Genomic DNA, 72,089 nt, shown 5'->3' on the forward strand with positions numbered 1-72,089 from the left:
GAAATTCATGGCTTGATGACATTTAAAAATATTTTCAAATATTTATTTTATTTATTTCCTTTTTGTTGCCCTTGTTGTTTTTATTGTTGTTGTAGTTATTATTGTTGTTGATGTCATCGTTGTTGGATAGGACAGAGAGAAATGGAGAGAGGAGGGGAAGACAGAGAGGGGGAGAGAAAGACAGACACTTGCAGACCTGCTTCACTGCCTGTGAAGCGACTCCCCTGCAGGTGGGGAGCCCGGGGCTCGAACTGGGATGCTTATGCCGTTCCTTGTGCTTTGTGCCATGTGCGCTTAACCCACTGCGCTACCACCCAACTCCTGGCTTGATGACATTTTACAAAGATGGTGTGCACTCTTAGAACCACCATCCAGATCAGAAAGGGATCTTTTATTACATTAGGAGTTCTCCTCTGCCCCCTCCCTGGCACTAACATCTCATCAAACATAATCAGAACCTTACTAACACCACACATTGATGTTACTTGTTTTTTAACTTTGGCTAGATAGAATAACACACAATATACTCTCTTGTTTGATATAAAACATGTGTTTTGATTTGATTCCCTTCGAATCAGTAACTGCAATTTATTTAATCAGAATGCATATGTGTGTGTGTGTGTGTGTGTGTGTGTGTGTGTGTGTGTGTGTAATTTCACTGTGTCACTATGCAGTTACTACCTTAGTCTACCCTTTCTGTCACTTGGTTGTTTTGGTAGTGCTTGTTGGGTAAAATGATTTGCAAGTTGTTTCCTATTTTTCCTTTTCTGTTCTTTTGGGAAGACTCTGTACAATGTTATTTCTTTCCTTAATCACTTGGAAAAAAAATAAATGACAAAGTGATCTGGTCCTTGAGTTTTCTTTGAGGGGAATAGCTTTTAACAACATAGTTGAAGTGTTTAATAACTGTAGGATCAGTGCTTACAAGTCTTACTGTATCTGATTTGCAAAGTTCTGTTTACTGTGAGTGTTTCTGTTCAATAGGACTTTTCAAAACAATTGGCACAAAGTTTTTCATAAGATCTTCCTGTCTTACTAATGTCCTTTCCCCTCCCATTCTTGAATTTGGTAATTAGTCTTACTTTGTGATTTTTAGAAATCTCTTGAAAAGTGACAGTTTTAACTTTTCTGTTTCTCTTTCTCTCTCTCTCTCTCTCTCTCTATATATATATATATATATATAGTGCATTTTTTCAGTTTTGTGAATTTAATTCTGCTCTTAATTTTGCTCTCTTCCCTTTACAACATTATTTGCTTATCTTTTGTAAATCCTTTGGGGTATATACTTAGGTTGTTGGTTTAGTAACCATTCTCTTTACAATATGTATTTCCAAGATATCATTTTCCCATGTGCATTAAGTCGCATCTCACATGTCCTAAAGACTGTATAGTATTTCCTAATATCCACCATGAATCCTTTAGCCTATGGATTTTAGCATCCTTACACTGTGATACAACTCGGGATCTCATGAATGAATGATACTGCAGAATGTCTTCTTGTTGTGCAAGGCTCTTCCCTATTATTTGGGTTCAAACGCAGGGCCTCATGCTCATTGAATAAGCTATGCCCTGCTCCCCCATTTTAAATAGCATCAACGACAAATGACCTAGGATAAAAACATAGCAATATGGTTAACATTAGAAAGTATATGAATCTCCCTGTTGATTGCATTGTTTCTGATTCTGAGGTCAAGCAATCTCTGCCTTGTCTAGAGATGAGTAGCTATTTAAATATATAACATCTTCCAGTGAGCTAAAAGTCTATGTTTGACACAGTGCTTCCTTCTAGGATCAAAATTTCTTGCTTTGTCTGCCTGGTAGCTATTACTATTTAAAAATAAAAGTAAAATGGGAGTCGGGTGGTAGCGCAGCAGATCAAGCGCACGTGGTGCTAAGTGCAAGGACCGGCATAAGGATCCCGGTTCGAGCCCCTGGCTCCCCACCTGCAGGGGAGTCACTTCACAAGTGGTGAAGCAGGTCTGCAGGTGTCTGTCTTTCTCTCCCCCTCTCTGTCTTCCTTTCGTCTCTCCATTTCTGTCTGTCCTATCCAATGACAACAACAACATCAATAATAACTACAACAATAAGACAACAAGGGCAACAAAAGGAAATAAAGAAAAAAAATAAAATAAAATAATAAAACGGGTAAGGGATACTCAGTTGCCCACAAAATACTTATCATTAGACTATTCCTAAACTACTTCCATTCATTCCACTTTGATTTGTTTCACTGCACCGGTGACCCTCATAGAGCAGGTCAACCAACACCAGAAAGAAAGATCATGACAATGCAAAGGTAGAAAGAAGGGGCCCACAGGGGAGTTGGGTCACGTTCCAGTAGAGAGAAGAGCAGGTACATCTCGGAAGGCAATAGCCTGAATCTCTCCTGGTTTGCCTTTTATATCTCCAGATGCAATGAGCAGTGTCTTTGTGATTCAGTACAGTCTGTAACAGTGTTCTGTAACTTCATTTCTATCCAACTTATCTTATATATTTCTCTCTCTTCCCATACTCAATTCCTGTGGAGCCCTCATTGTTTCACATGTATTATTCAGCTTTCACCCTTCACAACGTTCACCGGTACTCCTCTCCGAACATAACCTCATCACTACCTACGCCTAAACCTCCAATTTTAAGTTAATTGCCCTGCACATGGGTTTTAAGACCCTCTGGGTTATATTGAATGTAAGTTAGTATTTTCAAATATTTTGTAAAGTGAAGGCTTACATGACAACTTTAGTACCTAGCATTTTAGGCAACCAGCTAAAATGCTTGCAGAGGTTGTGTCAAAGTAGATCGCTTTTCATCTCATAGAAAGGAAAGGAAATCAGTGAAAACGGACTCAGGATACTGGCAACTCTTGTCAATTACTTCTTATAAGGGACATATTCTGATATCACAGTCAATAAGATGAGTTAGAAATGTAGGACTGGAAATTCCCACATTTTTTAAGACACTAACTTCTATAGTCATGTCACTTTTCTGATAAGGAATTTGAGGTTTCTATCTGCAGAGCTATTGCAGTCTCCAGTGGGAGGAAGGGGACACAGAATTCTGGCGGTGGGACTGGTATGGAATTATACTCCTGTTATCTCATGATTTTATAAGTCAATATTAAATCACCAGTGAAAAAGGGCAAAGATATAGATATGTAGATATAGATACAATAATCAATCCATATCTGTGACCTCGGGAGAACAATTGCAGTTTCTGATGGAGGGAACGGGGACACAGAACTCTGGTGATGGGAGCAGTGTGGGATTGTACTCCTATTATTTTATAATTTTGTAAATCACTAATAAAAAGATAATAAGTTAAAAAAAAACCCTGAGGTGTAGAAAGTGTCAGTAGATTGTACTAGAATTAAAATAAATGATGATGTCAATAAAACATCGGTATCTTTAGAGGACACTCAGCACTTCCCACGTTCATTTCAGACATTTTTGTGCAGGTCAGGTAACTACTTATTTGGGATCTAATAGAGATAGTGTCTTTTTTTTTCTTTTTACTTTTGTCAAACTATACATAAATTTCCAATTATAACATTTCAACTTATTTTAAATGTTTTAATCCCCAGTAGAAGCCGTCCAATTGCCAGACATTCTTTTTTAAGATCAACCTTATTTAATTATTCAGAACTCAAAGGGTATCTGTGGAACCATGTGAACAGAAGTGCAGTTCTTTTTGTCATTACACATCCAATGGCAACTTCTAGGACACTGTCTCTAAAAGAACAAAGACCAACCATTTGTACGAAGCTAATCAATATGGAGACACATCCGGAGAACCTGACTGAGTTGTGCCAGATAGAATCAGTTTGCCAGGAGTTCAGATGCCGTCAAGACAGAAGACTCAACTTCTTGAATGACTTATTAGCAGTCAGACTCAGCACACTGTCCTGCACAGACACACGCTGCGTTTGCCAACCATCTGAGATACTATTTTAAAGAGTAGAGGAAGAATTCACTGCAAATCTGAAAAGTTTACCACTGACTTGAATAATTGCACTAGCTATGGGGGGAAAAAATAACACTCTCAAATTGTGCATGTTCTTGTTTCATAAAAGAAGCTTATTTCTCTCCCAAATCTTCCTTCCTACATCCAAGCATTGTACTCCATATCTAAGAAATAGATAAAAATATTAATTCCCCCCATGCCTGTTCCAGTTCTGTGGAAGTTCATATTTACTTGCAATCATGTATTCTCTTGGGGGTGGGGTGGGCAGGCCATCTTAGGGAAAAGGTCCCATGTTTGCTTCTCCAGACTATGTTATACTTAACATCACGTGACATGCGAAGTGAGACTTTGTGAACAATATCAAAGATCTAATTATTCCAGCTAAAATTAAAGTGAGTTTCACCTTTGTTCAAGTGACGTAAACAGGAGTTACTCATTCTGAAGAAGAATATTGTTGCAGGAAAAAAAAATGTGAATTTGCCATTATCTTCTTGTGAATATTCCTAGTGGATAACACGTTAAAGAATAGGAAGAAAAATGGAATATATATATATATATATATATATATATATATATATAGACTATACATATGTATATATGTGTATCTATATTACTATGACTGAATAGCAATTTGATATTTTGCAATTTAATATATATACAATAGTAACTTGAAAATCAAAATGAAGTATCAATGTAACTGAGGCTTCAATAAGACACTCAATGATTTTTATTTTACTTCATTGTTGTTATTCTTTTTTTTTTTTCCAGAGCATTGCTCAGCTCTGGGTTACAGTGGTACCAGATATTGAACCTGGGACCTCCGAGGAGGTTCAATCCCTCAATTCCCAACACAGATGGATCACTGCTCTAGTCTCAGTTTGTTTGGTTTTTTGTTTGTTTTTGGTCTCCAGGGTTATTGCTGGGGCTCGGTGCTTGCACTAAGAATCCACTGCTCCTGGAGGCTACTTTTCCCCCCTTTTGTTACCCTTGTTATTATTGTTGTTGAATAGGACTTAGAGAGAAATTGAAAGAGGCGGGGAAGACAGAGAGGGAGAGAGGAAGACATTTGCAGACCTGTTTCACCATTTGTGAACCGACCCCCCTGCAGGTGGGGAGGGGAGGGTGGGGGGTGGGGCTTTTACTCAGGTCCTTAGACTTTGCGCCATGTGCCCTTAACCTGCTGTTACACAGCTGATCTCAGTATTTTAAACATAAGATAAAGGTCAAAGATTCAGCTCCATGTAGGGCTTCTACTTCGTCTTGTGTGCAGCCCAAATTCGAAGAAGGCTAAACTAACACAGATTAAGGAGTAAAGACTTTACCAAATTAGTTCAGATATCATCCAACAGGTAACAGTGCAAGAAAAAGAAAAAGACTTGGACAATCAAACTTCCAGAATCATCACATCGTATATTTAAAATCCCTAGCTTTCAACAAATTCAACAGGGATTTGTGAAGTATAAAAATAAATCGAAAGCTTGTTTTTTTAAAGATCAAGAAATTGACATCTCTATAACTAGATGATCTAATAGACAGTCCTTCCAAAAATAAAAAAAATATTACAAAAGTGAGTATTTCAGACAAACTTAAACAAAAATTATGACCTCGTTAGAAATTTCACATCCCTAGAAACACTGTTTGTGAAAACTGATTCAAAGGGAATAGGAGACAGATTTGGAAATGAATAGACTTAAAGAAAGTAACTAATTAAATGAATAATAAAAGCCTTTCAATAGAGAAAAAGCTAGAACCATATAGTTTCACTGGCAAGTTCTATCAAATATTTAGAAAATAAAATTAAAAAATAGTAAGAATATTACTAAACTCTTCAAAAATATGAGTGACTACTTCATGACTTACTCTATGAAACCAGTGATACTCTGAAATGAATATGAATAAATCGGACGTCAGGAAGGAAACTAAGGGTCCAGGTGCTGGCTCACTCCAGTAGATGAACATGCTAACATGTAAAAATTGTGATTCTAGTCCCACCTGTAAGGCAGAAGCTTCACAAGTGGTGAAGCAGTGCTGCAGGTGTGTCTCTCTTTCTCTCTCCCTATTAACTCCATCCATCTTAGTTTCTCTCTGTATCTAATAAATGAATAAATAACGTAATAAAAAAGAGAAGTCTCATAAATAAAGTTTCCACTATTAAAAAATTAAGGAAACTACATACCAAAAGTTCTCATCAATACAGATGTAAGAAACTTGGTCTTCAGAGCTTAACAGTTCTCTAGACTTTCTCTCTCTCTCTCTCTCTCCCTCAGGGAAATAAATAAACAAAAGTTTTTTCTTTTTTATTTCTTTTTCTATTCTATGAAAGAGAGAAAGAGAGAGAGAGAGAGAGGAACAAGAGCACAGTTTTAATTTTGGCTTATTGGTTTTTTTTGTTTGTTTGTTTTTTTGCCTCCAGGGTTATTGCTGGGGCTTGGTGCCTGCACTACTAATCCACTGCTCCTGGAGGATTGTTTTTCCCTTTTGTTGTTGCCCTTGTTGTTTATCGTTGTATTGTTGTTGTTGTTACTGATGTGGTTGTTGTTGGATAGGACAGAGAGATATTGAAAGAGGAGGGGAAGACAGAGGAGGAGGAGGGAAAGATAGACACCTACAGACCTGCTTCACCGCTTGTGAAGCGACCTCCCACTGCAGGTGGAGAGCCAGGAGCTTGAGCCAGGATCCTTACACCGGTCCTTGCACTTTGAGCCATGTGTGCTTAATCCACTGCACCACTGCCCAGACCCCCAAATTTTTTCTTAAATTTATGCACACGTAAAATGAAAATGTTCACATACAGAAACACATTGAAATAATAATAATAATAATAGTAATAATAATAACCCCAAGGAGGGAATAGCACAATTAATTGTTCATCAACTGGCAAATGGATACGCAAAGCATAATAGACACATATATTAGAATATTACTCAGTCATAAAGGGAAATGAAGTACTGATATAAATGGCAACGTGAACAAATCTTGCAAATGTTATTCTGAGTTAAAGAAACAAGACCAAAAAGGTCATATGTTGTTGGATGATTCTATTTGTCTGATTTGTACAAAGCATCTATAGTAGACATCTTCATAACTACAGAAAGTAGACTAATGATTGCTGGGAGTTTTAGAGGAAGAGAAAATAGGAAATTATTCCTGAAATCATCAAAGTTCTTTTTGGGGTGGTCAACTCATTTAGAATTAGATAACAGTGACAGAATTTTAATATTTGTGGATTTGCTTCCAACCATTGGACTGTACTTCTTGAAGGATCAAGTTTATACTCTGTGGATTCTATGTGAGTAAATGAAGGTGAACCGGAGGTATGGTACAAATAAAATGGGATGATTTAAGGAAAACCTATAAAATACACAAATAACCCAGAAGTGAATCTCCATTAGGTCAGTGGCAACTCTGAAAGTGGAGGAACACTGTTGACTCCAATAAGATCTTGGTTGGAGTAAGGTGTCACATTTCTTTTCTTTTTTTCATTTTTATTTATAAAAAGGAAATACTGTCAAAAACCATAGGATAAGAGGGGTACAACTACACAGTTCCCACCACCAGAACTCCGTAGCCCATCCCCTCCTTCGATAGCTTTCCTATTCTTTATCCCTCTGGGACTATGATCAAGGCAATGAGTACCACCTTGGTATGCTTCACTTCAGACTGTGTCCAGTGATGTCAAGCTTTCCTATTCTTTATCCCTCTGGGAGTATGGACCCAGGGTCATTATGGGGTGCAGAAGGTGGAAGGTCTGGCTTCTGTAATTGCTTGTCACATTTCTGAATCATGCAACAAACACTGAGTGCCTGTTTGCCGAATAGAATTATCTCAGGTAGTGTGAGAATGGAAAGTTTTCTAAGAAACTGCTTCCTCTTCAAATTAATTTTTTAGTGAGGAAACTACAGATCAATAGCTAGAACAGAAAGTTAAAAAAAAATATTGTCTCGAAAGAGACTTAACATCATACAGTGGAAACAGAACAAGGAAGAAGAGATTGCAATCTTAGCAAACAGAAGACACCAGACACTACTGGCATGTGAACATGGATCTGTCAAGAACACCAGGAGGACAAGCAGAGGCCTAAGAAGGTGCAAGATGTAGCAGAAAAAAGAGTTTAAGTGTCATAAGAGTTTGAGGCTAGATTCGAAGGGATCACGAATTCCATTTTTATGTGTTTCAGCCTTAGTCTTTAAACCGCCAGCTCCTCAAGACTTAGGGGAATGGGACAACTGTCAACTGACTTACCTTTTCGGGGGATAACTAGAGCAGGGATGTGACTGACAGATTTGAAAATCCGATTAATAGGCAATGGTTAATTAGGAGGTACCTAAAAAAGTCAAAGTTTATTCATGTGATCTATTGGGCAAGGGGTTTCCACTAAGGAGCTTTTGTATTGTTCCCCTTCCCTTTTATTCCTGCAAGTTTAAATTTCCCTCTGAAATCTATTCAAATTCAAAAGTCGATGGAGTTTACTTCAAAAACTATAATGATGCTTCCAGATACATAAATACAGTAATTTCAACAAGGGTTCGGAGATACTAAACAACTGATAAAAGCTTGTTCCTTCATATTAGATTCCAAGGGACTTAGAAATATGCTTCTCTCTGATGAAAATTCACACTGTAAGAAGTATTTGATTTTGCAGTAGAGGAGATCTGGGCACACAGTGCACACACACTGCTAGTAAGTCATCAAAATACACAAAGAAAGGAGGCAAAGGGATACTTAAAGGTTTAAATAATATGCCTATTTTAGACATTTGCCTTTGTCCCTCACACAATGCATTCAGTAGATTGGAAAGATCTAAAATAAATTACCTGCATTCAGCATAAGGAGACACAACAAAGCCTGTTTCTAGACAGAGCCCATGTTAATTAGATGTGACTTTGAGAAGTCTTTTAAAGTGCAGGTGAGCACCGCTGGTATAGAAGCCAGTCAGTCCAGAACAGCCTATTGAACACATCATCAGTGGGAAAAGCCTTTCCCCCAGAGACTCGTTATTTGATGACTGAAAAAAATAAAGGAGAGAGAGAATGTCTAGACATCAAATGGGTTTTGGACAGTTTAAGGTACTAAAGTATTTTCCTGGGGAAAATTTTCCTATTAGAGGCAGATCATAGAGCTCTACAATGGTAGAACAGAATGAAAGATGAACGATCCCCAACTTGTAAGCTAGTGAGTGTCCCTGTAGCAATGTGTATTTGCATTTGCCACAGGAGCCTCATGAATGAAATATGATAGTGGGTTTGGTTAAGATATTTTCTGCAGAGTGGAATTACACAAGTGATTCTCCTTGTCATCCATGAAAGTTGGGGGGGGGATGGCTGAGATAAAATTTTAATGAAATCTTAAGACACAATTTCATCACATATCTCTCTACTTTTGTTTGTTGCCTACCTAACCCAACTGAAAGAAGGAACCTTTGCAGTTCTTACAGACTCTGACTTTAGATGAGAAGAACCAATGAAGATTGGTTGCCTAAGCAAGGACTCATGGGACAATGAATCCAGAAAGTGTGCTAGTTTGTAAGAGTTAAAAGTTGTAATTCAAATTATTTTAATTTAAATTTTGTATGGTGTAAAATGAAAACATTTAAGTCCATAAATCCTATCCATTTGGCAAGGGGGGAAATGTGCTTTCATTTATATTAGGCTGATCACTGAAATGTTTACTTTCCCCAAGAACGTTTGTAAATTCATATTGGTTCTGCCACAGACTTTCTTCTAAGACTATTGTACTCATGCAGGAGTTTCAGCCCTAACTTCTAGGCAAGTAAAACAGATATAGGCCTCTTATCTTGATGACTAAAATAATCCTGGGGGAAAACATTCAGAGTCTACTTACCCTTCTGCTTTGCTCCTTAGTACAGCTATCAGGTCAAATAGAGTGTTGTCAGTTACATTGAAATTTCAGAGACCAAAGTCGGGTGGTAGCACAGCGGGTTAATCGCATGTGGCACAAAGCGCAAGGACTGGCTTAAGGATCCCAGTCTGTGCCCCACCTTCAGGGGAGTCGCTTCACAAGAGGTGAAGCAGGTCTGCAGGTGTCTATCTTTCTCTCCCCCTCTCTGTCTTCCCCCTCCTCTCTCCATTTCTCTCTGTCCTATCCAACAACGACAGCATCAACAGCAATAATAACTACAACAACAAGGGCAATAAAAAGGAAATAAATAAATATTTAAAAAAGAAATTTCAGAGACACAATAATTAACTTCAGTGTAACTGGTACCAAATACTGAACAGATAGGTATATGTATTTATGTTTATGTGTATGAAAAGCTAAAAATACATATGCCAATACAATAAGAAAGACTATTTCAGGGTGAGAGAATTACAAATTATTTAACATTTCTTATATATACTTTTTCATTTTGTCATTCTTTAAATCCTAAGTACCTATCATACCTAGATAAATCCTGTTGGGCTAATATGTTCCATCCATGAGGTATCCATCACTTACTGAGCTGGCTTATACTCTAAGCTGAACGCTACTACGTTTATACTCATGGAGAGATACATGGGATACTAAAGTAAATCTGGAACCAGCCAACCAAACAAACAAAATTGAAGCTTTAACTAAAATGACAACTATTCAGTGCAGACAACATTTCTGGAATCAACAAATAGGTGAAGACCTCTGTATGTAGCAAGACAGTTACGTGGGAACTGCGGGTCGGGGGGGATGTCCCAAAGAAGTTCAAATGCTGCATTTTAGCTTTGTGTGGTATCTAAAAAGATCATTTTCACTGATTCCAAAGATAGAATGAGGGGTGTGCAAAACGGTGACAAGTCAATCAAACTTTCAGTTATGATGAATAGGTTCTAGAGAGCTAAGGAACAGTATCATGAATGGAGTTAACAATACTGCATTGTATGCTTGAAAGTTGCTCTGATTCTAGAGCATCGATGCCCTCATCATAACACCACCAATAAAGTAACAATTGTAAGAGGCGATGCATGTGTTGGAAACTACAGTGAGACGAATGTTTTGCAATGTGCGTATGCACAAAATGATCAACATTGTGCAACTTAAACCACCTTATCTGGCAGTTATATCTCAAGAAAGCTAAAAAATAGTCACAAATAGAGCAGTCTGAATCTGGAAGCATTCAGTTACCAGTTTGCTATCATTGATTATCCAAGGTTTATAATTACTTTAATGAGAAGTATGAGAAATCATTTAAAAAAGAAAAAAAGGTATGGACTAGAATAATAGGGTGCTTGCTTTTGATGATGTATTTCAGAAACAAGCCTCAATGTGGTGACATTTTGAGAGATGAGAATAAATAAGCCCATCCCTAACCGAAGAAGGTCCAAGATCGTATTTTAAATCCAAAGAACTTGTGTGGTCCAGGTGGTGGTGTAGTGATAAAGCTTTGGACTCTCAAGCATGACGTCCTGAGTTCAATCCCTGGCAGCACATGTGCCAGAGTGATGCCTCGTTCTTTTTCTCTCCTCCTATCTTTCTCATAAATAAATAAAATCTAGGGAGTCAGGCTGTAGCACAGCGGGTTAAGCACAGGTGGTGCAAAGCATAAGGACCGGCATAAGGATCCTGGTTCGAGCCCTGGCTCCCCACCTGCAGGGGAGTTACTTCACAAGTGGTAAAGCAGGTCTGCAGGTGTCTGTCTTTCTCTCCCCCTCTCTGTCTTCCCCCTCCTCTCTCCATTTCTCTCTTTCCTATCCAACAACAACGACAATAATAATAACTACAACAATAAAACAATAAGGGCAACACAAGGGAATAAATAAAATAAATATTTTTAAAAATATAAATAAATAAATAAATAAAAGATTTTTTTAAAAAAAAGAACTTTGCAGATTAGATAAAATGTAAAGTTTAGTAGAACTAGTAACATACTAGTAGAACTAATTGGAGATTACAATGGGCAGAAGGGATAATCCTGTAACATGTATGTCACTTGTAGGTTTACTAAAGGGATCAGATCTCACTGGAAATATCAGACAACTTTTAAGGAAAAGAGAGGGAATCTGGAACCTTCTGCCTTAGAAAGTCCTTGCGGTTTCTCTTAAATACCCTGTCCACAGTTCCACAGTGAGCACCACAAGATTCTAGGGTCTGCTCTGTAGCTATTCATGTTAATTAAAAGTCAACTTCCAGCTTACTTTTGGAAGGGGGGTGGGAATTCAAGTTTTCTATAGCAACTGAAAAAAACTTTAATTCAGAAAAGATGATTTCTGCAGACTTGGGTTGTTGGACTGCCTTCAAACTTGCTGGGACTTAGTTTTAATTTTGACTTTTGCTTTCTTGATTTGAAAAAGAAAAAAAAAGGTATATCTGGGTAATGAGGGTGGATGGATGGAGTTATAACAAGTTCATCAGGCAAACACAGCTTCAAACAACATGGGTGAGGAATTTTCATCTGAGATTGGCTGCATCGGCCTAACCTCAATCCTCTAGCCTGCAAACAATCAGAGATGATTTTCTTTTTTAAAAAATATTTTATTTATTTTCTCTTTTGTTGTCCTTGTTTTTCACTGTTGTAGTTATTGTTATTGTCGTTGTTAGATAGGACAGAGAGAAATGGAGAGAGGAGGGGAAGACAGACAGGGGAGAGAAAGATAGACACCTGCAGACCTGCTTCACCACCTGTGAAGTGCCCCCCGGGGGCTTGAACTGGGATCCTGGCTGGTCCTTGTGCTTTGCGCCATGTGTGCTTAACCCTCTGCGCTGCCGCCCAACTCCCCAGAGATGATTTTCTGCAACAACAAATAGTCGCTAAACCTCCTCTTCTGCTTCATCTCAAGAGATACCACATGTTATAGCCAGCCAGACACCCTCCCTGTTTCCTCCACTCGGCCCAATTTTCCTCTGCAATCTAAAACAGTCTGCCCCAGACCTAGCCCATGCACAACATTCTAGGATTCACTATTTCGAGTGTGTCTCTCTCTGACATGTTTTTTCCTGCCCACATGGAACCCGAGTAAATTGCATCTAGCTTGGAGGACAATCATCAAAAATAGTCTGTCAATTTCTGTCTCCTGCCACAAGAGCAGGCAGCCAGGGAGAGAAGACAGCCTGCCACCCTCCTTCTACCATTTGCTACTATTAATCACCTACCTTGCAAAAGACACACAGTACCATGATGAGAAACACCAGAAGTCCTCATTAACTCCACAGGTTTTCCCAAACAGAAATAACATTAGATTCTAACAAGCTGCTGTTCATCAGCCCCATTGAATTGCAAACAGTCAACTCGCTTCTCAACATTTCCGAGACGGCTTCAGAAGAAGAGGATCACTCTTCTGTCTGAGTCTGTTTGCCGTGAGAGTCCGACAAGAGACATGTGAACGTGTGACGCCATATTTTGAGTTTTGCGGCCATTTTTATTTGAGAAATGCTTTTGAAAAAAAAAAAACGTGACCTATTGCATCCACACCCCTATCAAACTAGAATCTATTATTCAAAGAATATTAGTAGCTGAGTCATAAATGAACACTGACAGTGTTTAATTCCCAAAAAGAGACGTTGGCTTATAAACCTGAAAGACCGTTAGATTCAGTTGTAAGTTCAGAGTACAGGGAAAATAGGAAAATGAAGTGATGTGGGGGCATGAGTAAGACTCTTAACACTGTCCATTCCTTTGCTAAATATGTGAGCTTATCTGTAAACATATAAGCTCTTCTCCATATTGCATACTGGGAGAATGTTGGCTTTATTTTGTTTTGTTTCTCCTGTTGTGTCTCAATTTTTCTTCTATTGAAAGGAGAGATGTGTATAATGGGAAGGTCCAGGAGACTGGAATTCTAGATTCAGCTTTATCTAATACTTAGACTTGCACCCTAGCTCTGCAGCTAAACCCTTTGCCTCTCCATTTCCCAAGAAGAATTAGGAAGTTACATACATGCTGTAAGACCAGATAATTCTGTTAGCCACAGTATTGTTCAAAAGCTTCTATTCTTGTGTTTCTAGGTTTTCCAAAAAGAAGGGGATGGGTCAAGAGGGAGCTTGATTAGGTGTTTGTTGAAAGATCCCTCAAAGACCTTCTTTGATGAGCATTTGCTTTGAGGTTCAATTGTCAGATTTTTCTTGAAAATTGGATTTCAAAAATATTTCAAAAATGTTCTGTTACCCTGAATTACAAGGATGCCTAAGAACAAAACCCCTATGGCCCCATATGTCTAGGGTGTAGTCACAGCTATGGTTATTTTTAAGTAGACTGAAGAAGGTGAAATGAAGTTCTGTTCTTGGTGATGAAAGTCATTTAGAACAGCAACATGTGAGTGAGTCTGAGCATCAGAACTCCCCTGAGGTGCTGAGGGATGCTAACTTGAAATGGAAGAAACCACAGAAAAAACGGTATAAGATGGAGAGACCCAAGCTATGAACTTAGTGTTAAATATGTGAACTTAGTGTTGAATATACTCAATAGGTCTTTATTTTTGCATTCTGAAAAAAAACAGCTATTGTAGCATTCATTGTTTTAAATATTTAGGAAGCTATATCACTTCTACAACTTAGACACAGATCTTCCAGACACTTCCAATTATAACTGATGCTTTAAAAACTGATATAAAGCCTAACCTGACTTAGTTCAGACTATCATTGCTTGTATCTGGTGGATTAAAATGGTTCAAGGTGATTAATGTTTCCAGAAATGTTTTCCACTGGCCACCTCACCCTCACTTTCAATGTACCATACTTTCTAAGTATTCCTAGCAAAATCCTCACTTTCAATGTACCATACTTTCTAAGTATTCCTAGCAAAATCCTCATTTTCAATGTACCATACTTTCTAAGTATTCCTAGCAAAACACCATCAACCTACTGGTTTAAATTCTGGTTCATTGTCAACTGTCTTGTGTTGCTCTTAACTCTACGAACATATCTTCCTATATACACTTTCCCCCAATAAAACAGGGTTAACAGATCAAGATAATGCAGTCCAAAAATTTACCACTGAGAGGAGTGGAGTTCTATCTGATTGAACTGAGAGATCACTAGAGAACTCAGTGGGGATGGGAAGGAACTTCTAGAATGAATAGGAAAAGCAGTAAAGAGAAATCAGAATCCTAAAGGTAACTCATGATAAGTACAATGATTAAGAAGTGCTCTTACCCAAAGATTATAAGACTGGGCCCCTGAAATGCTTTCTCGGGGAGAGAGAGGAACTGACCGGGCTCTCAGTACTGTGTGTGTAGAACCTCGATTCTGAAGACTTGAGGAGTGAAGCTCTTGTCTCAGATTGTCCCACAGTGACTTCAGGTAAGGAAAAAGAGTCTTGCAAATGGAGTCACGGAATAATTAATACGGTTTTGTTATAAGAATATATATATATATATATATATATATATATTTGGAGTGAGATCATCGCATATATTCATCCTTCTGCACTAACCTGGGTGGAAAAAAAATAAAATAGAACAAAAAAATAAGCATTCAAAAATGTTAGGAATGATCGCGTGGGTTATAATGTAACATGTAAGCAACTATTTAGATGCACGGTGTGAACTCTTCCAGGAGAGTAGCAATAAAGGGAATCATTTTCTTTTTTTTTAAATTTTTTTATATTTATTTTATTTATTTATTCCCTTTGTTGCCCTTGTTGTTTTATTGTTGTAGTTATTATTGTTGTTGTTGTTGTTGTTGGATAGGACAGAGAGAAATGGAGAGAGGAGGGGAAGACAGAGAGGAGGAGAGAAAGATAGACACCTGCAGACCTGCTTCACCGCCTGTGAAGCGACTCCCCTGCAGGTGGGGAGCCGGGGCTCAAACCGGGATCCTTATGCCGGTCCTTGTGCTTTGCGCCACCTGCGCTTAACCCTCTGCTCTACAGCCCGACTCCCGGGAATCATTTTCTAAGGTACTTGGAAACCACTGAGAGGAAACAAACGATTGTGGAATGCCCAGATATATTGCTATATTAGGAAAGTGGGTTAACAAATACCACATATAGTTGCAATTGGTTGGCTATAGGTCTCAGACATGCCTATATTCAGTAAGATGGATTATATGGATCTTGGTTAGCTGTAGGCTCATGCAACAACATACATGCGAATAGTGGTGCTCTCTCTGGAGTGGCGTGTTTATCAATGAGTTGCTGTCTCTTGGTTCTTATAATTAGAAGCTACAGACTGTGGCACTGATGTTTTATAACTTTATGTCTGTGCTATGCTCGGAAAGAACATAGAGATAGCTTACAAACACAATCACGTTCTCACCTTAACATTTTAGGACACTTTTTTGGATAAATTGAAGTTCATTAGTTTAAGTTTTTTTTTTTCAACTATATCACTTTCTTCTAGAGAGAACTGGAGTAAAAAAAAAAATACACACATACCCATTAAAATCCTCCCCCCCCCACACACACAAAGATCATCACTTAACAAGGAGTGTCTAAAAATACAGCAAGGTGGGTCTGAAACTGGCAGCCACAGCACACAGAGGAGTGGAATGTGCTGAATGTGCTGCAGAAACGTTATTATCTTGAGTCAAGAAGTGCACCAGTTCAAGAAGTGTATGGTTGAGTACAGAGTTGAGTGGGGTGGGGGAAGACGATGGGAAAATATTCATGGAATCTAGCTGATGAACAGAGTACAGGGGTGAGGAGGAGGGTTGCAATCATGTAAACACTTCTGGAAATTTTATCTAGGTGAATTAAACCCATGCCAATGAAAAAACAATAACAACAATAATAATAAAGCATTTTCCTGGCAATTCACTAAATGTATATATAGTTCACTTTACTGGTCATCCATAATCAAACTTTGACTTTACTTCCCTTTAAGGGAGTCCTGGGTAGCAATGGGGCATTTCTGTCTAGTTCTAGACTTGCTGGGTTTGAATCCACTGTCCACATGGACTTGGGGCCACTTCTTCAATGTGCTCAATGTCTGTGGTCTTGTTTGTGGAATCGGAAGAAGCAGTGAAATCTATCTGTGCGTTGGTGAAGGTCAGCTGTGTGATGGTTTGTTCCAGTTACGCACTTGATTCACTACGGGGTGCCCACACTAAACATTATTTCTGAGTGAGCATATTTATAGGCGAGACTAGCATTTGAATCATCAGATGATTCAGTTAAATATACACCACCACCACCACCACCACCACACTTCCCAATGTGAGTGAGTCTCATCACATCCTTTGGAGATAGACAAAAAGTAGAGGAAGAGGCATTTGCCCACCACTCTTTGATTGTTTTGATGAACTGGGTGGGGCCTCACCCATGAACAAGTTCATTGTTCTGGGCCACTGTTTCAGTCACTGAGACAGAGAGAGAGAGACCACAGCATTGCTACTTCCTTTGTTGACTTGACATCTCCCACACAGTGCTAAGGCTCAGCCCTGGGCCAAACACACATGGCAATGCATACAACTAACTCAGCAAGCTATTTCTTCAACTCCATGCTTGTTCTGCTTTCTAACTACTTGAAAGAGACATCTCCTGTCATTTCCAACCCTTCATACTCTAATCTGATTAAGCCACCAGACTTCCTGGGTCTCCGCTTGCAGATGGCAGATGGGGGACTTCTCAGCTTCCATGAACACTGCATCTATTTTGTTGTTGTTGCTGTTTTTGTTGATTTAATAATAATAGATAAGACCATAGGACAAAAAGGAGTACAACTCCACACAGTGCCCACCACCAGGCTCCCATAGCCCATCCCCTCCATTGGAAGCTTCCCTATTCTTTATCCCTCTGGGAGCATGGACCCAGGGTCATTATGGGATGCAGAAGGTAGAAGGTCTGGCTTCTGTAATTGCTTCTCTGCCGGACATGGAAGATGGCAGGTCAGTCCATATTCCCAGCCTATTTTTATGTTTCTCTAGTGAGGCAGGGCTCTGGAGAGGTGGGGTTCCAGGGTATATTGGTGAGGTCCTCTGCCCAGGGAAGTCAGGTTGGCATCATGGTAGCATATGCAACTTGGTACCTGAAAAGCATTAAAATATAAAGCAGAACAAATTGTTGAATAATCAGGAACCTAAAGGTAGAAATACAGCAGATGAGATTTGGGGTCTCCATTTTGGAAAAAGCTAGGAAGTCTATTTTAGCTATCTTCCAAGGAGCCCATGACTTTACTAGTTTTTTCCAGAACCTTGACAGCTAACATGCAGGTGGACCAAAGGCACTGTCTGGGGGAGATGATGCCAGAGTTGGCAGTAGGACTAGAAAGCTGGATCAGGGAAGAGAGTAGCTCCCAAACATGGGGAATGTCTATAAATATCATTAATTGTAAACTGATCTGGATCTCATATTCAGCACAGGAGTCTGTATGCTCTGCATCCCTGTCAGTCTGAGCTCACGGTGCATCTACTTCTGTCTGGTAATGGTGCTGCTCATCTGCAGAATGCTCTCTCTCCCCCAAACAGACACCCGAGTGCTTAGGCTGCAGCACACACGGTGTGAAGACTGTCTTCACCATCCACAGCATTGTCCCCATTGCTGATCAGGGTTCTGGAGAAACTCCATAGCTCACATCAGCAAATGACTCTGATTATAACTGGATGAGCTTTCAGCAATAATGATCTGTATCTTGAACCCAAACTCCCCACACACGTAGTACCTAGATTCCAATTGCTCTTGAAATATTTAGTAAAGTTTTTTTCATTTTTTTAATACTGATGTAACAGTGTTTTACAGAATTAGAAGATTTCAAGGGTATATAGTTCCATACTCTACAAGTTGTGTGTGAGTTACCACGCTGTCTACCATAGCTCTACCATGGTTCCCAGAAAGGCCAAAGAGATGGTCTGATTACCATATATTTTGGAAGTTTGTTTTAGTCATTGATTTTCCATATATGAGCAAAACCATTTGGCAGTTGTCCTGTATCTCTTTAATTATTTTTCTTAGCACAACCCCCTCCAGTGCCACCCATCTAGTTCCAAATGGCACAATCTTATCCTTTTTGATTGCAGAGTAGTATTCCATGGACTGTATATTCATAGTAACTTTATCTGGTCACCTTGATTTATTTTTTTAAATTTTTATTTATATCTGATTTTAATGATATATACAGAGAGAAAGACCAGAGCACTCCTCAGCTCTGGCTTAGGATTTTGCTGAGGACTGAACCTGGAACCTTAGTGCTTCAGGCATGAGAGTGTGATGTACTTGTTTACCTTTTACCTGTCTTTCACAGGGTGCAAAATTTCCTCCTTATTCCCTACACATTGCTCCTATTTGGTGAAAGTCAAGAGTTATATGGCAGAAGGATTCCTCTGAGAAAGAATCTATATGTAATCTCTCTCTCTCTGTCTCTCTCTCTCTCTGTCTCTGTGTGTGTGTGTGTGTGTGTGTGTGTATTGTCTGTTTGTGTTTGTATTGTGTGTGTGTCTGTGTGTGTGCATTTGCAAGAGAGGTGGTTGGTAGGTCATGGCTATCCAGTAACTTGGCTAACATATGAGCTGAACTGGGCACTGCCATCATCAACTAGCGTTCCTACCTTGTATTACCAGCAGGTGAATGAAAGAACCAACATTCATCATAAATCCCACCTTCTACATCCTTAAGATGCCCTATTAAGTTCCCTGCCCAAGCCCAGTTCCAAAGCCTTACTTTCAGTCCGTGGAAACAGAAGGCCTTGCAATTGTCTTCGGGTTGCAAAAATGCTAAAGCCAAATCTTGGCAGTCACCATCCTCTCAGAGCCCCAGGAACTGCCTTCAGTATGCAGATACGGGAACCAAGGAGGCCTCCCAGTCCTCAAGCCTTGATCCAAGACTTACCCAGGAGACTCTGACACCTCATCTAACTTCTCTGAGTCTGAACTTCCATCTCTGAGAAGGGTGAGGAGAATTCATGACTATAGCTCAGTGAGGTTTAGAGTTGAAATCTATGGGTTTTTTGTTTGTTTGTTTTTGTAATGAGAGGAAAGCCTTTCTGAGTTTCTTCTTATTCTATTTTATTTTGTTTTGTTTTTGCTCAATCCATATCCTATTTGGGTTTGTTGGTTCATTCCTTTTATTCTTTGTCTAAGTTAATATTTTCAACTATTTAAGCCAGTTTATATTCCTTGACTTTCCTTTTCCTGTAGTTTCTTTATTTTAATGTTTTTGTTTATTTGTTATTGGATAGATAGAAACAGGTAGGAGTCGAGAGGAAATGGAATGACAGAGCAGGAGAGAGACAGACACCTGCAGCCCTGCTCCACCGCTCATAAAGCTTTCCCCCATGCAGGTGGGGACCAAGGGCTTGAACCTGCAGCCTTGCACACTGCAATATGTTCGCTTAACCAGGTGTGCCAATGTCTGAAGAGGAAAACCCTTGTGTGTCTCTGGGATGGCATCCTTGGCCCTCTCTCCGTCCCAGGTCTTCTGACACATCTCTTCACTGACACCCTAGTCTTTATAACAGCAACGTAGTCGATCACCCCAGGGATCCCTGGTCCCCTGGAGCTCAGCACTGAGCAGACAGTTCAAAGCCAGCTCCCTTCAGCAACTTCAGCAGCCTGCACTGAATGGCCTTTTCTGCAGTGGCTGTTACAGTGTAAGCCACTTTTTCACCCATATGTAGTTTCAGTTTTCAGTCTTCTGATATGTACCCATGGCACTTGGTATTGTTCAATTAATTTATCTTTCTGTGTTTTGTTTGCACTTTTCCTGGATCAAAGATCTGTGTGGGGCCTTTATTTATTTATTTTTATTTTTTTTACATTTTTAATATTTATTTATTTTCCCTTTTGTTGCCCTTGTTGTTTTATTGTTGTAGTTATTCTTGCTGTTGTTATTGATGTCCTCGTTGTTGGATAGGACAGAGAGAAATGGAGAGAGGAGGGGAAGACAGAGAGGAGGAGAGAAAGACAGACACTTGCAGACCTGCTTCACCACCTGTGAAGCAACACCCCTACAGGTGGGGAGCCATGGACTCCAACCAGGATCCTTACGCAGGTCCTTGTGCTTTGCACCACCTGCTCTTCACCCACTGCGCTACCGGCAGACTCCCTGTTTTTTTTTTTATATTCTTGTAGTTATTATTGTTGTTTGATGTCGTCGTTGTTAAATAGGACAGAGAGAAATGGAGAGAGGAGGGGAAGACAGAGAGAGGGAGAGAAAGACAGACACTTGCAGACCTGCTTCACCGCCTGTGAAGTGACCCCCCTGCAGGTGGGGAGCCGGGGGCTCCAATCAGGTTCCTTATGCTGGTGGTCTTTGCGCTTCATGTTACATGCGCCTTACCTGCTGCACTACTGCCTGACTCCCCTTATTTTTTATTAAAATTCCTTTTTAAGTCAGGCTCTCTTTCTCTCAATCTCTGTCTCTGTCTCTGTCTCTCTCTCTCTCTCTCACACACACACACACACCTCACTATTTCAACTCAGAATAGTATTTCCAATTCCACATAAAACAAAACAGTCACCACCCTCATCTCTGCCAAATAGAATTTAGGCTCCATCAGCACTCAGTTTCTCAGTTGCCAATTAGTCTAAGGTACAATTTTCAGTGTGGAAAAAGGAGAAGGAGAAGGGAAGAAAAAATCCACAGGCCAGAGAGACCCAAGAGAAGGATCTTGGAGATAAAGAAACATAATTGATGCGTTGTTCAGTCTCCAGAATTGATTTTTGTTTATTATTACAAACTCTTCAAAACACAGAGATTGCATGTCAGCATGTTATCCGGTAAATGCACATTTGAAGCAGGCATTACCTGCATGACTTAGTTCACAAAATTTGTTTACCAGAATGGGAGTTGCACACGTTGTTTTCAAAGGACTTTGAAGTGAGAGAAACAAGATGATTTCAAATCTCCCCTCCACCCACCTACCCACACCCTCCCCCTTAATACTTCACTTCTGAGATTTACCAGGCTTGAGTGAAATTGATGCCTTCTTGACAACTGGAAATCTTAGTGAAGTGATGGAGTGGAGTTTGCCTAGACTTCCCCCCATGGGCAGACTGGGGCTCTGAGCTGGGCCACTCTCATCAAACCCAGCTCCCTGACTTTGAAAATTCCTCCTGAGAAACAGTGACCAGCACACCCTTCTTGCATTCATCTAATTTCCAAGCCTTGATGTGACATATGATATAAGAAGAAAGTGACAACAAAAATCAATGTGTCTAAAGAGTTCTGCTTCGAAATGTGCCTGTCACTGGCTTAACTCAGAAATTGGGTGGGCTATTAGATTTTATCTTTGTTGTTGTTGTTGTTGTTGTGTGTGTGTGTGTGTGTTGTTTCAGATTGCCTTCTAGCACCTGCAGAGGGAAGGCAGGAAACCTCTTCATAGCTTGCACACAAGTAAAAACAATTCAAAATCATAAAGATATAAAAGTCAATATCTGCTCATTCTCACATTGAGCCTTGTGTTTCTTTTCGATCAATGTGCTTCTCTGTAAAGTGCATTATTTCTTCATAGTGAGAGCATTGTTTTTTTTTTTAATTACTGACTATAAAAATAAATATCTAAGAAGACATTTTATGTGTTTTTTTAAGTCATTGGAAGTATAATAGCTTGAAGATCCTAGGCCTTCAACTCTGATGCTTTTACCACTGGAATTCAGAAATAGGAGAAAAAAAGTGCTAGGCTTAATTTTGAGCAAATTTGCTTCCTGTGAGATTCTTTACCGAAGTACAGGGTTAAAGCATTCATCTCTGTGAACTGTCAATGAGTTTCCTATAGTCTAGAACATCCTAATTGTTGTTAAATTTCTAAATAGTTCTATTTAGAAATGACAAAACATAATGGAAAATGTGGATAGTTGCCAGACAATGAAATACCATGTCTCACTCTAAAGAAAGAATCTGGCTTGATTCTCTTGTAAAGTTTTCAAACGACTTAAACTTCTTTGCCTACTTAGACATTCTTTTTATGAAATGGTCACCATATCAAAAAAACAACAATCTTAAATACAAACATATTGCAGTCTCTTAAGAGTGTTTTTTGAAAAATATAGGACTTGCCAAAGAAAATCACAAAGATGATTGTCTCCTTTTAAACAAAGCAGTGAAAGCCATTCAACCTCCCATTCACACATAAATGCATTTTCTTTTCAAAGGATATTTATCCTTTAAGGGGGACATTTTTAACCTTGTGACACCATAAAATTCCATGCATGCAAAGTTATTTGCTTTCTTTTTTTTATTTTTTATTTTTCTGACATTCATTCTCGATCAGATATTTTCCATGGACTTCATCTTGTTGTTCAACCAAAGGCAGAGTTTTAGTCGTTTAGTTTAGTACTTGATTGATAGGAGACACTTTGTTTAAAAACATAATATTAATGATGGCATTTCTGAAATGACTTATAAGAGCCAAGCAAACACTGTCTTTTCTTCTGTATTTTTTTGGGGGGAGGGTGTCCAAATTTCTTTACAAACTGTGTTGACCTACCCCAGTGCTTATTCAAAATCTACCAAGATTTTATATCCGCTGAGCTTGAAATGAACGTTCACATCTGAGAAGGGCTTTCACGCATTCATGTACGGTGTGGTGATATTGTGCGTGAGAGTTCAGGTCACAACCTGAGAATTTCAGTCCTGTGATTACAGGTGTTGGCGAGAAAGAGCCAAACACCCCCCCCCACACACACACACACACACACTATCTGGGAGGCACAAGCCACAGCCATGGTGGCTGACTGTCTCCCACCAGCTCATTTGAAAAGAACCAAGTGCCCTGTCCCAAGTGGCAGTGGTTGCTGATTTGCTCTCTTAGTGAGGGTGGCAGGGGCCCAGTCAAGGGGCTCTATCTGACCCCTCTCAGTGGATGCTCCTGTTAGGCCAGAAGTGTATGAGTAAAATAAGATGTGTGTATGAGTAAAATAATGTGTGTTTACACATTTCCCTACAAAAGTAATAATATAAATGCCCAGCCTGTGAAAGAGGAAGAGAAATGAAGGTGCCGTAGCTATGCTTTTGTTTTGTTTTTAAAGGATTTTGTAAACAAGTCTTTAAAAAATTCTCAAGTGTGTTTAAAATTTACAGTAAGAAAGTTCTGGGGTCGTGGGGGAATCAATGCTGTAAAAGTCTTAGGAGACAGCATTTTTTTTTTAATCTTAGCTTATAAGTAGCTTGAATAGTTAGTGTCTAAAACCTAAGATTAAATAAAAGGAAGGTATGGGTATGTGGGTGTTTGTGGGGACATATCACTAGCCCTCTGAAACTCAAAAGAATTCATTTCAACCACCAACAACTCACAGTGAATATTTGTGAGCCATCTTCTTGAAAACAAGCCTGTCCGTTGTTCACACTGTGAAAATGGACAGAATGACATCTTCGAAATCACGTTCTGAGTGGTACTTAAAAAAATCAGTGAGACATGGCCCAGTTTTCTTTCTTTCTTTTTTTTTCCCCCTGACATATTGAGGGTCAATTGTGTGAAGAACCAAAGCAAGCAGCCCATCAAAGACAGTAAATGGAGGTCTTTGTCTTTAAGTTATGAAGACTGCATATGTATTTGATCCTGGGAGGCCATGGCTGCAGATTCCCGGGCATGAGACAGATGGCAGTGCAGCCAAGCTAGAATCCAAACCTTCCTTCTTTCCCTCTGGGTCTAACTCCTATTATCCACTTGTAAATTAACCTGTCAATTTATCAATCAACACCATCTTGATTCTCCCCTGTTCCTCAGCCCAGCCTTGCGGTGAATTTGCCTCGTAAATAACTGGGAGCCCTGTGTTTGTTAGTATTGTGAATGAGTTTATTATCACTTTGATGGCTGCTATGAATCACAAATGCTGCCGAGAAGCTGATAAGAAAAAAGTACATGCACATATTAACAGGGTTGAAACTATTTTAGAGATAAAAGATGGAGTAACTCTGATAGCAAATCATTTAAATTGGAAAAAAATGACTAAAAATTGTATTTGTGTGTGGGTGTGCTTGAGAGAGAGAAAGAGAGAGAGAGAGAGAGAAGAGAGAGAGAGAGAGAGAGAGAGAGAGAGAGAGAGAGCCTATGTGTCAGGCAGCCCACTGCTAAAGGTAAAAGAGAGGAGAGGGGATTGAGTTTCATTTGTACTCTTTTTACAAAAAAAGTCTCTGTGAAAAGACACTGGTGAATAGATTTGAGACTTCAGCAGGACACCGTTTTAATGGAATGGCCTAGGTCCCAACTTTAGACAATACCAGTCTTGACTAAGACTACTTGGCCAGACTTATGTCTCACATATTGCATAGAAATATTAAAAGGAAAATGAAATACAAAATGCATGTGTATCTATAATACACAAATGTGTAGCAGTATCCATTTAGCAAACAGATAGTTTGGTAAACTTAGCACAGTCACAAACAGCATTCAAGTGTTGCAGTATTTTTCTTCCCTTTGGTCAGTGGAATTGATACTTATTGAAAATATAAACTTGAAATCATTGTAAGGTTAGTTATTTCTTAACACATGCAAGACACACAAAATACCTGTCCGATTACAAAGTTGAACTGGTCTACAGTTTCTAATACCAGATTTTGGTAACATGGTTCATCTTCCTACCCTGTAAACATACATAAATCTATATTTTGTAGAACAAAATGTTACTTTGTGACTAGTAGATGCACTACTGTTTTAACTCAGATAACTTTGAAGGTCTACATTAAATATAAAGCTTGGTTTAGTTACGTATATATTACATAAAGTTAATTTTCACAGTTTTTAATAAGTAAATAGAAATGTAAAGTGATTCTGCTTGTGGCTTGGATACACTTGCATCCTCTTTAAAAATTACATTTGATAGTTTCATGAAAGGCATATTTATTGAAAGTCATAATTCCATTTATTTTCTTTAAAATTACATCTGATATGTTACTAGTGATATACCAATTTAAAATTGAAATTATTAGAGTATTTCTGCTAGTATTTCTAATTCAGTGCATGGCTTTTAATGGAAAAGTTTTTAAACACGGAACATACATATAATTGATGATCACACATTTCTTATAAAGTAAAACTAAAAGTTAGCTGTAATACCATATTATTTTTATTTGCAAAATGTAAATCAGTGTAGGTGGCTTTAACATATAAGGATATCCAGTGAATGCTATTTAAGCAAACATGCTGAAAAATATTGTAAGCCAACACATATGGTTAAAGTTCTCAAACTTGTAAGTCAGAAAAAAAAACCTATTAATTGTCACATGGGAAATACTTTGGCACAATTAAGGCACTGTATTAAAAAAGAAGAAGAAGAAGAAGAAGAAGAAGAAGAAGAAGAAGAAGAAGAAGAAGAAGAAGAAGAAGAAGAAGAAGAAGAAGAAGAAGAAGAAGAAGAAGAAGAATATTCCCTGAACATGATTATACTCAATATGTCACTGGTAGAAATGTGATAAAAAATGAAACTATTTGTTCGAATGCAATTTAGAGAGCCTGATAGGTTGTCCATTTTATTCAGTTTATAATTAAGATAATGTTTAAATCTGAAATGAATTCTATATATGCATGTTCAATAGACTATAGCACAACAATACGAATAGAATCACATCTCATTTTATCGCAAATTGTGTAATAAGCGATAAGGCAAAAACGAGGCTGAAATCCTCCCAGCAAAAATGAAACAGAGCGACCTCAATTGCCCTAATTCATTCTGCTTTTTTCCTTCCCCCCCCCTCCTCTTAAGTCTCTTCATTTTCCCTCTGTTCACATCATTAGCTTACACATGAGTGCATTATTAGAAAATAACAAAGCTAAACAGAGAGACTTCCAAGGAGCGGGAGATAGGTTCCTTGCACAACTGAAAGGTATTCTCATTTCATTTGTTCAGAATTGCAAAAATAGTCTTATAGCTAGGGAGAGACAATGACCTCTCTCTTTCAACCAGCTTGGTGGTTGGTCTTTTGATGGAAAAACTCAGGGATACAACATCTGGTAATTTGTGTTACTGAGCTTAGCTGAGGTCTTAACGATGTAAGCAGATTATTCTTGAAGAACAAAACAACAACAACAACAATAACAACAAAAAAATTCCAGAAGACTCAATGAACTATTTAAAGTTATTAGGCAGTGCATTCTAATACTTCAGAAATCTTTCTCTAATTCATTTTCCTTTTAAAACTAAGCCTCTGGAGTTTTTTTTTTCTTTTTCTTTTTTTATGTCTACCTTTTTTCCAATTCCAATTGACTTTTTTGGTGGTCCACAGCTGTTTTGTCATTCACACTGGCCTCTTTTTTCTTGCTTTCTTTTTTTTTTCCTGCCCCCCTCCATTCCAAAAGAAATTATTGCTTTGCTGATTAAATTTTCTCCAGCATAACTTCAGGAAGCTCTTCTCCACCCTGGGGAATCATCACTGAGGAGAAGGGTCGAGCCCCAGGGAATAGCAACAGCCAAGCTTCAGCAATTTTTAAAGAAAGGAATGAACGTGAACAGAAGCAAAGGAAGGAAGCAAACAATCTTCCCCGCCCAAGATTCCAGGCCAGAAGCATAAATAAATAAGAGAGCACTCAGTGGTTTTTCCCACCTGCATTCTACAAAAAACCATGTCCACACGTTTGTGTCTCCTATTATGATTAAAATGATTTGGGACCCATACAGGAACAGTGTGTGTGTGGCACCTTGTGGGGGAAACGTACAATTGAGATGAATTTTGGGGGGTAGATTACTAGCACATATTTGACAAGATCATCATCATCATCATCATCATCATCATCATCATCATCATCATCATCATGTTCTCTATCCGAGCAAGCCGGTGGCTAAATGTTAATTTGAGCCCATCTGACTCAGCTCTGGTTGCAGGATATTACTGTGCCTTTAAGTTTTATCACAAACCATTACCACATCAAAGAGAACAGAACACAAAAGATGAGTTCAGAGATTGGAATCCACCTGGAAAGCTAGGGATCTGGGATCTGTCAAGCCTGTCACCCCAACAAGAGAGCTCACATGTGGTCTGCGGGGACTCAATTTGCTCTCAACACATGGCTTTGCTCTTATGGGATGAAAACAGCAAGAATATTAGACCCCAGCATCCATCTCTTCATGCCAGAAGTTCTCCTGGAAGGCAGGGCCTTGACTGAGATCACTATTTATTCAAGTCAAAGAACCTAATAGAAACACAAAGTATGGGGAGTTGGGCAGTAGTGCAACAGGTTAAGTGCACGTGGTGCGAAGCGCAAGGACTGGCTCATGGATCCTGGTTCAAGCCCCCCCCCCCCCATCCCCACCTGCAGGGAAGTTGCTTCACAGGCGGTGAAGCAGGTCTACAGGTATCTTTCTCTCCCCCCTCTGTCTTCCCCTCCTCTTTCCATTTTTCTCTATCTTAACAACAACAACAATAAGAACAACAATGGTAACTATAACAAAAAACATCAAGAGCAAAAAAGGGAAAATAAATAAATAAATATTTAAAAAGAAAGGAAGTATGGCAGAGAAAGAGGGGGGGATAGAGAGAGGGAGAGAGAAAGAGAAGGAGAGAGGGAGGGAGAGAGAGGGAAAAGGAATTAATCCACATTCAAACTCAAGGATTCATGTTAGAAAGTAATACCCAACAATTCTTAATTTTAGACTGACCACACACACAAACACACACCAGTCAATAGAATTTTTTTTATCATTTAGGCAAACTGCTGTGTTTTGATTTATATTTAATATGGAATGTCATTCCCTGTGTTATAGGCCCTCCCGCCACATACACACACACACACACACACACGTTACTTGTCTGTTTAGGAACTGTAAGCACTACCAAAGGTTGGTGACACATACAACATTATTGCAGCTTAGACTGTTGTTGAAGATTATAATTGATTAGGTGTATTTTGCATTTTATATTGAATTATATTGCCTTGAGTTTTTGCTTGGCTGTATTCTAATTTTACAATGTGAGAAATGTACATAAATAAGGATCCCATTAGGAAAGAGAGCAGTCATCTTCTCTCCACATTTTTTTTTAGCAAAATGGAGACTTTGATAAATATAATTTTTTCAAGTTGAAAGAAAAATTGTACTGATCATTTCTATTCTATCAATTTCAGTCCGACATTGGTTTGGACTTGCTACTCTGGAGGTAAAAGAAAGGGTTGACTACATTCTATATTTTCAATTTGTCTCTAAAATTAACAGAGTATTTTTAAATTAGTAACATTTTACTAAAGTTTGATATGCTTTATTACTAAGACTCACAGTGCTTCTGACTGGCCATGTCAAAAGTACCTTGAGTATCTGGTAGTTGTCTTTATATTAAATCTGGTGGGGTAGAAGGAGGTAGGGAAGTTTCCAGCTACAATTATAAGGACAACTTATAAGGACAACTTATAATCAAGGTATTAGCAGGTAAGTGATTGCTTAAAGGAGGTCATTAAAACAGAGAAACAGATGAGATCACAAAAAGAGAGTTTCTCCTTCAAATCAATATAGTTACCTCCTTCATAGAAAAATATGCTGGGAGTTGGGCAGTAGTGCAGCGGGTTAAGCACACGTGGCACAAAGCACAAAGACCAGTGTAAGGATCCCAGTTCGAGCCCCAGCTCCCCACCTGCAGGGGAGTTGCTTCACAAGCGATGAAGCAGGTCTGCAGGTGTCTATCCTTCTCTTCCCCTCTCTGTCTTCTCCTCCTTCTTTCATTTCTCTCTGTCCTATCTAACAACAATGACAACAATAATCTAACAACAACAATAATTACTACAACAACAATGAAAAACAACAAGGGCAACAAAAAGGGAAAACAAATAAACAAATATAAAAAACTTTAAAAAAAAAGAAAAGTATGCTTATTACTAAGCCTTATTACTAAGCCAAATTTTTCGCTTTCTTTATTTTTTAAAATTTTTTTATTATCTTTATTTATTGGGTAGAGATAGCCAGAAATCAAGAGGGTGACAGAGAGAGGGAGAAAGGCAGAGAGACACCTACAGCACTGCTTTACCACTCGCAAAGATTTCCCCTTGCTGGTGGGGACCAGGGGCTCAAACCTGGGTCTTGCACATTATTAACACAGTACTCTCAACCAGACATGCCACCACCCGGCCCCCAGACTTGTCTTTCTTTTTCCTTTGAGTTTTCTCCCTGTATTTATTCATATCAATGCTTATATCCTATTATTTTTTTATCCTTAACCTACTTCTCCTTTTTAATATTTCAAGTTTTACTGTATGCTTTATTTTTTTGCCTCCAGGAATTACAGCTGGGGCTTGGTGCCTGGACTATGAATCCAGTGCTCCTTGAGGCTATTCTTTTCTCTTTTTTGTCTTATTGTTGTTATTGATATTTTTTGTTGTTGTTGGGTAGGACAGAGAGAAATTGAGAGAGGAGAGGAAGACAAGACGGGGAGAGAAAGACAGACACCTGCACCCCAGCTCCCCTCCCGCAGGGGAGTGGCTTCACAAGTGGTGAAGCAGGTCTGCAGGTGTCTATCATTATCTCCCCTTTCTCTGTCTTCCCCTCCTCTCTCCATTTCTCTCTGTTCTATCTAAAAAAAAAAATTTTTTTAAAGATACCTGCAGACTTGCTTCAGTGCTTGCGTAAAGACCCTCCTGCAGGTGGGGAGCCAGGGCTTAAACCAGAATCCTTACTTTGGTCCTTGCGCTTTGCTTCATGTATGCTTAACCCACTGTGCTACCGCCTGTTCCCTGTGTTACTATTTATAGATTGTATAATTTAATAATATAGGATTTTTTTTTCTAATTTACCAACTACATACATGTCCTTAAAATGTCACCTTTATTTGTTGCTTAACTTTATCTAAAAGGAGTAACCCTCTGTCCTTCTATGCCTTGTTTTTTCCCCATTCAAGTGCTATGTGGTTCACCTGAGCTTTGTACCATTTGTGCTTAACCTGCTGCGCTACCACCCAGCCCCCTATTTTATGCATTTTTATGAGTAAGAGAAAGCTGAAGTCTGGCATGTGGCCATGGTGGGGATCAAACATGGGTCCTCAGGCCTTCAAACCCTGTGCTTTAATGCTCTGAGCTACTGAGCTATGTCCCTGGTCCTACTTATCCACATTTAGAACATGACTTCTAAATTGTGCCCTGTTAGTCATATTACTATAATCCAAGCCAACATAACCAGGAAAGAGTTGTAATTAATGTCACAATTCCACTCAGGCTCTTTAACTGGTCTCTGAATGTGATCTAAACACCTTCGACTGATTTTTTTTAAGGCTATTTACAACCTGCCTATTTACAATTTATGATAATTTTGGGTTTAATGTCAATTTGTCTAACAGGAAGACAAGGTAGTGAAAAAGGCAAAGACATGAATTCAAGCATTTCACATCCGAAGCTCAACTCATCACAAAGTGACTCTGTCCCATTGGGTAAGAGACTTAACCTCTCTGGATTTCATTTTCCATAAACCAAAGGTTGATTGACAACTCCTGCCCTAGCTGCCAGGTGTTGCCCAAAAGGTGCCTTTTGTTTGGGATGATTGACTTTCTCTTTGGCACAATCTGTGTGTCTCTGTGGTCACTTTCACAGACAATAGTCCCTCACTTGTGAAAAAAAAAAAAAAAGGAGAAATGATACTCATCATACCAGATCATGCATCATGGGGGGGGGGGGCGTAAATTGGGTATTGTCTAGGTAGTGCTTGTTTAGGGAAAAAAAAAAATCTCAATCAGAAATAGTGAAATCTGAGACTGAGTCACCTGCTTACCTCCTTCTGAGCCCACTTGTGGAAATAACTGTACATGAGTCCTGTCATTGTCTACTCCCGTCTTCGAAGAGTACTCTTACTCCCTTCTCTGCCCAGAGAAATCTATTTATCTCTCTCTGTAAATCATTCCCTGAACTTTCAAAGAGGCAGTGACCCCTCCCATTGATCTGAGTGGCAGCAATAACCTTATTGGGCTTAGAATCTTCAGGAAACTTGAGATCTTGGTAGACAGCATCTCACATCCCAGGTGAGAAAAAGAAAAATCTGGGAAAGCACAGGCTAGACTATAGGGGAAAAATCTTAGGGTGAAAACCCTGTCCTCTCATTCCTTTATCATTGTCTCATTGTCGTTGTTTTGTCATTACCGGGGCTGTATCTCTCTAGGATGACTTTCCAGGGGAGGGAGGGAAGAAAGGAGGGAGAAAGAGAGAAAGAGAGAGAGAGAGAGAGACCGAGAGAGACCACAACCATGGGGCTTCCCCCAAGGTATTAGGGATTGAATTTGAACTTAAGTCACATGTGGAACAAAATGGGCAGCACCCAGGTGAACCATCTTTAAAGTCATAAATGCTGCTTCTCAGATCCCTCTAACCAATACATCCCCCCCCCCCCCCGAGTGAACTATTTGAAGTTTCTTTTCTTCTTCCCTTGTTATATACAAGTCTCTTCTTCCTTCACTTGACTGAGTGGTGTCCAGGGCCTCTGTTTGTGTATCTCACAGAACATGTGCCGGGCTAGCCTGAGGGTGTTTCTTCCCGGGCATGTGCTCTCTGGGTTGGAGAGAACTCGACTGGAGCCAGCCTAGGCTGCTGCTTACTCAACGACACGGGAGAGAAACCAGGAACTCTTGTGGCTGAGCAGGAATGCAATGCAATGCTTTATTGATCAGAGAAAAATGCCTTTATATCTTCTGAAGCGGAAGTGGCAGGTCAGAAAAGGAAATGGGTAGGCTAGGGGGTGGAGAGAAGGAAAGAGCTCGAAAGTAGCAAGCTTCCCTCTAACCAGTGGGGATTAAACCAACACCCTGTAGGCAGGGCGGGTCTCAGGCAAAACAATGGTTATGTAAATAGACCACAGCGCTAAGCAATGTAGCATGGAGCAGGGGGAAGCCAGCGTGATGCCCAACAAACATGGACTGGAACCTGGAAGAAGCTAGTACATCTTTTGAATATATGCTGAAAGATGGTGGCTGGAAGGGTGGCTTAGTGGTAGAGTTCAGGACTTGCAAGTCTGAAGTGCCCAGCATGATGCTCTGGTTCTCTCTTTTTTCCTGGTAAATAAATAAATCTTTTTTTTTTTTTTGTCTCCAGGGTTATTGTTGGTGCTCTGTGCTAGCACTACGAATACACCACTCCCAAAGGTCTTTTTTTTTTTTCCATTTTGTTAAATAGGACAGAGAGAAATTGAGAGGACAGGGAGACAGAGGAGGCAGAGATAAAGAGAAAGAGAGACAACAGCAGACCTGCTTCACTACTTATGAAACATAACCACCTGCAGGTGGGGAGCCAGGGGCTTGAACCGGGATCCTTGGAAATAGTACTGTGTGTGCTTAACTGGACCCAACACCACCACGCCCCCAATGAATAAATCTTTATAGTAGAAAAGCTCTCAACTTTTCATGATTCAAATTCCCATAGCAGGTGACCAATGGTTCAAGACACAATTTTTTAAATAGTTTGTACTATTAGTGATCTAATAAGGGTTTTTAAAACTCTAAGATGTCAGTGTTGTTGATTCACACTCATCATATGTGTATGTGTCATTCTCTTCATCCACAACTTAAAGTCTATCTGTCCATTCCCTCATCCCTTCTGGTAACCATCAGAGTTTGCAGAAGATCTAAGAGATAGTTCTAGTTACTTTTTTTTTTTTTTGCTAGTTCCCTTAAAACATCAATTTATGTTTAAGACTTCCTTTATGTTTTTTTTGCAATATTTGTAATATTCCAAATGTACAAAAATGAAACCTTTGTTGTTTTCCATGATGCTTTGAAATTACACTAAGTGATTTATTTGGGTGGTCTTGAATTGAAACTTCATATGACTTGAGGAAGTTACCATTATTGTCAACTCTATCATGCAACTGTAGACATAAGATTGAGGAAGTTTAAAGAGGGACTTGAAGGGATCACTAAAGCTCAATATTGAAAAGTGGACACAACTTGCCTAACCTGATACTGAGGCAATTATAAAAAGGCCATCTCCTGGGGTTCAGTGGTGGTACATTTAAAAGAGCACACACATTATTATAAGCAATCACTTGGGTTCAAGCCTCCTATCCTCACTTGCAGGCAGGAAGCTTCATTACTGATGGAACAATGGAAGGTGTCTCTCCTTTTCTCTCCCTTTCTCTACCTCTTTCTTTCTCTCCATCACACCCAAGATTCAATTCAGCAAACATTTATTGAATCCTTTTGTGGAATTTACTGACCAGGTCTTGGGGGGGGGGGGCAGAGGGAGAAAAAGAAAGGCCAATAAAACAGACATAACCCCTACCCTCACAAAGCCTAATATTTTTGTGGGACCTTTCCAAAGCCAAGAGCTTGTTCTCCCTAAAGTGAGATTCAAGTTTATAGTGGTCCTTGAGTGGTAAGAACAAGATTTTCCTCATAACACTAACAAGTATTATACACCTAGTTCAGTTAGTTGGGGCTTCTAAAGCCACAAGGCTGCGATGCTCCTGCAGTGCTAAGACCAACAGTTTCTACAGGAAACAAAGAAGTATTACGAATATAAATCAATTAGTCCGAAAATTTGAGACCATTAGCTGGAAAACCTGAGGCAGTTGTTCTCTCAAGAGAACAATTTGGCAGTGAGATACCACCCACCATGAACCAAGATAATTAGCCAAATCCCTGGACTGGGAAAAAAGTACTAGTGGGCGCCAAAGCCTATGAAGCAACTCTCACCAAGGCTTTTGCATGCCTATATTCTGCCCTGGGGATTTCGATTACAAACATCAAGGCATGGAAGAAATTCTCACTCACCACACCAACTGGCAAAGCCAGGAGTTAGGGTGGGGTGTGACTCTGTCCAGGGTTAGATCCTTCCTCCCCACGCTCCTTTGAATTCTCTCTTCTCTCTCCTAGGAGCCATAGGGCAGTATCCAGAGGATGCCTTGTTGACCCTGAAGTCCTTGCAAATTCTGGCTCGTTAGCAAATGGAAATTCCACACTTGACAAAAGTCCACAGACACCAGAGCCGTTTAGATGATGACAGACTCTGAAATGCCTGTGAAACGTGTCTTTCTCTCATACATGTCACATGTTGTGGACAGCCAAGATTCGGTTGTAAGCCCCAGTTTTAGTCACATACAACACCTGTGCAGTATGACTAGCTAACTGACCACCATGGTGCTATCTCAGAGTTTTAATGACAGAAGACTTATCAAGTTGAACACTTCCTGACTAGGTTGTCATTTGATTTTTTTTTCTTTTTTTTTTTTATCAAAACTTGTTTGATTTCATCTTTAAACAGAAACTGCCAATTTAGGACAGGAACTAGATCATCTGTTCAGAGTATGGGAAGCAGTTCTTAAATAATTCATGGCAAAGATTTACCCTACTTTTGAGATATGAAAATGCCTCCTTACTTTTCTTGGCATCTGAGTGGAATTATCCAGTTGACTGTTTTGGTTTCTTGATATTCAGAAGTAGGAAAGCCTTCTGAAATTTGAATCACACTTCATAGCCCTCCTAAGGAGTTAAGTGCACACACACGCACACGCACACGCACACGCACACACACACACACACACCTTTCCCCATAAACATCACATGCTTAAGCACACATTAAAATTAGATCTTTTGTACGAAGAGAGTGGGGGGTGGAGGATATGCATTCCCGGAGAGCAGCTCTCTTTTCTGCAAGATGTAGTGTAGCCTGAGGAGTCTTCAGTAGGTGTCACAAATGGAACGAAAGCTTCCCTGACTACATAATCCCTCTCTCTTTGTGAACAGCCTCCGCATTCTTGCTCCCTGTGGAAATCAGAAGTCTCCCACGTTTGTTGGGAGATGTGCATTTTAAATCCAGTGTCATAGATGCATCTAACAGTTAAGGACTTGACCGTGTCTTCTCATTTGCCAGTTTCGAGGACTTGATGGGTGGATGACCTTTATGATCTCCACTCATGGCCCTATGTGTGGTCTTGGGTTAGAATGGAGATACTGCTGAGGCCGTGTGGGGGTGGACACAAAAGGCTAAAGTCTTTCCACACTCCCGCTCTACATATCTTAGAATATTTCTTTAAGTTTGGCATGTGTTTGGGACCTCATTTAAGAACATTCCACTCCTCCCTGGTCAACTTTTTTTTTTAAGTTTTAATTCAGAGATAGAGAGACACACAAGAAAGTGAAGCAGACAGAAACCCCACAGTACCACCGCACCATGGAAGGAGCTTCCTGTGCTGTGTGGTGCCACTGTATGGTGTCAGGGCTTAGACCTGAGGTATCCTGCATGGCTTAGTGAACTTTATTCCAGATGTGCTGTCTCCTGACCCATGTTTTTATTTCCCCCTTTTTCTTTCCTTTTACTTTCTCCTTTCTTCCTTCCTTCCTTCCTTCCTTCCTTCCTTCCTTCCTTTCTTTCTCTCTCTCTCTCTCTCTCTCTCTTTCTTTCTTTCTTTCTTTCTTTCTTTCTTTCTTTCTTTCTTTCTTTCTCTCTTCTCCTTCATATTCCCCCCCCCCCTTTTCTGAGACTAGGTACAAACACAACTCTTCCCAGTGACTGTTTTTTGAGAAATGGTGAGAGACATAAGAAATATGGTAAAGAAGGGGCCAGGTGGTGGGACACTTGGTTGAGTGCAAGTATTATAATGCGCGAGGACCCAGGTTCAAGCCCCCGGCCCCCACATGCAGGGGGAAAGCTCTGTGAGTGTTGAAGTAGTGCTGCAGGTGTCTCTCCGTCTGTCTCCCTACCACCCTCTTGATTTCTGGCTCTCTCTAGCCAATAAATAAAGAAAATCTTTTAAAAAAATATATGGTGAATGAGAGGGGCTGGGTCGTGACATACCTGGTTAAGTGCATATATTACAATGCACGAGGACCGGGGTTCAAACTCCCAGTCCCCACCTCTGGGGGTGGGGGAGGGGGAACTTCACAAGCAGTGAAGCAAGTCTGCATGTCTCTGTCTCTCTCTCTTCCTCTTCCTACTCAATTTCTCTCTGTCCTATCAAATTAAATAAATAAAGTTACAAAAAGAGAAGGAGAGAGGAAAGGAGAGCAGGACAGAGAGAAGGAGAGAGATCTGCACTAGTCATCTTTCTCATTCCCACTTTTTGTAAAGCTTCCCGTGTCCCCGCACAGGGTGGTGTGTGCACTCTACCAGGCGAACCACCACCTCACCCCTACACTTGCATCTCCTATGTCACTTCTAAATAGACCCAAAGTTTCAGGTTTGAGGGCCACAACTGCATGGGAGTTAACTCAATTATCTCCAAGAGACAGAGCAATTGGTCCAGCTCAGGAGAGAAGGAGTGTGAAAAAGCTTGTGATCAAAGTAGTAGGGCGGGTCCCCAGGGTCTGCACCATGATGGAGATTGGGAAGGGCTATTCATAATGGGTTTGCAGTGTGAAGAGGACAACTTTCTATGGAATCTTCACCAGGCCCAAATGGCAGATGTCTCTCATCAGCAAGTCATTCGCTGATGAGATCTGGGAGGCCTGTTAAGGACAGCTTTGGGAGTTGCTGTGTGAGGGGCAGCCAACACTCAAGTTGAAATCAGTTGAGCTGAGTCTGCCAAAGCCTTTCCCTCTGCTCAACTGCCAAACCCCGCCCGCAAACAAGCGCCTTTAGTTAGCTTCCTAGCCACTGAGCAAGGGGGAGTGTACAATGGCTACCACAAACCACAATAGCAACAACAAGTTGGCTTTTGTTTCAATCATAAAAAGAAAGAAAGCAAGAAAGATGATTCACTTCAAAAGCAGGCTCATGCCTCAAAATGAACTCAACTTAGTATTCTGCTGGGAATCTCTCCCTCACGTTGGAGAAGGCTGACTCGGTAGAGGTATGAGTGATGGTGTGAAGAATTGCATTAATAGTGCAGTCACTAACTCACAGCCATTTTGGAAAACATCAGGGCCTGCTGAGAGGTTCTTTTTGGCCTCTAGAACCAGAACCAGTAGGATCTTATTATTATTACTATTAGTGATTTAATACTGATTAACAAAATTATAAGATAAAAGGGGTACAACTCCCACACTGTTCCCACCACCAGAGTTCTGGATCCCTAATCCCTCCACTGTAAGCTACAGCTTACAGATATGGGTGGACTATGATTTCTACAACTCTCTGCCTATGTTTGTTCGTAGTTGCTCTTTTTTTTTTTTTTTTTTTACGTGTTCCATCTTTTCTTCCTTTCCAGGTCACGTGTATGCCTATGACTACATCTAAATGTCCTTCCTTTTTTCCTCCCCTCTCTCTGGTTCCTGGTGGAGCTGGAGTTCAGAACCCTCTGGTCATCTTCCCCCTAATGGGAATATGGATCAAAATTCTTTTTGGGGTGCAGAAGATGGGTGTTATGTCTTCTTTAGTTGCCTTTCTGCTGGACAGGGACACTGGCAGCCTGATCCACATCCTCAGTCTGAGCAGAAACTTTTTGCATTCATTGACCTTAAGTGTGAATGTAGAGTCGTTTCTGGTAGAAGTCTTGGATGATTACCACACTCATCTATTCAACAACCATATACTGAGTAGCAACAAAGAGTCACTTGTACTCAGGGTGCTGGAGGTATAAGGGTACTGTGTCAGAAAGCCCAGCTGCCTACCACTGGAGAAACACCAGAAGACAGTCATTCCAAAGACAGTCTATATCTTCTGGGTCCTGTGTGTGGTGTCATGGAGATCTCAACACATTTTCACAGACAAGAATATCATCAGAATCATCTTCAGACAAATCTCTCCATTTTGATACAAGATAATGGATACAAGATAATAGTCTAGAGAAGAAAGCCTAGAGGAGCTGTGGTGGGAGGGGCGGGTATGGGTAGAGTAGAGTCTTATTCACAAGGAAGCAAGGAGGGAGGCTAAGTGGTTTGCTCAGAGCTCTTTCACAGAGAGTTGAGAGAAATGGGACTGGAATGATTTCTAAATTTCCTGTTTGGGTAATTTAGAAGGGGAGACATTTGCCAATACACAAACAAAAAGAAGAAAGGCAAATTTGGGGAGGCAGTTACAAGTAAAAAAAAAAAACAAAACTGGGCAGAACTAGAAATGCTTTTCCACATGTATAGACTGGCAATGTTCGTCTCCAGCAGATCACATGAGGACGGCGATGGGGACTGGGCATTGTCAGTAGGTTTGAGGGGTAGCCAACATCCCGGAGTGTGGGTGGATTTGCTCAAGGACCTTCTGCATCCTATGCTGTTGACAGCACAGTGGTGAAGAACAGAACACACAATGTCTGTTTTTAACATCTCCTCTGATTTCTGCGTGCTGAATACCTCTGAGCATTCCTTGGTCACTGTTTTTGTACCCAGTAGAGGAGATGATTTAGCACTCCCAGGACTTGGTGGAGAAATAAACACATTAATCCATATAAATGTCAGTGTATAGGAAGCAGCTGTGACTATAGCTCTAAGGATGATGATGAAAGAACAAAGCTTGCGGCGTATGGAGCAGGTAGACCCCAAGCATAAAAAGCTCATTGAAGCTCAGTATCCACAGCAGTTCACTAAATACCCTGAGGATACAATCTACCCCTTCTTTTCAGTTATTTTCTGGACCAACAGATCTACTCCACCTATCCATTCTATTTCTTTTTTTTTCCTTTGTAAATTAGTGAGGTAATGGAATTTTTACAAAATTATAAGATTTCAGGGGTATGATTTTTCACACCCATATAAAGTAACTCACCATGCCCTCCACCAAAGTTTCGTCTGCCTCCTCTCCCCCCAACACACTGTCATGTCAGTGTCATGTTAGCTGCAGGTGGTCCAGCTCTTACAGAATCTGGCTTTCATTCATCTTTCTACGCCCCATCCTAGTAGAAGCTCAGGAGATCACTGCTGAGATGAACTCAGGAGTCTGAAGAGTCCCTACATGGCGGCGTGTCTACTGCAGATATTTGTCTCCATATCAAGGTCTGGCTGCTGAGTTGTTCCACTGTGGTTCCCTCTTTTATAGTGCTAACCCTTCCCCCAAGCCCCTGTTCTCTAATCAGTATCCATTCTATTTCCAAGACTTTACCTTTTTTTTTTTAATCCATTCCCAGGTAGGCTAATTTTATGAACATTTTGGGGAAGTCCCTGCCTAATCCATGCAGGGGTTGACACCCTCTGGATAGCACAGCTAAAGTACTGCTTCCATGGTCATATCTACCTGTTGAGTTGTATAATGATACACAGCTTACTCGTCACCCACAGTGTTCCGGGACTGCTATCATGTGGAGAACAGTTGCTTGACAGCAGGTTGAGGGAGTGGGAAGAGAGATGTTCTATTTCTAGCTCTGTGGAAACAATTGCATCAGCCTCCATGTGCCTCAGTTTCCTCCTCTGTACAGTGTGGACAATGACAGCCTACTACAGGGGCAATTATATAGATCAGATCTTAAGCAACACTAATAGGTGAGCATTAAACCTGATCACGCAAGTAGAAAATAAGCACTCAGAAATAATAGAACCTCTTCTCCCCAACAGCTAAAAATTCTATGGCGTTGATCAAAACCAACAAGCAGTGTGAAAAGCTTGCTGTAGTTCAGACACATCCGAGCACAATTCCTAGGGCTGAAGAAAGAGGCGCAAACAATTTTAGACAGATTTTAACTTCCTTGGCTCAAAATTTCCCAGAGGTGTGAACTCCTTTCAGCGAGTGGGAGTTCATTCAACTATCTCCTTTCTGCCAATGGAGAATTGTTCTTTCAGGAGAAAGAAAACTCTCATAGGGTCCCCCCTCCCCCCATTTTGGAAATGGCTAGGATAGATCCAAATAATGCACTGGGAGGCGCTGGTCAGACTTTGATGAAATCTGCCATTATCTGTGTCAACAAATGTTGCCAGGTAAGACCGCCACGCAGAGAGGGGTTGGTATACTCGTGCCAAGGGAGAGAGCGTAAAAAGCAGCTGCTGTATTGAATATGTTGACTAAGAGAAAGTGAGGCTCTATCATGGGAGACGGATTGTTTGTGAAATAATAGCGGTTGTTTTTGTTCCCAAAGCTATTATGCAAAGCTGATTCCATGAGAGAAAAGTGTAAACTCCTTTTCAAAAATGCCAGAAAGTTGAAGTAAGTGGAATAAAGTGAAGAAGACAAAGGGAGGGAGGAGAATACATTTGAAAAGCAGGCACCTTTTGCCCAAGAAATCAGAATCCCTCTGCAATATCCCCAAGCAGAATGATCTACTAGACACACCTTGAACGCAGCTGCAAGTGCTATAGGTTTCCCTGCTTCCTAATCTCCAATTACGAAGAACAGAGGCTAAAAACTTGCCAACAGTGAGCATCCAAGGATGCCCAAATAACAAACAAGCATTGAGTGTTGACTAGCAATACTATGATCTGGTTAAGGCTAAGATGGGGTTCCAATCCTTAAGGACCACGAGAACACAGTAGTAACAGACCTGCAGATGCTCTTTGGTGAGACATGGTGTAAGTAAACATGCATACAAGCCTACCGAGTCAAGAAATATCGAAATGCTGACTGTACTTGAACTAATACCCCCAGACAGATGTATCCCCCGCCTCCATCATCAGGCTGTGTGGTTCTCTGACCGCATCTTATTTCAGTGTGTCTCCCTCACTGGAACAAGAAGCATTGGCTACAATAGGTCTATTTCCCCCAAGAGGATCTCATTCATTTGGAAGAGGTTTACCAGGTATGCCCCCTTCATCACATTGGTTTTGTCGTTGTTGCCTGTGAGAGACACTGGGGGTGCTGGGAGGGCCCTCTAATAGGGCCAGGCCTTTGGAAATCTGTTTCTCCAAGCTGCAATTTCAAAACCCTTTTCCAGTGAATCAGTGTCCCTTCTCATTATATTCAAGGTGAGCATTCTTTTCATGGGGAAGACCTTATTGCGTGTTTCTTCAGGTTTCAAAGATGAAACCCCTTAACTTGGAGAATTTGCACACAGTTTCATGTTTAATCTGATTAAAATAAAAATAGAAGTAGGGGGAAGAATACAAGGTTACTCAGTTTGCTAGGTAATAATACTCCAGGTCTCTGGCTCTCCCACCCTGTCCTGACACCCAACACAATAAAAAAACAAAAAGTGGGTGAGGAGCCTTTCTTGGTTATTCCTGGAACCTCTTTATTTTTTATCTCATTTTGACCAAGAGCACAAGGAAAATTGCATCTTTCATGTTCAAATAATGTGAGGTCGCTGTGCATACCTCCAAGGAAGAGCCAACAGTGGGCCCGGTAACAACAAGGAAACCAGTGATCTGGGGGATATTTAATGCCAGCATTGGCCCTGGAAGAAGGCAGACTCTTTCATTTCACATACTTTGTCCCCGCCATGAAGCTGGCTGACATAATGGACTTTTTACAAGGAGCTCTGAAGCAATTGGCAATTAAGTGGTTTGAAGGGGTGCTTCTGAGCTGCCATGAAAGGCTTCAGGTGTGAAACGCTTGTTTTCAAGAGCACTGCACAAAATGTATGGTTGCTTTCAGAGCCTCACCACACCCCCTTGTCCTTCCCTGGGGAAGGGGGAGCATGGGGGAGCCGCCGGTGGAAAGCAAGGACACTCAAGAGCAATTTGCTATTCAGCATCTGAATGCCTCCCTCTCCCCAGTCCTTGTGTGGCTGGTGAGGGGGGCAGATTGAGATGGCACAAACAGCTCTGGGCACAATGGTGGATCAAGAGCCAGGCAGAGAAAATGAGCCCAGGGAGAATGGCCGCCTGAATGAAGGGAAGGCAGCTTGATTGTTAATTGTGGGTAAATGTGTTGCGAGAGTGAAAAGGGTTCATGGGCTACTTTAAAGCTATACCCAAGCAATAAGGAGAGAGAGTGGGGAAATAAGGAGATGGTCCTGACCCTTTTAAGGACGATAGGAGTGCATCTGGTGCACTTGAAAAAGTACATTGAGAAGTGTTCAAAAAGGTAGGCAAATGCATGTGTGTGTTTGAATCCCATTGCTCACAAGGGGGAAAAGAGAAAGAAAGAAAGAAAGAGAGAGAGAGAGAGAGAGAGAGAGAGAGAGAGAGATGAAGGAAGGAAATAAGGAAGGAAGGAAGGAAGGAAGGAAGGAAGGAAGGAAGGAAGGAAGGAAGGAAAAAAGCAAAGTAATCTGGCAGTTGATTCACATGCCATGAACACTTACAAATACACTTTTTAATTTTTTTATTATTAGTCAATAGGACAAAGATAATATGCAATAAGATTGCCATGGAATAGATAAATATTTAAAATATGACTGTTTCTCAAGACTGCAGCCTTCTATTGTAGGATAAAATATATTTGCACTGAAGCTACCACAAGGGTAAAGGAAAACTTCAAACAGTCTTCATGAAGGATATTGTTCCCTTAGTTCTGTTTCATGTCACTTTTCCTGGTCTGACCTTTACTTCCAACATATTGATTTTTCCCTAACTCAGCCTTGCTTTGCAGAAGAAAGGGGTATTGAGTCTTTGAGCTGCTTACATGTCACTGTTGTACACGCCTCCTTAAAGGTGACGGAGCCCCCATTTGGGAGCCGACTGTCTGACCGGCAATGTGATTAGGAGCGTCTGAGGACTTTTCCATTGTCAATGCAGGAGGTCCCGTTGTATCAATCTGGGCAAGGAGACAGGATCAGCCTGAAATCGAGTCATCTCTTAAATGTCTCTCAAAGAGACATTTAAGGTTTTGCTCTGAGCAGCAGCTTCTCAGATACAGTTTGGATGAGAGAAGCCCTTTGACTTCATCAATCAAGGCTGGACTTCTGGATTTTTAGGCTGGATTTAGACTCGACCTATTATTATACCGTAGAGGTGCTCATGCCAAAAAAAAGTGGATCATCGGTTAAAAACAGGATCTTCTTCTCCCTTTTTAAAAATTGTCTGTATTCCTCACCTGCAGGGGGAATGCCTCATGAATGGTGAAGCAGAGCTGCAGTATCTCTCTTTCTTTCCCTGTCTCCCCACCTCAATTTCTCTCTGTCTCTATCTGATAAATAATTAAAAATATTAAAAATATGTATATTTATTTATTTATTTTAATAGAGACAGATAAAATTGAGGGGGGAACGGGAGGTAGAGAGAAAAATACACCTGCAGCCTTGTTTCACCACTTATAAAGCTTCCCCTTGGCACTCAGACTGGAATTGGGGGGTGTGGTAACACGTGTCCTCAACCAGATGTGCTATCACTCAGCCTTCTCCCTTTTCTCTTTGCTCCAGCAAGGCTATTCAAACTATTTGAAATACTAATTCTAGAAATGACTTGATTGTTTTTCTGAGTCTTTCTCTGACCAGATGAGATCTATAAACGGAGGCCTCATCTTCTATCCTTTTTCCTGCCCCATTCCAGAAGGACGCTCTGGCTGTCTGTGTCATGTTGCCTGGATTTCTAACCATCCCCTCGGTGTTGTATTGAATATTTTTACTGCATCCTTTTATGAAACGCAAGTCAGTGACTTTACAGAGCATCTTGCCATCCCACAAGTTACCCGAAAATGTTGCATGGATTGCTTGTGTGCAGTTTTCAAAACGACCCAGTAACACACAACTTCTACAAATCTGCAGTTTAGCCCAAAAGTCAGGAGGAGCAAAGAAAACTAAAAACCCTCCATGCTAGTTCTGCACTCCAGTGGAGGAGATGATTCATGTGAACAAAAAATCTGCCATTTCCATCCAAACAAACACCTTGGACCCAGTGGCTTCTGAGCTTACATGTCTCTTGTGTCTCCAGCCTTAGGATCTTCACAAGTGGCCAGTGAACATGAACATGAACAATCTTGACTCAAGTGTCTCTTTCTCAATAGAGAAAGAAGCTTCTTTATTTGCTCAGAAACACTTAGGTATCAATTTTCTGAAGGGCCTCAACCTATCAGCAAGCTCTTGCCTCAGGTTTGCCTGCTTCACTGACTCAGTGTAGCGCGTATCCAAAGGATTCACAATAGTGCCCAGATGAGTCTCGTCCTTATGAGCACTTCCTTCACCTTTGAGTTGGTTTCATAGCAACTGACTTAGCATCAGCTTGTGTCAAGGAGAAACAGAGCAGGCTGTATGGAGGTGAGAGTGGGGTCCCACTGCAGTAAGACTGCGAAATGACGGCGTTGAAATCACATGTGGTCTCCTCAGAACTCCAAAGTTCATTGAGAGTCACAACCAAATGGTATGATTGGGGGATGGGAAATGGAGAGATAGTTAAGTGACAGAGCACAGGACTTACACAGATGACATCCAGGATTTATCTCTGGGACTGTATAGGACAGAAGTGAGGAGTGTTTTGGCCACTTCGTATTTCACACACACACACACACACACACACAAACACACACACACACACACACACACACACACACACACACTCACGTTGCTGTTGTGGTTGTTGTTTTTTCCAAAGACATGACTCACAATACAGTTTCCTTAATAAAATCTACTGTGAAGGGTTGGATGAGAACTTCTCCTTCCTTAAACTTTGGGTATCTAGTCTACAGAACTGAGACATCACTATCTGTATTACGAAAAATAACAAAAATACAGTGGGGTAATCTCCAAGCAAATCAATATCTCACATGTTATCCAGCCATGTAACTACGATTATATCAAGCTCTTGATATCTCTTTGGCACCTTCCAACTGACTGTCATCAAAAACAGAACTAAAAGAGATAAGCAAACAGTCCATTCCAGCAGTTGAAAGGTCCCTAACATATGAACGCAACAGAGACCCCCAATCTCAAAAAGCCCAGCAGACCACCACTATCACATGTAATTCCAGGCCAGCTTCTTGAGACAACGCTGTCTTCAGTCTTTCATCAAGATGATGGATCGGATCCACCCCTCTGATGTATCAGACTTCTCAAGTGGTTACACCACATTACTGACTCAGAATAGATGGGCCTTTGTGTGTTTTTAGCCACAAAGATTCTGAAAAGATTGGAAAACATCTTTGCATGCCATGACCATCAGCAATGAAAACTACTTACAATGAGGAAGATGCTCTTCATTCTGTAGGTGATGTACCTTTTACCTTACTCCTTTTGTGATTTTTGCTTATACCCTTTGTGAAAAAAGAATACCATGTTTAATCTAGATATATATAATGTTTTGTTAAGATATTATGAATTCGTTATTACTGATGCAAAATAAAAATCTGCACAGTTTTTAAAAGCAATGTCAACAAGACAAATATCTTGGGATAAATGTCCACTATTTTTCAGAGCAAAATTTAAATTCTATCAATGATTCCTTAATCTTTGGAATCATTAATCTTTGGTACCTTTAATGCAATGTATGGTAACATGTTTTTTAACAAAAGTTTATGAACATATTTAATCCAATACTCTATCATCAATATTATTTTTTGAATATACAATAAAAGTGTAATATTTTTGTAGAAATTCATTTATATTTATCCAATTATTTACTGATCAAAATATTATTAGTTTCCTCTATTGGAAATTATTTCTGATCACAATAAATTATTGTTATTCTCACCCGTAGATCAACATTTTCATCTTTTTAGACTCATTTTGTAATTTAGGAAAAAACAAAACAAAGATTTTCTTATTTTCTATTTATTTTGGATAGAGGCAGAGAAAAGAAGAAAGAAAAGAGAGAGATAGAGATACACACATGGAGAGCTGTTGCACCATTCAGGTAGCTTGCCCCCCTCAGATAGGGTTTTGAGCCCATGTTCTTGTGCAGTTTACCAGGTATGCTACTGCTTAGTGTTAAAGACCCTCTAAACAAATTATCTGCATGGATTCAGAAGTCTGTAATTTCAGGAAGCCAGGCAGTAGTGCACTGGGTTAAACACACATGGGGCAAAGTGCAAGGGTCCCAATTGGAGCCCCCAGCTCCCCACCTGCAGGGGGGTCACTTCACAGGCAGTGAAACAGGTCTGCAGCTGTCTCTCTCTCCCCCCCATCTCCCCTTCCTCTCTGTCCTATTCAATGACAGCAATAACAACAACAACAACAAAAATAAACAAGGGCAACAAAAGGGGGGGGAAGCCTCCAGGAACAGTGGATTCGTAGTGCAGGCACTGAGCCCCAGCAATAACCATGGAGGCAAAAAGAAGAAGAAGGAGAAGAAGGAGGAGGAGGAGGAGGAGGCGGGGGAGAGGGAGGAGAAGAAGACTGTAAGTTCTTGTGTGTGCAAAGATCATGAGGTATGTATGTGGGGGGGGGGGACCTTTGTGGTCCATAGAGTCCTAAAGATATCTGTAATTTCAAAAGTAAAAGCACTTAATTCAAAACTCTTGTTTTACTGATGAGGAAAATAACTTACTGGAGGTCACGGCATATGAGCCCTAAGAGTGGAATTTGGATCTGTTGCCTTGCCTTATGATCTGCAATGCTGAATGTCAGTGAGCTAATAGAAAAAAGGAAGACAAAGAATATTGGTGGCATGCAGGACACACCTTGTTCCAAGCAGGAAACTCATCTCCCAAATCATTCATCTCCATGTATGTCTGAGAAGTCACTACTGTTTTGTTTCCCTTCCTTTCTTTCTTTCTTTCTTTCTTTCTTTCTTTCTTTCTTTCTTTCTTTCTTTCTTTCTCATTTGCTGAATCTGCTCAGATGTTTGGGCGGGAAAATGTGCAGTCTAGCAGTGGTGAAATGGTAGACCAAATAAAATTTCCATCATGGAGCCTAGTTGTCAACCTAGTTGTCTTGAGCAGTTCCTGTTTCCCCTCATGGGATCTGAAGGATAAACCTTGATGTTGTGGGCAACAACACAAATGTTGTGAAAGGGAAAAGAAAGTTAAACTTAAATCAATGAAAAAAAATTGGCTCAAGGCATGTAATAATCTCATGAGAGAGAAGTAAACCCATTCTGGTCACTTGTATGTCTTTAATGCTCATCCTAAGAGTTGGCACAAAAATAGATAGGCTATGGATAGTTGGTGACGGATGGATGTCATTCCTTACTGACAATTTGTGAACTCAGTCTCCTTGCCACACACTCCCATGAGGAAGCCTTCACCACATCATCTTCTGCAAGAACAGAAAAGATCTGTGTACAATGGTGAAATACAAATCTTCAGTGAATCTCAACTTCCTGGTTTGTGGGTGCTTTTGAAGCATCGATGAGAGAAATGCAAACACCAAAGGCCCTGTCATGGTTTCACTCATTCATTCCATGGGCTTGAACCCCATCATTTTCAACAAGATTTAAGAGTTTAAGAGTTGGCATTATTATAGATGCTCAATTTTCCAGAACTGGAAATGTATAGCCAGGGAGCTCTAAAGAAGACAGAAAACTTACAGGAAGATGAATCTATGAAAGGAGATATGTTAGAACAAGACCAAAGAGAAGTGTGGGGAAAAAAGTTGGATGACTGACCATGTGGATTTCTTAAAGTAGTCTGTCATTTATTTTTTTCTTTTTAAATGTTTATTTTAGCTATTAAATATGCTAGATGGAGAGTTTCACATGGGACAGAGAAACCCCCAAACAGTTGGGTACATACAATGGTGGGGATTGAACTGGAAACTACAGGGATATAAATTTGATGCTCTGTTGGTTAGAGTATTCCCTCAGTCACAAAATGGACCATCTCTTTGGTCCAGTGTTGACTCTGAGTCCCAGTCACTTGCTGCCATGTCCTCAGAGAGAATGAACTTCCTCCATAGCCAGTTCAAACACATTTTTATCCATATCTACTTCCTCCTGCTTTTTCCTTTCCATTATTCCATCCACCTTTCACATGTTCAGAACCTAGGAGTGATGCGATAAAAATGAATGTCAAAAAAGATGAACCAGAATGTCAGGATTCCAATAAAACATTAGTTCCTGCATCTCAAAGAATCCCTCTCTACCCAAGATGTAGAATCAACACCCCTCTCTTTTCCTCTGCCTGCCTCCCTCCCCCACCAAAAAAAACACACACACACACACACACATAGAGGTAAAGCCAATCGTTTCTTCACAGCTGCTCCAAATGCAGCCTCTACTGAGTCAAACACTGAAGGGGAGGGGGAAAAGTGAAACTTTTCTCTCTTTTTAATGTTTTTCTGTATCATCTCCTGCTCTTGACCTTAGCCCCCTCCAACTCGCCCTAGTGGAAACAAAAAGTGTAAATCCATTCTGAAAGCTCAATTTGTTTAGGGAATTGTACAAAAACACTTGAGCTAAAATATTGCCCAGAGTTGAGGAAGCATCTTCGTCTAGAGAAATTCTCTAAGGGTGTTAAGACACATTCCAAATAGTTTTCTTATTTCAATGGTACACCTGCCTTTCGAGCATAATATAGCTCATGTGTCTTTTACTTGTCTTTGTTGAGGTAATTACTAGAGTTTACAAATACTCCTTAAAATATAATTACAGTAGTTGTGCCAAGGAAGTTCCACAAGCTCCATATAACAGTTTCTGCATTGTGTTGCCTGCATAGAGCAACCTTCATTTAAAAAAACATTTTCACTTGCTCCCACTGGAGTTCTATAGCAAACTGGAAATGTTGGAAATTATGCGAACGATTTTTTTTCCTCCTGGTTTTACAGTGATTTCTTTTCTCCATCTGACCTCAACCCCAAATCTTTTAATTAACATTTCTTCACAGAAGACTGAGATTAACCACCACGGTCCACCTGTAGATAAGAAAATGTGGCCTGGTCTTTGCTACTCAGCCAACCGTCTCAGTGTTTATGTCCAGAGGCCAGTTAGTTTACCAACCCTAGTAATGACATGTTCTGTGGATCTCTCCCTCCCTCTCTCTCTCTCTCTCTTTCTCTCCTTCTCTGTCTCTCTCTCCTCCTAGTGTAATCTCCCTTCTTTACTTGGAGAGAGAGAGAATAGCACCATTCCACTATCCATAGAACTCCCCCATTGCTTTCTGTGGTGTTTCCATATGACCTCAGTACTGGAACCCAGGGCCTCACCTGTCACAAGGTATACATACTCTCTACCAAAAGTGGCATCTTTCACTTCTCTTTGGATGTCACTTTTAGATATTCTTACTTTTTTTTAAAATTTATTTATTTTCCCTTTTGTTGCCATTGTTGTCTTTTTATTATTATTGTAATGATTATTGTTGTTGTTATTGATGTCATTGTTGGATAGGACAGAGAGAAATGGAGAGAGGAGAGGAAGACAGAGAGGAGGAGAGAAAGATAGACACTTGCAGACACCTGCAGGGGAGTCTCTTCACCTTTTTTTTTTTTTAATGTAAAATGACTGTCCACCAAATCATAGTAGATTGTTACTTGCCATTGTAGTTAATATGCAGAGAACAACTAACTAACTGAACCATTGGTCTCCTCAAGTATTTAGTACCCATTAAAAGAGAATCTGCTACATAGAGATCTTCCAATAATTTGGGGAATGGGTTTTGCACCTTCGTCCTAGCTGGCCATTTCAACATCTCCTCTGCAGCCTTCTGAATTCAGCCAGAGCACACTTCCCCTTTCCCTAGTCATGTGAAGTGAGCTCGCCAGTTCTGCTCGGCATGGGAGATGATCCAATGGGAAATCCATTTGGCAGAGTCCATTGGCAGAACCCACATTCTGAAACACCAACTCGACTATCAAAGTCCTCTCACACTCGAGTTGCAGTAGAGAAAGGAGGAAGATGCCATCATTCCTGCCCACTGTCCTTTGAGATAATAGTCTGATAACTCTGAAGCCCAGTACAAAGTGCAAAGGGTGAGCATGGCTGCCACCCAGCAGCAGACACTTGACACATCATACTCACTGCTGCCTCTCCCGGTCCCTCAAGGTGGTGAGACACATCAGGGGCGTCTTTCCTAGTCTCCTTTTATTTAAATGAATAATCACAACAGTTACCAGGGAAGAAAGAGTGAGAAGGGTGTGTGTGTGTGTGTGTGTGTGTGTGTGTGTGTGTGTGTGTGTGTGTTGTAGGGGGGAATAGTTCTAGAGAATGAAAGCTTCTAGTGATCTAAGAGCGACTTTTCAGAAACTCTGGAAGTTTTGGTCTCAGTGCAGAAGTGCCTGAATCTTTTATTAGCAAATGTAATCAGTTGTAGAAAAAAAAAAAAAAAAGCACTGAGAAAGGTGCAGAAAAAAAAAGAGTGATTGTGCAACTTCAAGTCTGGTACCCAACTCAGAATTTAACTCACGCGACGTGGAAGGTAGAAAACAGTTTCCAAAGCCTTCACTCTCTCTCTCTCTCTCTCTCTCTCTCTCTCTCTCTCTTTCTCTCTCTCCTTTTTCCTATTTTGCCCTTGACCTTCTTGTCTCCGAGAAGACAATACAGTAAGATGTCAGGCTACAAAATGAACAGACAAAATCAGTGGCATTCCTTTATTCAAACACTAAGAAGAAGAAAGCCAGAAATCAATTCCTTTTACTATAGCAACAATAACAATAAAATATCTAGGAGCAAACCTAACCAAAGAAGTGAAAGACAGCACAGCTATATACAAGATACTGGGTACTGTACAGCAAACCATAACAAAGGGACTTTTCAAAGTTAACCCAATTAACAAATAATGTGTGGATAATATTAACTATTGATTGTCTTTTTGAACCCTAAGACAGCAGGAACCTCACATCTTCACTATAGAGCCCCTACTTCCCCCAGTCCTGGCACCCTTGGATAGGGCTCACTTTCCCGTATGCTTCTCCCAATCCATACCAAATAATATTGCATCCGCCGATCACAACCTAACCAAAGCAACGATTGCCATCTCAACATGCTTCACCTCAGAGTGTATCCAGAGACTTCACGTGTGGAATGACAACCCTTCAGCTTCATTACTCGGGTGAGACCTTTCCTTTTATAGTACACTCTAATTTCATCTCAGGTAGTTCACTTTCTAACAAAGTCCCATAACCTAGACATACACCAGTTTCTGTGAGAGAGAGCGTATGTGCACACGTATCCATAAACTACTGCAAAATATATACCTGAAAGCAGGATTACACTAGAGTTTGCAGTGAGTACCTCCCCAACACTTCCTCTCCACTATTCCAATCTTGGGATCCATGTTTGCTCAACAAATTGATTGGCTTTGTATGTTAACTCTCTTTTCAATCACCAGGTTCCAGATGCCACCAGGATGCTGGCTAGGCTTCCCTGGATTGAGGACCCCACCAATGTGTCCTGGAGCTCAGCTTCCCCAGAGACACACCTGACTAGGGAAAGAGAGAGGCAGACTGGGAGTATGGACCGACCAGTCAACACCCATGTTCAGCAGGGAAGCAATTACAGAAGCCAGACCTTCTACCTTCTGCAACCCTCAACGACCCTGGGTCCATGCTCCCAGAGGGCTAGAGAATGGGAAGGCTATCATGGGAGAGGGTGGGTTATGGGGATTGGGTGGTGGGAATTGTGTGGAGTTGTACCCCTCCTACCTTATGCCTTTGTTCACTAATCCTTTCTTAAATTAAAAATTTAAATAAAAAAAAAAAAAAAGTGAAAGACATGTCTCTTCTCCTCTGCTGACCTAGCAGTCCCTGGCTCTGTCCCGCCAGTCTCGAACTCTGACTCATAACTCAGCAGCCTTTATCTACAGAGGACCTCAAAAAATTATTTTGAATGTTACTAAGGAATGTATTTTTCCTTAATGAACTCCAAATATGCCCACCCTTCAGTGCTGGACACTTCTTTTGTAAAGTTTTATTTATTTATAGTCTTAAATAAAGACTATATTGAAGACTATATATATAAAGGTTATATATCTAATAAATAATTAGATAGAGACAGCCAGAAATCAAGAGGGAAGGGGAGATAGAGAGGGAGAGAGACAGCGAGACACCTGCAGCTCTGCTTCTCCACTCACAAATCTTTCCCCCTGCAGGTGGGGACTGGGGGGCTCAAACCCGGGTCCTCGCTCATTATAATATGTGTACTCAACGAGGTGCATCACTACCTGGCCCCCCAGTGGGAGAAACTTCCATCTGTCTTAGAGATGCCGCCTTCCCCGACCCCCTTTGTCAGCAGTGCACTGTTCTGCCATCTGTGGTGCTGTCCACGGTGCTCCCATGTACCTGCTGCCTGGGATCCACCCAGATGTAAGTCCTGTGCTCTTTCTGCTGAGCTGTCTCCTGGCCCCAGAGGAACTAGCAGTAACCAAATCTTTACAAGTAAGTAAAGTGAGCTGTTGATGTTATGTCACCTGGACAAAGTGGCAGAAGCAAGATGGGAACTCAAGTAGGATGTTGTCACCAGAGCTTGTGCTCTCAAAAGCTAAGCCAGCCAGAGGAGAAGAAGCACTTGAGTTGAGGAAGCAGATCTGGTCACCATCAGCTTCATGCAGCCCTCCAGGAGGAGGCAGCCGGGGACCTCTGGAAAGGGAACCAACTCCCAGAGAAGCTGTAGCCCTGCAGGAAGTGAGGTGGGCCCACTATGCCTTGCAGCCCTTGGGCAGCTAACATAGGACCTGGAGTCTGACCCTTGGATAACCCAGGAAGCCCTTTGGGAGTTTCCCAGTCAAAGGCCCTTGACTGTCGGCAGAAGGATGAGGGCAGCTTCTAAGACAGAGCCAATTCCAAGAGCCACTGATGTGAGAAAAGAAGAATTTGAATCCAGATCTGCAGAGCACTGTGTCCTCTGGGCTTTTCCCATTCAGTCCCCATCCTCCCAGGAATTCTACAAGTACTTCTGATGTTTCCTTCATGCTGTCAGATGTTTCCTTCATGCTGCCTTTCACAGATGGCTTGGAATCATGTGAGGGGAGAGGGAGGGAAGGGATCAGAGGAAGGGAGGCGGTGGGTAGCAGCATCAGAAGTGTGCATTATTGACCCTGCATGCCAAGCATGAAGGGAAAACAAAACAAAACCAATCGAAAAAATAAACTACTGCCACGAGAGTGCCTTGCCAGCTCCTGTAGCCTTCTGCTGCTGGGTCCCAGGCAGGCAGCAAGCCACTGCCACCCTGGTGCCCCAGTGTCCCCTGATTCATTAGCATTTCTGGACCTACCACCGTTCAGCTGGATGGGCATTCCCTTGCAATTGAGTGTCACCTGGAAATGGCTTTCACAGCTGGGCCGCAGCTCTCTCTCTTGCCCAGAGAGCCTGGAATCGGGCTGTTTGGCTATCTTGTTGAGCCGTAATTAATGAAGTGCTGAGGGGAGGTGCCTGTACTTGGGCCACAGGAGACGGTGAGCGGTGAGTTCGTTGGAAGTGGGTGAGCCAGCTGTGTAGACCCCAGGTCTGGGAGACAGCAGAGCTCAGAGACAATCACCTCCAGCAGCTGTAAGGTATGGGTGATGGAAAGGGCAGGAAAGGAGGGCAAACCTGTGTGACAGGCAGGCATGGTCAAGGGTGCGGAGGGCACGATGCTAGTCTGGGAAGGGCTTTCCCCTCTCTCTGGTCCCCACGCACATGCTGAGAACCAACCTTGTCTATTGCAAGCTAGACATCCCCGTGAGAGCCAGGCTGTCAAGGAAAACAGCTCGGTGTACATTTTGATTGCACCTTGGGACTAACAGGAGAGCAGGGAAAGATCCAGGGAAGTCAAAGTTCGGGGCTCATGGGATGATAATCCACATAGACTGGAAAGAAGAGGCATCCTTGATTTTTTTTAAGCCATCACCTACTTTTTTATTCTTGGAATGGAAGGGGAGATAATTGTATGTAATGGCTTTTACAAAAATACAAGCTGGATTATTGGAATCTCTTTTGTATAGTTTAGAAGGGGCATATCATCTGGGGAGGGGAGCTAACACATTAGTTTTCTTAAAAGAAACACACACACACACACACACGCACGCACACACACACACACGTGAACCATAATAATTGGTAGCTATCATAATTACTTGCTAGCAATCTTTGTTTTAAGACTTATTTATAATGAGAGAGACTGAGTGAATGAGGGAAAGAAAGAGAGAGAGAGATAACACCAAAGTATCACTCTGACACACACAGAACCAGGGATTAAACTGGAGACCTCATGCCTGTGAGTCTAAAGATTTATCTACTGAATCACTTCCCAGGCTGCATTTGCTGATAGACCTTGATAGTTCTTTACAAACCACTGCAATGTCTGTGAGTTATGTGAGCTTGGTGATTATTCATGGAATCTCTCTGGACTTCTGTCCCATAAGCATACAACAAATACAAGAGGGTCACCACCCTGCTGAAGTTATTGTCAGTGTGTAAACAACTTAAGATTTGCAAAGCACTTATAAATAACAGTGTCTGCTGGGGAAAGAATTCTCACAAAGTGCCTGCCACTTCTTCATCTCAAATTTCCTCTAACTCGGATCTCATTATCTACATCTTTATGATACCCCAAACCCCTTTCTCTCTAACTCAAGGACATATAAATTCCTAATATGAGCGCCTTATAGTTTCTCATGACGCAACCCCTTCCATATTTATATTCGGTCTCAAATATTAGCAATTTGGGTGTTTCTTCTTTTTGTTTTTGCTTTGTGGTTGGGGGTACAGGACTCCCCACACACCCACTTATACTCACCTCCTGCCTTCACCTCGGCATGTTAATGTGCTGTTTCATCTGTCTAGAATCTTTCACTTTCTTTCTTCGATGGGCACTCAGTTGCCTGGGAAGCCTCAGCTTGATGGCAACCTGCTCTTGACCTCAGGTGTCCCCATACCCTACCTCTCATCAAGGACATTGTCACAGCACTAGCAAGCCCATGAGAACCCTGGCTTCTTTGCTGGACTTGGTCACTTGCTTAAATTCAGACCCCTTCAAGACTGAAATGGGACATTGATTTTTGCCTCACCAGTAGACTCCTAGCATCGACCAGTGCTCAGTAAACATCTGAGACAGTATACCTCAAGCATAATAAGAAAACTAAAACTAAAATGGTGCCCTGTGCATTGAACACAAAGTCTTGCCTGTTTTTAAACTTAGCAAGAAGGTGCTGAGTGACTGAGGCAATGAATGAATGAATGAGGAGGGGATATTGTAGGCTTTTTGTTGCAATAAAATGTTTTCTTCCTCCGCCCCCCCATTTCTGCTAAAACAAATAATAATACTTGCCCATGAAATTAGAGAAGTGATTAACATTTAGCAGCCTTCAGCTCTTAACAGTGTCACTGGGGAAAGTTCAACGACCTACCAAATAATGGTAGAATTAGTTGCAGGAGAGAACCAAATAATTTATTATCTTATGAAATGAAATAATAAGAATTTTTTTGCTTTTTAGACTACTTTTGGTGACATTCATTTTATTTTTAATATTAACGCAAAATCAGGGAGTAGAAAAGAGTACCTAGAAAACTTCTAGAAAACTTCACTTCTTCCTGGGCACAGAAATTCAACTACATTTCCCAGAATTCCCTGCAGTTTGCTTGAGCTCATGGGACAGAGATAGATATAAACCTTCCCATGAGCCGCCATGGTGAGTTTTCCTCTTTCATGAGGGCCTTAGAAACCACGAGAGTTCTAGTGGCAGAAGTACATGATGAAAGGGCCTTAAGATCTGTCAACAGCTACATAGTGAGGATAGCCAGTGCAATCTGAGAAAGAAGTCCAACATTCACATTATTAATCTATTGAGCCTCCATAGTGTTGGTTCTTGTATAGCCTACCCTAATGGAGTTTTGACACATGGAACTACAAACAAACCAAGTAAGAGGTGTCAGTTATATTGTGTTGTGTTGGCAACCGACTGGTTAATGAAGAAAGAGAAGTAAGTGGTTGGCTGGCTGGACTTCCATCACGATGGGGCCATAGACAGCAATGTGTAGCCTTCTTTCTGAGGGTCTGCAAAGGGTCACAGGGGCTAGTTCTTTACCTGGATTCTAGAAATATATAGAGGAGGTATTAGTAAGAACCATTTATTCATCTGTAGTGAAGCAAGACTGCTGGTTTCTTTCTCCTTCCCTCTCAATTTCTCTGTCTCTACCCTCTTGCTCTCAATATGTATACAGATATGTACATATCTGTCTATAGATGACATTTTTAAAGATTTTTCTAACTAGAGAAAGAGAAAAAAACAATGCAGCCTAAGTGTGTATGTGTCACTGATATGAAGGGGAGAAATAAGAAGAGAATGAGAAGAAACACAGCCAATTCACAGGGTTCAAACCCCTAGTCCCCACCTGCAAGGGAAAGTTGTAAAGACTTGTAAAAGAGATAGAGTAGGGCTGCAGGTGTCTCTCTGTCTCTCTTCCTTGATGTCTTCCTCATCCCTCTGGATTTCTCTCTATCTCTATGGAATAATAAATAAATAAAATACCTAGAAAGAGAGAATAGGAAACACAGCTGACCTCCCTTAAATTCTTGGCATTGGTGGGAAATAGCTAGCGGAGCAGAAGGGATTCGAGGCAGTAGACAGGTTCAAGGTCAGACCCAGTGAGTCTAGCCTTATGGGAGTCTTCCACGAGACACTTCCTCCTTCCAGGCTAAAAGCACGGGGACAGAAAAGCCTCAGCATACAATTTCAGCCGCATAACAAATGCTTTCTTCCCACAAATCTTGTTTTCCTTCTAGTGGGGGAAACAACGGCTTTCACTTCAACCACAAATTGTAACCCAAGGTGGGGAAAATGTCCAGGAAAGAAAAGTGGAGGATCTCGAATAGGTGAGAACAAAGAGGGGCCAGGAGGGTGGATGCATGAAGATTAATCTTATTAGGATCGTATATCATGAGGGTGTCAGGTGTGAAAGCAAACGAATGGCCTGTGTTTATCTGAGCTAAACCGTGTGGTTCACCCAAACACTCACTTCCCAGAGCATTTTTTTCCCTGGTAATAAATTGGCCAAGTCCTTGCCTGGTGGTGATAATAAAGTGCTCTCTGGGTGCAGGTAGCGATTCCTTGCAGGCTTTGCAAAGCAGCCACCCTCTCCAGCTCCCTCTTTCTCTCTCTCCTTTTTTCTCTCCTCTCCATCTCCCTCTCCCTCTTCTATTTTATCACAGCTGATTCGCAAAAGCCCTCTGGAAAGATGAAGTAGGTAGAAATCAAAATAAATGGATTCTATTAAAACCGGCAATGCATCAACTGCTTGATAAAGTGATTAATAAACAGCTTCGGATGGTGATTGATTAAACTCTTTAATCAAAGTGCTAAACTGACTTAATATGGAGAGTTCCAACGTGTCCAAGGTATACATTTCCCCTGCCTGAGGTTCAGGGTTGTTTATGTAACTTCTCTGAAGTGGGTCTTTCAGGTCTACCCTTCCCAGAGTCAGGACTCTGGACTGTGTAAGGATTATGAAGTATCATAAATGGTCTTACCACTGAGCTGAGAGAGCCTGAGTTATGGAACCTCTTCGTCAGCCAACAGGGTCATTTTTCAGAATTTCCGAGTCCTTCATCGAGCAGGTCCTTTTCGCTTCATAATAACTCTTTAAGCCTGAATGTACAGAGCAAGACAGTGCAAGTGGAACGGAGTTCCTGGAGCTCATGTTTCCACCTCACCCTTCCTGTCAGAGCACTGCTGGTGTCATTGTACCAAGTCAAGATATGGGTGTCAAAAGGGAGGAGGTGGCTGGATAGCCTGAGGGGGGGGTCAACCTTCATTTCCTCTCAAATTGCATCTGCAACATGATCACAAATGGTCTGTGAGTACACAGTTGTGATCACGTTGCATCTGTAGGTTGGTGACAATTTGAGAGGGTCACCCAACTCATGGCATTGGTCTCTATGTAACATACTCACTATGCTGGGCACTGTGTGGGGAGAAAAGAAAAAAATACTGCTCCTACTTAGGCCTATTTTCAACTTTGTATTCAGATTTTGACCAAATTAGGTATTCTGTTATACAACATGGCCATGTGACTTGAGATATGAAGGCACTTTGCAGTTTCAATCATGATAATGATGGACTAGGCATAGTATGAAGTTGACAAGGTGGGGAAGACAGCATAATGGTTCTGCAAAGAGACTCATGCCTGAGGCTCTGAGGTCCCAGGTTCAGTCCTCCTGCACTACCATAAGCCAGAGCTGAATAAGTAATTAGTTAAAGTCGACTGTCTTGGCCATTTTTAAATATTTAATTCTTATTTTATTTTATTTTATTAAATTTCTTTATTAGGGAATTACTGTTTTATATTTGACAGTAAATACAATAGTTTGTACATGCATAACATGTCTCAGTTTTCCATATAACAGTAGAACCCCCTTTAGGTCCTCTGTCATCCTTCTTGGAACTTTATTCCCCCCCCACCTACCCACCCTTTATTTTATTTTAATGAGAGAGAAATACAAAGAGAGAGAGACAAAAAGAGACCAAAGCACTGCTCAGTTCTGGCTTATGATGGTGCTGGGGATTGAACCTGGGAACTCTGAGATTAAGGCATAAAAGCCTTTTGCATCACCATTGTGCTATCTTCTCAACCCAACATGTGTGTGTGTGTGTGTGTGTGTGTGTGTGTGTGTGTATGTGTGTGTGTGTGTGTGTGTGTATATATATATATATGGGGAGAGACAGAGAAGGGGGGGTGAGAGAGAATACCAAAGCATCACGCTGTGGTAACAGGAGATTGAACCCAAGGCCTCATGTTTATAGATTCTGTACCCTCCCTCTGAGCCACTTCCTGGGCCTGGGCTGCCATGTTGACCATTTTTTGAAGAGTACAGTTCAGGAGTGTTAATGGATTTACATTGTTGCCCATCCTATCTCCAGAACTATTTTTATTTTTGCAAAATTGCAGTTCTGCTCCCTTTAAACAACAACTCCCATTCCCCTGACTTTCTTTCTCTTTGAATTCGACAATTGTCGGCTGTAATGTACAAGAAATTTTTAATGTTTGTCTCTTTTTGTAAGTTGCTTATTTCACATTATAGAACATCCTTCAAGTGGATCCATGGCGTGGCATGTGTCAGAATTTCCTTTCTTTTTAAGGATGAATAATAGCCCAAGATATGAATGCATCACAGTTTGCTCACCCATTCACCCATCCAAGGACATGTGATGTGTGTCTACCTTTCAATCGTTGTGAGTAATATTATTCATACAGCAGGACCACTGAGAGGCTCTCAGTTCTTCTAGACACATACCAAAGCACAGAACTCACCATGAGATCACACGGTAGATCCCTTTCTCCACACCTTCACCAATATTTGTCATATTCTGTTTATTGTTTTTCTTTTTTTTTCTTTTTAATAGCCATCATCCTAATGGTAGTAAGGTGATATCTCGTTGTGGTTTTGATATAAATGTCCCTAAAAGGAGCCTTAGCTTGCATTTTTCTTATGCATGGGCATTTGTCCATTAAACTGATGTTCTGGGACACAAAGAACTTTCTTTTTTAAAAATATTTATTTATTTATTCCCTTATGTTGCCCTAGGTTTTTGTTGTTGTTGTTGTAGTTATTGTTGTTGTAATTGATGTTGTCGTTAGATAGGACAGAGAGAAATGGAGAGAAGAAGGGAAGACAGAGAGGGGGAGAGAAAGATAGACACCTGCTGACCTGCTTCACCACCTGTGAAGCGACTCCCCTGCAGGTGGGGAGCCGGGGGCTCGAATTGGGATACTTACGTTGGTCCTTGTGCTTTGCACCACCTGTGATTTAACTCGCTGCGCTATCGCCTGACTCCCCACAAGGAACTTTTTGTAGCATAAGACACAATCACTCATTCTTTCCAACTTTCAGGACTTAGCTGCTCTTTATCTTGGTTGCGATGTTTTTTTTTTTTTTTTTTTGCAGGCACCTTTTTGTTTTTTCTATGAATTTCAGATGTGATCAGTTCCCTTTGGTATGACATGCATATTTCTGTCATTCATTCTTTGTACATGGTTTCCTCTAACTGAAATGTATTTTTTAAATTTTTTATTATCTTTATTTATTGGATAGAGACAGCCAGGAATTGAGATGGGAGCAGGGGATAGAGAGGGAGAGAGGTAGAGAGGTACCTGCTTCACCACTTAGGAAGCTTTCCCCATTGCGGGTGGGAACTGGGGAATCAAACCCAGGGCCCTTGTGCTTTGTAACGTGCACTCAACCAGGTGCACCACTGCTTGACCCCAGAATGCCTTTTTCCTTCCTACTCATCTCAATCTTACCATCTTTTGGGCTAATTACATACCAAGCCCATGCTAGTCCTACTTTGTTTGTTTGTTTGTTTGTTTACGGAGATAAATGGATGACCATGACTTTCCATGCCCATGGGACAGTCTCTCTCCTGCTGAAATCAGTTTTAAGCCATCTTCCTCATAAGTCCATTGGAGCCCTTTGAAGATTAGCTTCATCATCTTTGTGACCTTAGCTGTGAGCCCTGTTTGGAGCACTAAGAAATAATATTGACTTCATGAAGGAAATATCTGCTTCACGGGGAGAGAAGCAGGTATTTGCTAATAGGAAGAGCTGGACCCAGGGGGTGGGGTGGGAAGAGGCTGGGGGTGTTGATGGTGGTGGTAGGGGGGATGGGTGTTCTCCATGTGAGAAAAGTCAATGCCTGCAGAACTTCCATTTTCTCCAACGTGATGGAACTTTGCAAAAAGTAGAAGAGACTGCACATGGCAGGACATTTGAATTCTTCTGAGGCTAGAAATCTCACCGCGTGGGGCCAGGCTTCAGAGCAGAAATCTTCAATAGCTCGATCAAAGCCAAGGAGCAGAGAGCAGAAGGACCAAAGGCTTATGGAGCGAGCTCACCGTGAGTCTAGCAGTGTCTTAGGAGAGTCGATAAAACTTTAAAATCAATATGCTGATGAAACACCAGCAAGGAGACATCACTGGGTGAGGCCAGTGCTGTCACTGGCATCTGAGAGGGACTGCAAAAGCATTGTCCCCACCCCAGCCCTTGACTTTGTCTCTAGGCATCTGAAGAATGCAGCTTTGGAAACTCCGCACTTCTTTATGGAAAAGGTGACACCCCTTCCTCAAATCCATTCTTGCAGATTTTCTTTAAATAGAAAGGTGATGGCCAGTTATGGTAAAATAGTAATAAAAAGCACAGAAGCGTTGTGAGATTACTCTTATTGACAAACAAGTGTGATCCAGTTATGTCCTGTGTGTATGTTTCGGGATAACTGAGACAGTTGTCATGCCTATTTTGGTATATTCCCTTACTGATGGAACAGCAGCATCGCTGTTTGCTGAAGAGAACTCTCTGTGAGCATAAGCGATGTTTCCAGCATCATTTTAAGTAGCTGTATAAGTTCCCACACAACAAAATCGACTCAACCGGCTTCTGTTAATGGACATTCAGATTATTTCTAAAACTGAGCTGAAAAATCTGTGTCTGTGAAACTGTGGAAAATATTTTCTAATTTCCATAAATACTGTGAAGTGAAATTAACTGATGTTACCTAACACAGCTATTTTTTTTTTTACTTACTGACAGGTGACACCGTGAAATATGAGAATAAGCAATATACTTTTCTTTCAATATTGCTAGGGTAAAATTTAAAAAAGAACCAGGGAGATAGCTCAGTCTGTTAGAACACCAAATTGTATATGCAAGCTCATCGAAGCTTCAGGATTCAGAGCTGAGCATTGCTAAAATTCTCTTTTTCGCCCTCTCTCTCCTTGCTCATTGCCTCTGTCTGTCACAATATACCAAAAAAAAAAAAAAAAAAAAAAAAAAAAGAAAGAAAGAAAGAAAAGCTTTGAATCTAAAGGCCAGAGCTCCCTCTAGCCAGCATAAAACAGTTTGTTCAATTACATTATTGGTTTGGTCAATTACATTCTTATTTTTTATTATCCTTATTTATTTGTTGGATAGAGAGATAGTAGCCAGAAATAGAGAGGAAGGGGGAGATAGAGAGGGAGAGAGACAGAGAGACACCTGCAATTCTGCTTTACCACTTGTGAAGCTTCCCCCCTGTAGATGGGGACCAGGAGCTTGAACCTATGTCCTCGTGCATTGTAACGTGCGCTCAAGCAGGTGTGCCACCACCCAGCTCCTGGTGAATTGCATTCTTTGCTTCTTTGAGTCCCTTTTTTTCTAGGATGTTCTAAGAATGTTGTGACTATAGCTACATTCATTCATATATAAATCCACTCATGTGTATTACTGAGTATATAACATCTTACTGCCAATATTACTATGTTAATGTCATAAAAATATGTACACCAAAAATTATAATGGAATATATTTGAAAGAATAAGCCCCAAATGACAACTAGTTAAAATATATCTGAAGACAAAAATATTGGAAGCATTTCAAGTATAGCACTTTCCTTAAATTAAAAATAAATTGTCAGAGATGGTTTAGTAACACAATTTTCTACCATTAATGTCTTACAAGTCATTTTATTATTTCATGACATTGTCTTATTCAAAAATTTCCCTGAGTTTGAATGTGTCTTTCTGTCAGTGTCTGCAAATAAATATTTCTTTTAAGAAGTTGCAGTCACGATAGTAGGGCAGCTTGGAATGTTCCTACTCATGACCACAGGATGTGAGCTCAGACCTAAAAGGATGCAGAGGTCACATAGGCTCCTAAGCTAATTATGGGCCCCAGATCACATCAAATCGATGGGGATTACAGTCAACAATATTTATACCCCTTTCCCATATTAGGGAGCTACTCTCTTCCCTGATCCAGCTTTCTGGTCCTTTTTCCAGCCATGACATCATCTCCCCAGACAATAACTTGGATACACTGGATATCAGATTTCAGGCTCAGGGACAAAAGGAAAAAGGGGAGAAGAAAACTAGTATAGCCACAGGCCCTTTGGAATTTAACTAAAATATGCTTACTAGCTATCTGCAAAATGGAGGACCCCCCTCCCCAACTCTTCATCTGCACTATTCCAGCCTTTAGGCCCATGATATGGTCAACAATTTGTTTGGCTTTGTATGTTACCTCTCTGGTCAACCACCAGGTTCCAGAAGCTAGCATGATGCCGACAAGACTTCCTTGGACAGACAACCCCACCACTGTGTCCTGGAGCTCTGCTTCCCCAGAGCCCCACTCTACTAGGGAAAGAGAGAGACAGGTTGGGAGTATGGATTGACCTGCCAACACCCATGTTCAGTGGGGAAGCAGTTACAGAAGCCGGATCTTCTACCTTCTGCATCCCACAATGACCCTGGGGGCCCATACTCCCAGAGGGATAAAGAATAGGAAAGCTATCAGGGGAGGGGATGGGATACAGAGTTCTGGTGGTGGGAATTGTGAGAAGTTGTACACCTCCTATCCTATGGTTTAGTTAATGTTTCCTTTTTATAAATAAAAATTTTTTAAAAATGCAAAAAAAAAAGAAGTTGCAGTCAATTTATTCACAATTTACAGGCTACATTTTTTAACTTCCTCAGTCCTCCCGAGTCTTAATCCATCAATCTTTTTCTTGGTAATGAAAATTCATCCTCTCTGGTGAATGGGAATAATCTGTTAGGCAGCTATCATAACAGTGATCAAAAATGTCTTATAGAAAAGAAGACTGTTTAACCAGAATGGAACAGTACTGAAAACGCAGCAATCAAATGAATCCTTAAAATTCCTTAGTGACCTCCCCCCCAGTGTTCACAGGTGTGCAGTAGTTCTCAGCATAAAGAGCTACTCAGAAATTGTTCAGGCAAAGAAAGTGTCATAAGAGCTTTCTGCTTTTTATTTTTCTTTCTTTCTTATAGTTTTTTTTTAAGTTGAGCTTTCCAGAATGGGAATTACCATTCTGGAAATAAATTACATTGTTTTCTTTATAGGTAGCTCAAGTGAGCTGTTCAATCTGAGAGAAATGATGACAGACCTAAGAATGGGGAAGAAAACTCTTGGTTCATCAGGCTTGGAGAAGTAGGAAAGATATTTTATCTCTGTGTCAATGTTTCCATCTGATAATCATTTGCGCAGTCTGTAATTTCAGAGTAATTCGAGGCATGGGAAATAGAAGGGCTTACAAAAAGGTGTATCCTGGAGTGGCACATCGATAGCTCTAGGTTCATGTATTTGTTTAAAAATAAGACGTTGTTTTCTTCTCTTTTTTTTTTTTTGCTGTCAGGTTTAATAACTTGTCCAAATTTTATGTGTACATATTTTTCTTAGACAGTTTTCCAACAGAAAAGGTCATGCAATCTTGATGACTGACCACCTAACATACCCTATTTGGTCCACATGAGAAACTAGCTGAGATTTAAAAAAAAAAAAAAAAAGAGTTTTGAAAGCCATCCATAGCTAGGGATACCTGAAGAAACAAACAAAAAAACAGACCTACGTTTGTATTTGGCTGAATTCTTTTACAGTCCCGTAAGCCACAGATAGAAATGTAGGTGCATGTTCAATAGAGTTATGTGTCTGCTTCACGAGTACATAGATATTAATCCAGGAATAATAATGGTGCCTAAGAGAGAAAAAACAAGCCCATGCCCACAATTAGAACCAGCTAATACATTTTTAAAAGTGTATAACACCACAAAACATAGTTCTACACTTTGTAGATTCTGGAAATGAATTTATGTTTCCAAACAGGCAGCTCTAGAAAGACTGGAAAGGTAGAGAAGGGGGGGGGGATGGGTGGTGGCGCACTTGGTTGAGCACACACGCCTTACAATGTGCAAGGACCCAGGTTCAAGCCCCTGGCCCCCACCTGCAGGGGGAAAGCTTTACCAATGGTGAAGCAGAGCCGCAGGTATCCCTCTGTCTCTATTCCTCTCTATCTCCCCTTTCCCCCTCAATTTCTGGCCTTCTCTATCCAATCAATAAAGATAACAAATTCAAAAAAAGAAAGAAAGTTAAAGAAAAGGAATCTCCTTCCCTGTGTCCATATCCAATCATCTTTAGGACACTTTGACCCTTAGACCAGACTCAGGGCATCTCTTAATGAGTAGAAGCAGAAGGAAATTTCAGGACTATCTCTTGAAGTTATTAAACTCTACAATTATCATCTCTGATATATTGAAATACTATCTGTTTACTCGCCCAACCCTCAAATGCTTCCTTAATTCACTTCCTAAAATTGCATCTGTTAAAATGCCTGGTTTGACTTGTCTCTTTCTGATTTGACCCTAAGTGCATAAAGTTAACACATTTAACATATTATTACTTGACTTTGAGCTCTTTATAGAAGTACCCAGTGGTATTTTTAAGTTGCCCTTCCTTGTGCTTTGCATCACATGCTAGCTTAACCCACTGCGCTACCACCCGACCCCCATGTTGCCCTTCCTTATTCTGGCAAATAACTTGCAATAAATGTTGGGTCAGAGTTATAGACTGTGACCCAGCATTTATTATAATATTTAGAACACTTGAATTCAGATTTTTGTTTTTCCAATAAGAAAGGTGATTTAGATGCAAATAGACTATTTATTACATGTGTTTAGAGAGGTCGGTGATTTTTAATATCTGATCTGTGAACTCCTTATAGTTTTCAAGACACTTTCAGGGTGTTTATGAGTTCAAAGCTGTTTTAATAATAGTACAAATGCATTATGTGCTATTTTTACAATGTTAACATTTGTATTTGTGGCGCAAAAGAAATGAGGGGAAAATGTTGATGCTATTTCTTAAGTTAGGGGTAAGAGCCTTTTTGCTCAATAAGGTGATTAAGGAAAAGAAAGTAAAAGTGAATAAATCTCTGATTCACATAAACAGTAAAGGTTAATGACACCCAACTACATTACTTCCTTTAATGCCACACTGTTCTTGATTTAAAAAAAAATGCCAATTTCACTTAAGAAAAGCCTTGATAGAGCCTTAAAATGATAAGAGTTTATTAAATAATGGCTCTAAAGTACAGGTCTTTTGTTGCTTTTAAAATGACTCCTTAATTTAAGATCATGGGAGAGGGAGAGAGAAGTGTTTAACTCTGGCATGTGAAATGCTGGTGGTAGTACCTAGTGGTACCACTCGATTATCTTTCTGGCCTCATATCTTTAGAAAACTGCCAACAATGCACTTGTGGGTAGAAGCCTTCTTGTGTCTATCAAATCATTGTCCTTAGCTAACGTGATGCTGTTTGAACAGTGAGCACAGCAAGCCAAATTTTTCTCATGGTATATATATAGATTTTGAATTAAAGTAATAACTGGCTGTGAATAAAAAGATTATTTATTTAGATATCCACAGGAAATTAAAAAAATTAACTGTGCAGAAGTATCCCTTTAGAAAAAAAAAACAGCCATTGACTTTGTTAACAAAGAAAGATTTTTAAATCTCAGGTAGATAGAATAGTTTTAGAAATTTTGTCTGCACTTCTGTAAGTTCAATACCTTCCCAAAATGGTATCCTGTTTCTGATCTTAGCAGTTATGTTAGTTAGTGCATAGGATTGTTGAATGTATGATAAATTATGTGAAAATTTATAATGACTACATAAGTTAGTGATCAGATATTTTATAAATAACCAATATCTGATGAGAAATATATATATATATATATATATATACATATATATATATATATTATGTTGAGTGACTGAATAAGTTGTGGTCTATATACACAAAAACTATTGTCCTGCTCTTAACAATGGTGAATTCACCTTCTTCACCTCATCTTGGATAGAGCTTGAAGGAATCATGTTAAGTGAGATAAGTCAGAAACAAAATGATGAATATGGGGTGATCTCACTCATAGGCAGAAGCTGAAAAACAAGATCAGAAGGAAAAACACTGAGCAGAATTTGAACTGTAGTTGGTGTATTATACCAAAGTAAAAGACTTTGGCGTGGGGGGAAGGATTCAGGTCCTTAATCATGATGGCAGAGGAGGACTTAACAGGGGTTGAATTGTTATGTGGAAAACTGGGAAATGTTGTACATGTACAAACTATTGTATTTTACTGTTGACTGTAAACCACTAATGCCTCAATAGATAAATCTAAAAATAGAATAAATACTTATATACATGTATGTATTTATATATCATGTGTGGATAAATCAATTATTTGAATACTTTAATGTAATATGATTATACTATTATGTGTATACTATACAGTCATATGTATATATAAATGATATATAGATGATATATATACATAATTTTTTAGACAGAGAGTCAAAGAGAGAGTGAAAGTGACACAAGCAACAAAGCATTCTTCAGTGTAGTGGGGAGCCAGGCTGGGCTTGAACCTAGACTGCTCACATAACAAAACAGTTCACTATTCAAGATTACATTTTAAGTCTTCTAACATTACAACTTACTGATTTCTGTGATATTGTCAAAGAATATTCCCAGTTATTTAAGAGGGCAATTGAAATACCTCTTCCTCTTTCAAAACTAAACCTCAATGTTTAAAGTTGCTCCTATCACAACAGAGTCCAAAAGCAGATACAGGGGCTGGGTGGTGGCACACGTGGTTGAGCGCATAGGTTACAATGTACAAGGATCCAGGTTCGAGCCTCCTGTCCCCACCTGCTGGGGTGAAGCTTCAGGAGTGGTGAAGCAGGGCTGCAGGGGTCTCTTTGTTTCTCTCCCTCTCTATCTTCCCCTACCCTCTCAATTTCTGGCTGTCTATATGCAATAAATAAAGATAATAATACAGTGATTTTTTAAAAAGCAGATACAAACTCCAGCTGTCTTCCATTAGGCCCAACATTAGAAAGGTTTTTAAAAAATTAAGTCAAATTAATTTTTTCCAGTAAAATGTCACCCTTCGATGAGTTTGTTACTATCATTTTCAATTTGATTTCATGACCATTCTCTAATGTTTATACAATACTCTATGTAAAACAATAATCAACTTTCACCAAGAAAGGTCCTCCAGACTTCTGAAGAATGATTTAAGAGCAAAAAGGTGTAAAGATACCAATGTTTGAGAAGTGTTGAGTTCCATAATTGTCTTCTCATAAAACAAATATAATGAAGGGGAGTCGGGCGGTAGCGCAGTGGGTTAAGCGCACGTGGCACAAAGCGCAGGGACCGGCATCAAGAGCCCTGTTCAAGCCCCGGCTCTCCACCCGCAGGGGAGTCGCTTCACAAGCAGTGAAGCAGGTCTGCAGGTGTCTTTCTCTCCCCCTCTCTGTCTTCCCCCTCTTTCTCCATTTCTCTCTGTCCTATCCAACAACGATGACATCAATAACTACAACAACAATAAAAAAAAAGAGGCAACAAAAAGGGAAAATAAAATAAATATAAAAAAATTAAAAAAAAATACAATTCAGGACACTGATCAATGAGCCAATGAATCAATCAGGAGCAATTAGTTCCCATTCACCTTAGTGTCAACTTTAGAAGTGAATCTTTTTTAAATTTTTATTTATAAAAAGGAAATACTGGCAAAAACCATAGGATAAGAAGGGGTACAACTCCACATAATTCCCACCACTAGAAATATGTATCCCATCCCTCCCCTGATAGCTTTCCTATTCTTTATCCCTCTGGGAGTATGGACCCAAGGTCACTATGGGGTACAGAAGGTGGAAGGTCTGGTTTCTGTAATTGCTTCCCTGCTGAACATGGGTGTTGACAGGTCGATCCATACTCCCAGCCTGTCTCTCTCTTTCCCTAGTGGGGCAGGGCTCTGGGGAAGCAGGTCTGCAGGACAGAAGTGAATCTTTAACTTGAGGATAGACCTACTGTTTGAGCTTTGATTAAGCTAACTTGTGGGGCTCCTGAAACTTTCTGACAATCTTTCGTTGTTCATTGATAAGTCTTTTGAGATGTACGTGGCTTTCATTCACAGGTCCTGTCTGCAGGTTCTTGTTGTATTCCTGCGGATTACATTTGTTCACCTATGCATATGTTTTGCTCTGTAGATTACAGTCGCAGATGAGTTCACAGCACGGCAATGGCTCCTGCGCTCCTTAATTTATCTTCTGATGAATGAAATAGTGGGGGTTGTATTGTTAAATGGGAATTTGGGGAATGTTATGCATGTAAAAAAAAAAAAAAAAAAGAAGTAGAAACGCAAAGCAGAAATTGACTGAGTTTGGAGTATGGCACCAAAGTAAGAAAGCAGAAGTACACTAGAGTTTGCAGTGAGTACCTCCCTAATACTTCCTCTCCACTTTTCCAAGCTTTGGGTCCATGATTGCTCAACAATTTGTTTGGCTTTGTATGTTAACTCTCTTTTCAGTCACCAGGTTCCAGGTGTCATCAGGATGCCGGCCAGTCTTCCCTGGATTGAAGACCCCACCAATATGTCCTGGAGCTCAGCCTCCCCAGAGACCCACCCTACTAGGGAAAGAGAGAGGCAGACTGGGAGTATGGACCGACCAGTCAACGCCCATGTTCAGCAGGGAAGCAATGACAGAAGCCAGACCTTCTACCTTCTGCAACCCACAATGACCCTGGGTCCATGCTCCCAGAGGGATAGAGAATGGGAAAGCTATCGGGGGAGGGGGTGGGATATGGAGATTGGGCGGTGGGAATTGTGTGGAATTGTACCCCTCCTACCCTATGGTTTTGTTAATTAATCCTTTCTTAAATAAAAATAAATAAATAAAATAAAATAAAATAAAATAAAATAAAAAGAAAAATCCGTCTGATCCCCATTAAAGACTTAACTGCAGTCTACTCTTTTAAAGTCTTCAAAGCAAAGAGAGTATTTCTTAGCCCCTATCATGAAGTCACTCTGCAGTCAGGAGTTCGTGTGAATACCTCGTCTCTCTTTAAAGAAACTCTACTAATTATTGCAACCCCGCCAAACTGTGAATCACCTCTAAAAGTAACCTTTTTGGGTGGCTGTATTAGTTAAGACAAAAACAGTCCTTGCACATGTATGCATTCAAGGCTAACAAGGAGTACCATCTGTAGAACTGGGATATTTTCACACTCCTCTCCATTATACAAAACAATAAACCCTCTCCAGCTGATTTTTCTCATTGTAAAATGCAAATTGGCTATAAAAGTCCTCAGGGTGTGAGAAGACACTTATCAAATAGACATTACACATGCATTCATAGCAACGTGCAGCCTCAGTCTCTATTTTAGATGCATTAAGGACCAAAAACAAAACAAAACAAAAAAAAAACCTGGGTGCGAAACTGTTCTGTACAGCTCTAATAATTATGGCCCGAAGTAGTTTTGCGGGTTAAGATATGGAGATGATTCCACTGCTCCCACTAACTTTTGATCTACTACACACCTGCTTCCTAACCAAAAGGGAAAAAAAAAATGTTCCGAACAGAAGAAAACAAAACACATTGTGTGTGAAGCTAAAAGAAGAAGAAGAAGAAGAAGAAGAAGAAAAAGGAAAGAAAAAGAAAACAGCTCTACAGTATTAATTTGGTGTTCACCAGGCAACTGAATCTTATCTGTGACACGACACACTCCTCGGCATCACACAGGTTTTTGCCCTTCCTTGCTGGAGGTCTGCACGTCTCCTTGTGCGATAGACTGTTGGGAGCAGGCAGTGCACGTTCCAAGGGGGATAATGAACTTGAAGACTTCGTAGAAACTTTCACCCAGAAATTCATTGCTGCCCATGGTACAGAAATAGCCAATTAAAAAATAAACAAAACAAAACAAAACAACAGCGACAACATGTTTCACAAAACAATGATTGGATAGCAATTTGAAATGAAAGGAAAAAATTCTGGAAAAGGTATTTGCATACATTTTGAATGGGAAAATACACTGAAAATATGATACTTTTAAAAATACATTTAGCTGAGGATGTTCTAGGAGGAAAAAAAAAAAGAAATATCTTGGAGACCAATAAGGTTGTTTTTTTTTTTTTTTTACTGATTTTTTAACTTTATTTGATAGAACAGAGAATAATTGATAATTGAGAGGGAAGAAGAAGGAGAGAGGGAGAGACAGAGAGATACCTGCTGCCCTGCCTCACCACTCGTGAAGCTTTTCCCCTACAGGTGGGGTCTAGGGGCTTGAACCCAGGTCCTTGTGCATGGTAACGCATGCTCTCAAACAGGTATGCCACCACACATTCCCGGTGCCCTCCAGTTTTACTCTTCCCTCTCAGGTAAGGGAAACAGGGACTGACTTCCCCAGGGGCACTTCAGATTGTCTTGCCTCATAGTGATGAGACAAAAACAATGGTTCCTCATCCCAAAAGTTCCAGGTGCCAGTGGATCCAAGCTCTCTGGTCACCTTCCTTTAACATTTCCGGAAGACCAATAAGTTAACATACGTACCGTTCATTATCTATTTCCCATCATGCCTACTTCTTTGATTCCACCAGCAACAAAATATACTTTGTTGTCTTCTTACTAAATAAGTGAGTGACTATTTCAAATGAGTGAAAAGGTAGCTACACTTCGTAAGTATAAGCTAAAACAAGGTTTTATCAGGATAAAACCTTTGAACTCTACTTCCCAAGGAAAATATGATGCATACATGTGTGTCATCATGAGATTTTGAGTATTTTCAATTTGAATTTGCATACTAGCACTAACTTTTTTTTTACAAATCTTTTTTTTTAATTTTTTTATTTAAGAAAGGATAAATTAACAAAACCATAAGGTAGGAGGGGTACAACTCCACACAATTCCCACCACCCAGTCTCCATATCCCACCCCCTCCCCTGATAGCTTTCCCACTCTTTATCCCTTTGGGAGCATGGACCCAGGGTCATTGTGGGTTGTAGAAAGTGGAAGGTCTGGCTTCTGTAATTGCTTCCCTGCTGAACATGGGTGTTGACCATACTCCCAGTCGGTCCATACTCCCAGTTTGCCTCTCTCTTTCCCTAGTAGGGTGTACAAATCTTAACCTGAAATTCAAATCCCTTGTTCTACTAGAGAAACAATTAAGGACCAATCATTTTTAAATGCGTCATAAATAATCTTCACACTTGCTGTTAAGTTAATTAATATAATCAGCAAGGCCACATGCATCAAGACGGAGCTTATTTTGCAAACACGCAAAATGTTCTGCCTCATTGCCCACCACCAAGATGAAGTAATATCTTACTAGCAACTTTTT

The sequence above is a fragment of the Erinaceus europaeus genome, chromosome 20, assembly GCF_950295315.1.
Source record: "Erinaceus europaeus chromosome 20, mEriEur2.1, whole genome shotgun sequence".
Classification (NCBI taxonomy): domain Eukaryota; kingdom Metazoa; phylum Chordata; class Mammalia; order Eulipotyphla; family Erinaceidae; genus Erinaceus; species Erinaceus europaeus.